Source organism: Polyodon spathula, chromosome 13 (genome assembly GCF_017654505.1).
Source record: "Polyodon spathula isolate WHYD16114869_AA chromosome 13, ASM1765450v1, whole genome shotgun sequence".
In the NCBI taxonomy this organism is placed as follows: domain Eukaryota; kingdom Metazoa; phylum Chordata; class Actinopteri; order Acipenseriformes; family Polyodontidae; genus Polyodon; species Polyodon spathula.
In genome coordinates this window covers 38,574,377-38,646,465 of record NC_054546.1, presented here as the reverse complement: position 1 = coordinate 38,646,465, position 72,089 = coordinate 38,574,377, and positions in this window count along the sequence as shown.

Here is a 72,089-nt window from a genome sequence, read left to right as displayed (position 1 = left end):
CATTTTTGTTAAGAGTAAAGTGAAAACTATTATTATTATTATTATTATTATTATTATTATTATTATTATTATTATTATTATTATTATTGAGGTATAAGGTACATTTATTTATTTTAAGACACAGACATGGGGGGGAAGGGGGGGCTCTGTTAGCAGCCTATGTTGTTTTGAATGTAACATGACTCATAGTTTATCATAAAGTTGTTATTGCCTTCATTTTTCATTTTTGTTTTTGAACAGTGTTACTGTTCAGTGTAGTATAACGTATATAAGCTGATACTATCAAACTCATTTATATACACTGAACAAAAATATAAACACAACATGCAACAATTTCAAAGATTTTATGGAGTTACAGTTCATATAAGGAAATCAGTCAATTGAAATAAATTCATTAGGCCCTAATCTATGGATTTCACATGACAGGGAATACAGATATGCATCTGTTGGTCACAGATACCTTAAAAAAAAGGTAGGGGTGTGGATCAGAAAACCAGTCAGTATCTGGTGTGATCACCATTTGCCTCATGCAGCGCGGCACATCTCCTTCAGCATTGGGTTGATCAGGCTGTTGATTGTGGCATGTGGAATGTTGTCCCACTCCTCCTCAATGGCTGTGCGAAGCTGCTGGATATTGGCAAGAACTGGAACACGCTGTCGTACACGTCGATCCAGAGCATCCCAAACATGCTCAGTGGGTGATATGTCTGGTGAGTTTGCAGACCATGGAAGAACTGGGACATTTTCAGCTTCCAGGAATTGTGTGCAGATCCTTGTGACACGGGGCCGTGCATTATCATGCTGAAACATGAGGTGATGGTAGCGGATGAATGGCATCACAATGGGCCTCAGGATCTCTTCATGGTATCTCTGTGCATTCAAATTGCAATCAATAAACTGCAATTGTGTTTGTTGTCCGTAGCTTATGCCTGCCTGCCCATACCATAACCCCACCACCACCATGTTGACTCTGTTGACATCAGCAAACCACTCACCCATACAACACCATACATGCTGTCTGCCATCTGCCCGGTACAGTTGAAACCGGGATTCATCCACGAAGAGCACACTTCTCCAGTGTCCCAGTGGCCATCGAAGGTGAGCATTTGCCCACTGAAGTCGATTACGATGCCAAACTGCAGTCAGGTCAAGACCCTGGTGAGGATGACGAGCACGCAGATGAGCTTCCCTGAGACGGATTCTGACAGTTTGTGCAGAAATTCTTCGGTTGTGCAAACCCACAGTTTCATCAGCTGTCCGGGTGGCTGGTCTCAGACGATCCCACAGGCGAAGAAGCCGGATGTGGAGGTCCTTGGCTGGCGTGTTTGCAAGTGGTCTGCGGTTGTGAGGCCGGTTGGACATACTGCCAAATTCTCTAAAACGACGGCTGATGGTAGAGAAATGAACATTCAATTCTCTGGCAACAGCTCTGGTGGACATTCCTGCAGTCAGCATGCCAATTGCATGCTTCCTCAAAACTTGAGACATCAGTGACATTGTGTTGTGTGACAAAACTTCACATTTTAGAGTGGCCTTTTATTGTCCCCAGCACAAGGTGCACCTGTGTAATGTTCATGCTGTTTAATCAGCTTCTTGATATGCCACACCTGTCAGGTGGATGGATTATCTTGGCAAAGGAGAAATGCTCACTAACAGGGATGTAAACAAATTTGTGCACAAAATTTGAGAGAAATAAGCTTTTTGTGCATATGGAAAATTTCTGGGATCTTTTATTTCAACTCATGAAACATGGGACCAACACTTTACATGTTGCCTTTATATTTTTGTTCAGTATATTTAAACCAGGTCCCAGTGAGGAAAGATTAGTCCATTAAACCACAGTTCCCACTAGCCCGCTCTTGATCAAAAAAGATCTTCATTGATCTGCTTTTTGCATCTATGTAATCTTTTACTTTTTGTTTTATCCAACCAGTTTCTGTCAACTACAAGACTTTGCCTCAAGAATTTCAAATATAAATGTACATTTCAAAACAGTAAGTTTTTCAAACAGCTCATACCTGGAATTAAAAATATTCCTGCCTTTTGATCCTTGTGTTACCTTTGAGAAACTATTATTATGTGTTCAACACACTCAAAATACATCACAAAATGAAATATGCTGCCTACCTTTTCAGTGCATGTATGCAGCATTTGAAAGAACATCAATAACCACATTCATCTTCTTATCTCCTTTCCCAGTTGTACAAGTGGATATTTTTATTCTACAGTGTAGCACAATCTGGAGAGTCAGAAATACTCAGCCATGCATATCTATCTCAGCTACTGGGGAACAATAAAGAGAGACACTCATCCTGAACAAAGCTGTTAATTATTCATCACTGCAGTAATGTAGGTGATGCCTCTCATATTACTATTAGAGGATTATGCAAGTTAAACTGATGAGAACCTTTCTCCCGTGAGCTAAAGTAGGCAATGTTCAATTGGAGGCTTACAAATACAACACACATTCTGTATCGCACAAATACAGTGGTGCTGAGAAATGAGGAGTTTTAATTATAAGTCTCCAACTCCAGGCTCTCACAAATATGTGAATCTTAAATAGAAAATACTCTCTTAAAATACAGAGAGAATTACAATATTACACACACACACACACACACACAAACACACACACAGTCAACCTTGGTTAACTCAGCTGGTGGATAACTCGACACCTTTGCTTAATTCAACAGTCTTTGTGTCTTGGATTTTCTCAAGATGAAATATATGCATCCTGCCTCTTTTAATTTTTTAATTCGACACCACGCTTTACATGTAATTCAACACTTATTACCAATACCAGAGGGACTGGACTCTACTAGTCCTCTTTCTATTGGCTTTAAAGCTTTGGTTATTTGGGATAACAAGCTTGTCAGAAGAACTTTAGACAATACTTTAATACTTTGTGTTTATTATTGCTTTTGTTCATCCAGTCAATTCTGTATAATGTACATTATACTATGTGCTATTTACTAAAAATATAGTCAACAGTTTGTGGTTGGATTGTGGTTGGTACTGGGTTTCTACAGTACTGTATACTGTAATTGATTCATTCAACAAAAAATAAACTTGTAAATAATGTAATACTGTAAACATGAGTTCTGTTACTTATATGCGTGTTAATGCCATGGCTTATTTGCACTTGTGGTTAACTCGTCACCTTCGAGAAGTTATCATTAAATAGCGTCTATTTTTGTTCATTGGTTGAGATGCATAGAGTGCAGGCTTTTGTGGATAAAGGATTACAGCAGACATACGTCTACTGTAAATTTCCATGGGCAAATTTCAGGAATATTGTCCCTTCCATGGTAATTGTATTTCATTGGCAATATTGCCTGAATAATTATCAGCCATGAGATTGGGGAAAGGACATTTGTCTTGAAGACTGTGAAGAACAGTTTAAAACAAACACAAAAACAACCCAAATAGATTCATTCATCTACCATAAATTCACTGAATTCAGGTAAAAATGTGTATTATGTCATTGTAGAAAACACGGAACCCCACAGGAAACCTAATGGGCAAAAATTCTACCAAAAGCACTGGTGTTGCCCCAGATGCCCAGTCACTCTACAGTACATAGGAGCATTAGTGTCAATCTGGAGTATTCCCCTCCGGCAATGTGCTAACTACAGCTGGTGTCTTCCAGTCGAGTATACTTCCAGATTTGCATTATACCCAGATCTCTCTTAATGGTCTAGTTTGGACAACATTGATTATGACAGTATCTCCCCTGTGTTTGGACAACTTCAGAAAATGTAATGAATTAGTAGAATCAAAGATCCTTTCTTTCTTTCACCTTGAGGCAAATACTGTATGCAACACAGTACTTTTCTTTTTTTTTAGCTATGTGGAATGACTATCTTGTTCATATAGATCTAGCCCCCCCCCCCCCCCCCCCCCCCCCCCCCCCCCCCCCCCCATTACTGGAGAAACCTTTCACATTTTTCTGGTATTCATGTTGAACCAGAATGTATCTCATCTTCTTGTTACCCACCGTATACTTGAATTCCATGTGAGACGCACAGCGCAGCTCAGACCAGATTTCACTGTGCTGATGCTCCTGCTATGTTTGAAACTGATTCTTCTGATTTGACTCTGTTAGGTCTGGAGTTTTTCCCAGGTTTTCTGGATCTCAGCCAAAGTCTCTTCTTCCTTTATCTGCAGGTCCACTTCGCAAGCAGCACACATCTCTACCTGACCTTCTGGTAGTCTCTAACTGGAAGCTTGGCTCTCATACACAAGCTACAGTAGTCAAATAATGTGGCCTTTGTTCAGGGCTTGCACTCTTTTTCCTCTGATTGATGCAAAGCACTTAAAGTTCTGACACCAGATGTATCGACCAGCAATACACAAAGCCTGACAAAAACATTTTAAAATTGTACCCCCCTTCTTCCATTTGTTTTTTTGTGTTCAATTTCTCTTTCTTGGTTGCATTTATTATTATTATTATTATTATTATTATTATTATTATTATTATTATTATTATTATTATTATTATTAATTCATTTATTTCTTAGCAGACACACTTATCCACGACAACTTACAGCTGTTACAAAATATCAAAGTACAAAATATCACATTACAGATAAGAGCAGTTTTAAAATACAATAAATTCAGTAGTATGATGCAAGTAATTATACATTTGGGTGCCATATAGTCCAATATAGTCGAGAGTTGTGAGGTTTACAGATGCTGTCTGAACAGATGTTTGATGGATAAGATGGTTTTATTATACTTAGAAAATAGAGCCTACATATGCTTTTTCTACTAATTCAGTGTGCTTAAACCCACTTCAATATGATTTGTACAATGCTTTACCGTATCCATATGTGTCTCTTAGCTTTTCCTTTCATATATCTCAATAATCTTTTAGAGGGGATTACACCAGAATTGTGTTTGCTTACATGCATCCCTTTCTGTGAGGTTTGCTGAAAAAGCAATGTCGACAGTTTCTAGTTGAGTGTGAACCACTTTTTTTAATGTCAGGCTGAAATGAATAAGTTTAAAATTTCTGCTGTGGGGCCATGCCCTATTGGAAATCTACACACTGTAATTGCAATTTTTAATGCGATTTTCATGTAATATAGAATTACTTCAACAATACAATTGAAACAAAATGGCAACACATTTGTTATACAATATTATTAGCATGCTAATGCATGTTTAATATGTTAAACCATGTAAATATACCTTTACGGCAATTAAAATGCCAATTCATCACAATAGGAATACATTTCTATAGGCATTATAATACAATGTTAATAAGAGATAAACATATTAGCAACACATTGATATTGGTATTATATCAGCCTGTAAATGTATGCCAGTGTAATCACAATAATAATATATTCCTACTTATATTTAAAAAAAAAAATATCACTACAATATAAACATATTGGCATGAGATTCATATTACAATATTATCAACCTATCAAAGTATTTTGATTTAAACAAACTATCAATATGAATACAGTTCTAAGTGTATTTAAAAACAAATGCCAATACAATTTAAATAGAATGTAATCACATTTTTGTATTGCATTGATAATAAATTATAAACATGCAATAAACGTACAATAATTGTATTTATAATATATTAAAGTAATTGCAGAGAAATCACATATATTGTATTTAAGAAAGTGTGTCACTAATAACCACAATACATTTAATTGAATTTATCTTTAAATCATCCATCATTATTATATACAGGCACACACATATTATGTCAAATCACATTTTAATTAGTTGTTACCTGGTTTCAAACCTACAACTCCAGCAATTATGAGCAAACCTCTTACCTGCGTAACAATCCAAGAGATCCAAAAAGTTTGTTTGGATATTGATTAGAAATTGACCAATCGCTTTAATTAAGGACAACGTCACAGGCCTTGTATTGCAAATAACTTGCATAACCCACTGTCCAGGTGGGAAAGCAGAAGGGATTGTAGCATTCTGTGGCCTGTGGTCCAGACTGTGATGTCACAGTGTCCAGTCCACTCTGACCACTCCGTCTCAGTGGACCACTCCGTCTCAGTGGACCACTCCGTCTCCAGCTGTCACTGTTATGTTGGATTTGAATTTCCATGTATTACCTCTAACAATTCCACTGGTGAAGTCCACTGAGGGTGGATATATTCATTATTTGCATTTGATTCTAATGTAAGTCGTGGGTGGCCTGCACAGGATTCTATTATATTAGTATACACCTATCATTCCAGACACCACAGCAACACACTGTTGTAGAAATGAATTAGGTACTGTTGTTCAAAAAAAACAAAACGAAATGGACACCTTTGTTAGGCTGTATAAGGTATGTTAGGTGGATGACAGCTTCCTAATTCTAAACTCAATCCCATTGTTTTCAACCCGATATATTTGCTGAGTGCAATATCTGTTGTTAGACATATACATTTTAATTTATTAGTAATTACTGTAAGTTACATATCAGTCAATCCAACAATAAGTAACCATAAAGAAAAACAAAAATATGAAATAGTAATATAGAGTAACTATGGCAGCCACTGTGTAGTAGGCTACACAGGATAGTGAGTTAATAATATAATAATATATGATCTTAACCCTCTAGCTACGGCTTATTTCACTATTTTTACTTTTTAGAATTCTTTTACTATAGTTTCTCTATTTTAAATATTTTAAACCAGTACTTTTATAGCTAATTATTAATGGTTACCCTATGGGCATGTTTGTATATATCTATATATATATATATATATATATAGTATATATATATATAATATATATATATATATATATATAATTGTTAACAATTAAATATTATTTCCCTTTTTTTTTAAAAATACATATCATTGACTTTCTGTTTTATTTTTATGGCGTGACTTCCAACCCAGGGCCGGATTAACCCATCACGAGTGCCCTAGGCAAACATACTGTTCTAGGCCCCTATCTTCTTATATGTATAACAACAAATAGACCATTATATACATATATATATATATATATATATATTATATATATATTAGCTTAACTCAAGCTCCACCAATTTGCAAAATGTATCATTTTCGTTTTTACTTTATTTTACACAGGTTTTGATCAGTAAAAGGTAAATTATGCTGAATTCTAGTTATTAATTATGACGAAAGTTGCACACACTGCTCAGAACTGAACAACTGACAGAATGTGACAGAAACAATTCAGTTGAAGGCGGTCTGCTAAATACCTTTAAAAAAAAACATTCGGAAAAACATGAAACTTATGTTAAATCCCATAGCAGAGCTTGACAATTTCTCGATTTACTGAATACAAATACAACAGTTCAGATATGGACAAGAGTACCATGTTGATTGTTATCCATCAAAAATATGGTACTTCTATGTAGGAGGGTGCTCAAACCTTTGTCCACTAACCGTGGGTCTCCCATTGTCCACAAAATATAAAAAATATATTTAAAAAAAACAAACAAAAAAACCCTGTACATTATTGTGTAGTCAAACCAGGGGAGTGCCAACCTTGTCATTATGTTTTTTCTGACATACACATTTACAGTGGGCTTTTTCTTCTGAAACAGTAAATAAAATACATTATAAAATTGGCTAGTTTTGTGTACTTACTTTTCTTTAGGTCGTATTTACTTCTTATGGTCATACATGGAGCTGAAGCTGGTGCTGTTTTTAACAGCATTCTTGATAGTCAAAATTCCATTCAGAATGTCTAGACAATAGACAAGAGCGCATTTCTGTGCCAGCTTTTATCAGCTGCCAGATCCCATTAAAGATCCTTTAAGTCGGTCACTTGTTGCTGCATAAATTCCATCTAGGTGATCCCACATATTTCCACTAACAATAAAGCATGTCAAGCCGGACGATGTCTCCCGAGCTCACTGTGCTTTGGTTACTTGGTTGACGAACGTGTATACTCATTTCATCACAGTAGTGTTAATTGATATTCTTCTCTTGATATTTTTCACTACCATCACATAAGGTGTATGTATATGTCTTTCGAGCTGATTGGGAAAGCCGTAAGCTATTTTTTAATTTTTTTTGTAATTTACGTTTAGCCTTAAAATTTGACTTTTTTTTATGGACTGGCCTTAATGGACAGTTGGTGACTTCCAGTCAAACGTAGTTTAACCTGGCTTCTTTCTCAATTGTCAATACAGCAATGGCAGTGAGCTTTCCTTGCAATACAAACCAGTACATGCCATCAGTGTTCGCTAGGTTCCTGAAGTAAAGGAATTCTGACTGGAATGTCACAACCTTTCTCTGCCATCTCATTCCTTTTCTTTAGTAGGCACATTTTAGTGTCTGTATGACCGATGGGGAGGAGGAAATTAAACAGCAAAAGTCAAAACAACAACAAAAAAAGAAAAAATCCAGTCCCTAGACAATAAATCATTTTAAAATAATGACAATACCAATACTATACTTGATATGTACAAGAGTTTCGCTTATGGTAACTTCTTTTGTGCTCCATAAAATGATAACATTCTCCTCAATAAAACCAGACAAGCTGTCGATTTCAACATTACCATCTGCAATGCATTCTCCATTTTTGGCTACAGTAACTTCAAGTTAATTGGGTTTTTCTGTACAGAACCCACACTAATTTTTTATTTTGGCTTGTTTGTCCTTTGTTACATGGCTTACTCATTCGAGAATTCGAAGAAAGACTGGACTTCTTTACATGCTGTGATATAGTAATGAATGCAGTGTGTTCTTAAGGTAATTAAATCAAATTGAAATGCAATTGCACAGTTGTGATCTATGTTTTTTTTTTAGGAGTGATTTTAGTTCCATTGTTTGAGGGTTATGGGTTTGCAGATTTCTTTGACGATTTTGTAATATATACGATAAGATGGCAGAACAATTCACAAGTTCATCAATATCTATTTATTACACAGATGCACAGACATAAAGTAATTTTAATGTAGTTACAGATACAAAATACCTTACTCATTTGTCTGTTCATTAACTTGCGTGGTTGTTACAGAATAACGTAGGTGTACTTTTATTAATTTATTTTTATGGTGTGCTTTGCGTGGTCTTAAAACGGTCTTTTGACTATTTTCATACCTAATAGCACTTTAAGACTTTTCATCGTGTTTTAATAGGGCAAATCCCATTTTGAATAGGCTGCTATCTTCATCAGCTTCTCTAAGTGTTTTTCATATGACATGTATAATCGTTTTAAGGTAATGATATTGTGTAAGCTACTAAGTTAAGTTCTCTACTTTATTTCTGTTATGTATTTCATTTCTTGTGTAAGGTTTTATTAATTGTGGACTTTCATTGGAAGATGTATACTGAGAGTTAGAAATGCAGAGATGTAGATGTCATCAATGTCTACAGCATGTGGGAACTGTCAATTGAAATTAGCCATAATTATATATATATATAATATATATATATATATATATATATATATATATATATTATATATATATTAGTATGAATAAATACTTTTTTGTGTTTGTTTGGATGTTTCAATGTATTCAGTATTTGTGTAGCCTACTGCAATGTAATATGTTTATGATTTAACTTAAAGTTAGTTTAATACATCTCTTCATCATGTTTTAAAAATGTTTTCAATGGAACTGTTCATGAGTATGTATTTTAAGCACAGGTTAAAAGGTTTATTTCAAATACATAAATGCATTAAAATGCATTAAAACACATTTAAATATATTATTATAGCAATTATAAACTATATCACAATTAAATTAATGTGTTTTATAATAGCTGACACTCCCCCAGTTCAGGGTTGTGCATGACGTAAGGGATGGTCTGAGATTAGTGCTGAGGAGACATATCACACAGCAAACAAAAGCAAGGCCAACACCTCTAGCAAGCAATCTTCAGACAGCTGAATGGGATGCCTTTGTACAATCTATTTGGAAGATAAAAAAAGAAACAAAAGTGAAGATCTGATCCAGATACAGCTTTGTAAAGATAACAATTTAAAATGGTGCTGGTGTACAAATACACACTAGACAGCCAATTGCATTTTAAAATGTTTCAGCACAGTAATAAAATAACCTGTATTATCCTCTATGTAAAGGTAAACTCTAGATACAAACTACCATTGTTACAAAATCCAAAGCCTTCTTTTACACCTAATAGTAAAATAGCACTTGTACAAGTGCATTATCTAGATCATAGGCTAACTAGGTTGTGCCATGCAGAGAATCATTTCAATTCAAGCTACTAAATGTCTCCCAGAAAATACAACTACCTTAAAAAAAATGTTTAGAATAAGTCGATTTTCTAGGTATTTTTGTGGGGCCCTTAAAAGGGGGGAGCGAATAATATACTGATGCGATGTATGCCCCGGTGTGTCTAATATTAAACTACTGTACCAGAGCCACAATGGGATTACTAAAGCCAGGGTTATGGCTCACACAATCTTAACTGTCAACAACCCGATTTATTTGTGCAGGATCTATGGATTTCAGGTTATTGTGATGTGCCATGTATAACTTGATTTTACACTCTGGTAATTATTACTTTTTATAGTTTGTTGCAGTTTAACTAAAAACAAAAAACCACACTGTAAAATTTTGCAAACAAGGTTTATTTCGAAACTAAACCTGTGTATCTTTTTGTATTTATTGGTATAAATTGTAAAAAAAAGTATTTTAAACAAGGGGTGGTGACTTTTCTACCAGTGTGACCTATAAACTGATCACTTAATTTAGAAAGATGCTGATAAACTATATACTTTCTTGCCAAATAGTCAAGAAAGATATGCAACAATGTATCACATTAGTCAACCTAATTAGGCAATAAGAAATTAATCTCTCACTGCAGCATTTATAAACTGTAGCCTTTATAAACCCAGCTTTTATAAAACCCAGTGGAGAAATCAACATCATGGTTGCTCGTCAGCCTACAACTATGAGAAGAATTATAAAAAGCAGGAGGCATTAAAGGTCAATAATTCTAATTACTGTTTCAAGCTGAGTGGAACAGAGACGGTCTTAAAAGATTATATTGGTTTACATTCATCATAGAGTATTAGACCAGTAACAACCAGTATTAGAATGTGAACATCCTAATGTTAATTGGAAAACTGCAAAGTTGTGAGGACACTAATACCTGGTGTTTTAAATAGCACAGGTCAACGGTATGAAAAAAAAATATAACTCTGTTTTTTAAGGAATCTATTCAGAGTCATGTTTTCTTGTTGACTAGAATTAAATTGTGTGTAGTTGAGAAAGTTACAAAGAGATAATATTATTCTAATATATGCTGCAGGTGATTACAGCTTTGCTACCGTTGCTTACTAAAAATATCTCATATAACTCCCTACTTGGAAGCTAGGCTAAGTATGTTGTTTTTCTGGAATTTTAAGTAGCCTTTTTTTTATTTATTTTTGTAATCAAGTGAAAAGCATAATTGTTCATGAGTTGAAAAAAAGAAGAATATATTATACAGATTATTTAAACATGGACATGCTTTCTTGGTCTCCCACTATGCTGTTTTTTTTTTCTAACACCTTGATCTGCTGAAATATTTACCACGGAATCATGGAAAATTAGCATCACGTTTGCTCATGCTGTGGGATCGGAATAAACAGAGAGAACAAACTACTCACAATGTAATCTGTCACATCAAAGCAGTCTCTACAGTTACTCAAATATTACTGTGGTACAATCACAGGTGTGTGTCAGTAGCGGTATGTGTGACTATAGTGTTTGATAATGTCCAATAAACGAGCAGTCTAATAATCATAATGTTCTCTATCTGGGATCAGCAAAACAACATACTGGTGAAGCACAATATTTACCAATATCTGGCAATTAACTGGATATTATTTAACTGCTAGGAAACAGAGAAAAAAGCACATTAGAAACTATAACACCTGACACTGTATTACTTACTATGCTGTAATTTCACTTTAATAACATGGTACTTGTCCATTTGGCTTGCAATAACTTACGTAATTACACCATTAAACATATTTGCAGTTGTTACTTCCTTTGTAATTACACTATATTACCACATCTGAGATCTCAGTATGACATGCTGTTGGTAAAGGTCAATATTCAATATGATAACATATCATTAGTTTTGGTTGTTATTGACATGTTGCTAAAATGTATGTATGAATCATATTTATTTTTCAGGATTTTCAATATGGAATAAAAACAAAGAAGAAATACTAATTATGTCCACAATACATTAAATAGCATCCCAGTAGCTTCTTGAAACCTGGAGCTTACCTCATTTCAAAACATAACCTGTATATCTCTGTAGGTTATACAAATATATACACCATCCATTATTTTTTAAAGAGATTTTTATGTTATTTAAAAGCTAGAAGAAGTTCTGCCTTTTTTTTGGTGTTTCTGGCTTACAAAAGTTCAGCTGACCCTGATTGCAAAACAAGCAGCAACAAGCATTGTGTTCTGTCCATTAGCAAACATTCATAAATATAAAAGTGATTTCTCAGGTAATAAAGTGTGTGAGATGGCTCACAATAATGTGTGTCTGCTATTTGAAATAGCTGATTAAATCTTTATGGATAAATCTCAGAAAAAATGGTCCATGATTATCATGCTATGTTAAATGCAATAAATATTAGAAGTGTAATTCTACTGTTTTCCTAGGGTCTCTATTAACAAGACATCATCCTCAGTAATGCAGTACAGTTCATTTTTTTTTTTTAAATAAAAGAACATAAAGCAAGGCATGCTTATTAGTGTAAGTTCTTGAAGGTCAAAACAGGGGACTGGGCACTCAGTTTCCTGACTGCAGACCTGTGCTTGAATAACCTGCTGTTAATCCCATCAGGCATTTTTACACTGAATCTGGAGTGTTTGCAATGATTTGGAACAAAAATGGTAGCATTTCCAATGTATCATTTTGTATAGGGCAGGGAAAAATGTGCTCAAAATACCATCAATCAAATTAACACGTAATGAAAATATGATTTAACAAATAATGTTCTAAATATATTGTTGTTGTGCATCTGTAATTTTATTTTACTTGTTAATGGTATTATTTTTATTTTAATGGCTATTGTTTCTTAATGTTGAACTGAAAGAATAATGGAAGCAATCAGTGCAGTTTGCGTTATAAAACTACCAGACTTGTACATTCAGCTGAGGCCAAGTAAAAGGGAAAAATAGTTGTTCAGAATTTCAGCTTTAAACGTTTATGCAATATGTTTAATGATTGTAGCTTAACTGGAAGTCAACATTATCTCAACATTTCAACAGGACTTCTGTCCAGGAATTGACAATGAATGCATTCGATTTACAATGCAATTAAATACCCACCACTTACTGTAAAGCATTATGATGCTCATCCTCACACACAGAGTCAAGTTAGAAATCCCTCTCTAACACCACATTTCACATTTCAATTGCAGAAATTAACACGTACAGCTGTGGCCAAAATTACCAGAAACCATAATAGTGGTATGGTATTCATGTTAGATTTAGAGATTTTCAATTTTCGTCAGTTTTTCTTAAATATATGGAAAACTACAAAGCGATATATAATTCAGTAGTTAATGTATCATTATTCAGCAGGTTTCATTTGACTTTATGAAGCAAAATTTGTGAATTCTACTGCATAGGGTGATACAAAACTTTTGGCCATATATATTCAGATATAATAATAACACAACCACTATGACTACTACAGTTTTAGAAGAGCCTGATATTTATTTTAAACCCAGACATACATGCTACACAGCTACCAAACAAGGGGTCACTTAGCCCCTATCTAAATTATTCTAGATCCAAATAACTTCTGCTGATGTCTTATGCACCTGGGTCCTTATAGGTTGAAAACATTAAAAACTATTTCCATAAGGAAAAAGCATGGAATTACCACTAGAGGGCTAAAACATTAAAATACAATGCATAGTTTTATTCCAGCCAATTATAGTAAAGTTATCCAAATGATATGCTATAATAATAATAATAATAATAATAATAATAATAATAATAATAATAATAATAATTGTATTTGCTTTCAAATTAGTAATTGGTGTACCTTGGCTGTTTCAGTACCATACAATAAGTTCAACAGATTATTTGTACAAAATTCTAGCAGATCAATTGGAAATCCAGATTTTCATTTTTTGAATTGTGTCAAGCGTCTTTTATGAAAATTAATGAGATACTTAGATAGTAGCATATAATACTGTGCTAATTAGTTGTAGAAGCCTTTTTTTGCAGTAATTTAAATTGAATTTATTTATCAGCTACATAACATACTGTATTGTATCATAACATGATATAATTAAAAATAATGTGTTTAAAATATATTTATATGGCATATACTCCAGAGATCAATGCCCTCAATGAATTTAACGACAGTAACCGATAATCTGGACAAGGATGCACTCTGGTAATAAGATTCAATAAGAAAATGTGTATGTGTACCAAGACATAATTTGGGAGTAGGTCAATTAAAAATGACAGTCATGATACAATGTTTTGGTTGGAGTAATAATGAAAATACTTGCCTTTTTATTTCCATTACTCTGATATTACTGTGTTTTGTTTATCTTGATTCTTGACAGTCATGTTAAATGCATTAACCTTTCACCACCACACCCTGTCCTCTCTCATTCAATATGTCACTGATTGAACCTTGCAATATTCCTTGTTTTTTAAGCAACAGGCTCTTTTTGTGATACAGAGGGGAAGGGTCAATTAAAATAAGAGTGGAAATCAACATTGCTAAACCATAACTTGACCCGTCATTGGATAGTATGTTGCCTATTTAATTCATTAAGACTCAGGGCCCAGTTCATATATATTTTAAGCAGGAGGAAGATAGTTATGGGAAATTCAGAAATAATAATTTAAAAAAGTCTATAGCAATTTTAAAGACATCCATAATTCTATATGAGCCAAGAATGTGGGTAAAGTGTTACTAAAAAGAAACAACAAAGTGATATGTTTCTTGTTAAATGAAATATGTATGAAATGCTGGTAAACAAGGAGTCAGTGGTTATATTTTGTAAGCAAAGTGAAGAAACACAAGGGCCTGAATATAAAAGTGGCATGATTTGAATTAATAACTAGAAGATATAATTTGTAAATGGTTTACATATTCAAAAGCAGAAATCAGATTAAGATTTTCCTTACAAGAGAAACCCTTTTATGCCTCTTTTGAAGTAGTCATTGTTCTTTGAGTTTGTTGATGTCATATCACCAGCAAAACAGAACAGTGTTCTAAACTGAGCCTCATGTCAGCTTGCCACCAGGCTGTCGACAGCATGTTCAGCAACTTGAGACATATAAGGCAACATGCAGGAAACAAAAATCCTCCTCTTGTTGCTGTCAACAAAAGTTGCTTGTGTGACCAGGCCATAATAGTACAAAAATAAATGTCAGGTATATATTTACATGTATTCAACTAATATGGCTAGAAAGTTTGTTAAACTGCTTTCAAACATAATGTCAAAGATTTGTAATGCATTACAAGATATTCAGAAGGAATGCTTTGGGGGTTTCTTTTTTAGAATTATTCTGGGGGTTGTGCCAAAAATACTGTACATCAGAAAGCTGTTTAAAGCAGCAACAGATCAACAGAGTGTGTTTTCTTGCCTCAAGAGTATAATTATATTTTGCGTCAATGGCAGAATCATTTGTTTTCCTTGAGACGGAAGGAAAAAGGGACATATTCTTGTCCTAAAGCATCTGCAGAAATAATGTATGAGGTAGGGGTTTTGTCCCATGTTAAATGGATGATCACGTCAGGTATTCAGTGTTCAAGATACTCTATTCATGTTGGGTCATCTGCTTTTAATTGCAATAATGCTTGAGTGTGGCAAGTGCAACATTTATCTGTGTGTTGACAAGAAGTATGTTTGCTTCAACATTTTTCTGGTTTTTTGTCATCTACCTTACAATGTCCATGTTTTTTGCCTATTGAAGTTAGTAATTTCAGAAATTGTGTTATAGGTGTGTCAGCTGATTCCTATAGTTGCTGAGAAATGTAGTATATATTGCATTTAATAAAGCCAGTTTTATTCAGATTTCTATATCAACTTACAACTGTTCTATACAGTCTTATAAAATGTACAAGGGATATTGTAAGGCAGCAATCAAGGGATATTGTGATATAGCAATCAATTTTAGAAGAGCCTGATAATATTTATTTTAAACCCAGACATACATGCTACACAGCTACCAAAGAAGGGGTCACTTAGACCCTATCTAAATTATTCTAGATGCAAATAACTTCTGCTGATGTCTTATGCACCTGAGTCCTTATAGGTTGCAAACATTAAAAACTATTTCCATAAGGAAAAAGCATGGAATTACCACTAGAGGGCTAAAACATTAAAATACAATGCATAGTTTTATTCCAGCCAGCCAATTCCAGTAAAGTTATCCAAATGATATGCTATAGATAATAATAATAATAATAATAATAATAATAATAATAATAATAATAATAATAATAATAATAATAATAATAATGGTCATTTTGAAATATAAACAGTTTTGCTATTCTGTCAGTCGTAATGTCAGAAGTAACAGTCATGCAGTGGCATTTGGACTGCAGTTCGATGGTTTGACGGTTTACCAGAGGACCTCCCATTTGTTTGCCTAAATCAAGACAAAAGCTTATGAGTTAGTCTGGGCCAGTGGTTAAAGTCCAGGGTTTGTAACCAGAAGGTCACTGGTTTAAATCTCACCTCTGCCACTGACTAACTCACTGTGTGACCCTTAGCAAATCATTTAGTCTCCTTGTGCTCTATCCTGCAGATGAGATGTTATATCAGTGTCCTATTTTAAGTGACAGTATATAATACACAGTTCACAGCTTACCTTTGTAAAGTGCTTGTGACAGTGAGCCACTCTGAAAGGTGCTATATAAAAATAAAAATTTTATTATTGTATGTGTACTGTACTGCAGAAATGTTATAACAAAACTTGAATTAATTAAAATGGTGTGAATCTTTTCTTTTTTTTTGTAATAACAAATCACAGCCGAGTCACTTTTGAAAGGCTGAAAAAAGATGGAAGGTCTCAAGGGATAAGTTGTCATGAAAGGTAAGTTTAAACAAGCAGTAATAAACAATGGGCTTGTGTAGCAGGCCTGTGTAGCCAAGCAGTCATAACAATAGCTGACGGTCTTTGTGGGCCTGGCTGACAGACTCCATTTGTTGAAAGATAAACCTTGCCCTGATATCGTATGTCATCTCTTCCCATCAGCCCCTTGGTGGGCCACAGGCACTGTTCCACGGGCACTGTTTCACACTTTGTCAGGGGAGTGTTCAGGGATTTTTTGGAAGAAAATGGATGTCAACAGCCCAGGTAGCAAGGCATGTCTCTTTATTATGCCAAAGACCTGTCATTTTGTGAGTAAGTTGCATTTTTCACAGTGTAGATGGATTCCCAACATTGTCTAATTTGAAACACAGAGAGCAAAACACTTCCCAGGTGCTATTGTCAGAGTAAATGAATATATCAATCATTTTATTCTGTGATATAATTTATTGCATGTACGGGTCTTGGATTCAATCTCAATCAGGTTCTGTCTGTCATGTCTGATATTTAAATCTGTCATCAGTCTTCATCTAAGAAATCATTCCACCTCTGTCATTACTATTATTATTGCCACAATTTATTGCTTGAATAAGTAATTATGGCAGGATACATGCTACCACTGCAGTGATTAAATATGATACATTATTGTGTATAATACATTGATACAGATTGGGAGTTAAGAAACAATCTCACACCAATTTAAACTACTTGATGATTGAAATTAATTCTTATTTATTAGCATACTTTCAAAATATCTTTGAGAAATGGATTTCTTCGATGACAATAAATTGAGATTGTATGCTGTATAGTAATTCATTCATTTGCAGACCTACTTGTAATGTGTCAAGTTATCTTGCTGTAACAGTGCATAATCATAAATATATATATATATATATATATATATATATATATATATATATATATATATATATATATATATATATATATATATCTTATGATGATTACACATCAGAAAGCAGGTTTAATATGTACTGTGTAGTGTACATATTTATTGTTTTTATAGTTCTGATTATTTGACAACATTGGGTCAAACAGTATACAGGTTAATAACACTACTTGGAGTATTCCAACTGTTTTTGATTTCTTTTTAATATCTTTGATATACAGTGCTACATATGAGTACTATATTTAAGAGGCAGGATGTCCAAAAATTCTGTTGTAAACATCTTCTCTTCATTTTCCAATAGATTTTAAATATCACATTTAATGATATTAAATTTCCAATCTGACTGTGTAGTAGAAGCTATTCACATCTGTTTAATATAAATTATTATTGATCACTGAAACACACAGTGTTAACAGTTGGATATGAATGTCAATGTTATAAATACATTTGTAAATGTTAGGTGGCAAATCTTTTTAAAGTAATTTTGTCCTCCTTAATAGGACAGGTTAGTGACGTAGCAAAACTATATAGATAAAATTCATATAGTGTCTGTCACTAAAAAAGTGAGATTAAGGTCCTCCCCCTTCATTATATGAATTAGTCTTTGAAATGGTTTGTCTTGATATTTTGTTGATTTTAGTTTAGATAAATATTAAAGTGGATAAATTATTAATTTTGTTATAATCTGATTCAGAGGTATGCTGCTTGTAAAAGCACAGACAGGTGTTTTCTAAGTTACAGTGACAAAGATATTCTTGCTGTATATCCATGTTAATTATTTAAACAAACCATTATTGCTGCATTTTGTTGCTTCTTTGAAATAACAGTGCACTCAGGAAGCCTCTCTGAGCTGGGTTTCTCTGTGCTTAAGAGCACTTTCCGGGTTGTAAACTATGTGACTGATTGACAGCCACAAGATATTTAATAGGGTTTGTAATAGATTTCTGATGCTTCCCATGAACCCCCAGAGGAAACTCAAGCAGTTTTTTTCCAGCTTTCTGTTGTCAATCCTGGCACTTCACTTTAGATTGTCTTATCTTCTTCACAGACCTTCATTAAAAGCTTTTTTAAGGGGGGATTATTCTAAATTACTTGTAAAATACTTTTTCCCTTCTTAAATATTTAATTTGCAAGTTGTCATATTATTAAAATGCACTATATTATTTGAAAGGTTGGAGATGTAAGACATGTTTAATCTGTTGGGAAATATGATACCTGAGGATGTTGGGGACCCAACAATACAAAGAAAGTGATTCAAGTGGAGTGGAGTGGAGATTAATGAAGTTGACAGGACTCAGAAATTTTCAGTCGTACAAGCAATCCAATCTAAACTTGTTTGAAAGTCACAAGATCATGACAAACTCTTAAATAAATTCAGTAATGTTAGTATGGCCATGACATAATACAGAGAGAGAGAGAGACAGAGAGAGAGAGAGAGAGAGAGAGAGAGAGAGAGAGAGAGAGAGAGAGAGAGAGAGAGAGAGAGAGAGAGAGAGAGAGAGAGATTGTTTTTCACAATTACATATCTATATAATACATTTCAGGAGAATTATGTTTTCAAAATATAACTGCAGTCAGAACACTGATCTTTATTGATCTCCACCATATTGAAAGAAACTGTTTCCCTATGTGACAGTGTAGACTTGCCTGAGCAGTCAGCAGGCATGAATTAAACTAAACATGAGAGAGAGAGTCAAGGCAACACAAATAAACAAAGAGATTTTTATATTTCAAGGGGAGATGCAGCTTGCATTGCTACTAATACAGATGCAGACAAGTGCTCTAGCAGCAGAGCTTGTATGTTATTTTAACACACTGTAAACTTGAATCCTTTAAGTAGGCCTACTTTTGAAAAAATCTTTGTTCTAACCAGCCCCTACAAAATAAAATATAATTGCATACAAGATAATGACATCTGACCGTTTAAAGTCTGAGAGCTAAAAGTCTCTTTTTGTGCTCTAAATGCATTTCCACTTTAGAGGATAATCGACTGCTGTCTGTGAATACTACATATGGTCATCAGAAACAGTCACAGCAGGTACTGTATATTTTTCACCGTTTGATTTTTGTTAAAGAAAAAAGGGAACACTAAGCAAAATGTTATGCACTGTAATATATTACGAGAAATTCATGGCTATTACTGTATATTAAGTACATTTTTGCAAAGGGACCAGTAAAGCTGTGGCAAATAGCAACTGTGCTTCAAGGTTCTTCCATTTGGAGAGCCACCTTGTCTAACAAAATCATGGTTAATAGCTAGCTGTGCGAGTCCTGTAATTTCATATCCTGTGGTAATCAAAAAATGACTTATCATTATGGTCTACTAGCAGTAACTATAGTGCCAGTTTATGATCATTTCACACTATGCCTGTTTATAAAAGTCACAATATTTTTTTATTATTCTGGTATGAAAGAATGCTCATGTAAAATGGATTTGTAAAATCATTTGTCCTTGAACATTACTAATGCTGAGCCCCTTACTGTAGTAATATTTTTCAGAGTATAAAGACATCCCTGTGAAACCCATTATACCATATCTTGTTCTCCTTCCCTAACACTACACATTAGTCCTTGTAAAATAAATGCATAAAAGAAACATGATCTGCGGGTGTTATTAAATGCCAACATTTGGTGACAGTTTTCCTTGAAAATAAGACTTGCTTATGAAATGCCACTCTTGCTGGTGTGATATTGATTGTTCGACTATGTTAGCACTAGATTTTAGCTAAATGGCTTATAGCTATTAAAGGAAACAATGTTAATCAATATCAGTCAAAGCAGATGTTATTGGTGTTAACATCTCCATTAGGTTTTACCCATCTGTCCTCAAATATTTTCTTATTTCAGATATATCACTTTTAGATAGTGTTACTAAGTGCTATTACATAGTGATAGTGTTATTAAACTTTGCAACACCATACCCACCATAATGCCAGGCAAAGTGGAGGACTTTGTCCCCTCTCAGCCATTGTAGTTGAAGCATTCACTTCCTGCCCTATAAAAGACAGCCCGTTGAGTAGAGGGATCTGAATATGTGATGCTTGACATTTTTTGACTGACAATCAGAACCAATCGCAAAGTATTTAACCTCACAATATCTGCTTTGCTGCATTCTGCATCCCCTCTTTCTCCTTTCTCTTCGTACTGCATGATACACATGACAAACAAAAATATACAAAACAATTAAAAACAAAGAATTAATATCATACTATTACCACACACACTTGTTGTATAATAATACACAGGGAATTAAATATATCCTTGCTGAAGTTATTTTTATTTTAGCCGACGAGTTGTTCAGTTGGAGCAGGCAGCAATGCAGTTAAAGACACAGGGTAGTGACATCACCTCCCTAGCAACAAACTGCCTATTTAACTTGGGAATGGGTTATTTCAATTGAGAGGAAGACTCATGAAATTAGTTGGAGACTTAAGTTGATGAGAAGAAATTACCCTCCTGTGATAGAGTTAGAATGATTCTTGGTTATAAATCTCTCTCCCAACCTGTGAGGGCGCTGTGTAAAGGGAACAGAGTGCCCTGGACTTGATGGCTAGACAATTCATTCCCAGTGTTAGAAAGGGAGCGGACCTACGGTACACAAAATCATCAACCCGGAAGGGAAATGATGTGGCAGCCTCAGATTGGAGGATATTGGTTAGCACGTACTAACTGGCATATAATTAGGGGATATCACTAGTGACGATACTATATATATATATATATATATATATATATATATTATATATATATATATATATATTATATATATATATATATATATATATAGTGTTCAAAAACATTAATTTAACATTGCCTACAAGTATGTATCAATTGAAATATCCCATTTAGAATGTGTTTTTGCTGTTTTTTATAAAGAGAAGAGTTTTATATGTTTTAATGGACCTTGATAACCCCAGCAATCATAACCCTAATTGTACTAATTTTATCTTGATGAGGACCTTGTCAGTCACTAACACCACAGCACCCTAAACAGGCAACTGACACGTGACCCACTTGTGGTCCATGAGTAAAGCCCAGAGGGTTCCAATTGCATCTGTCTTTGCACACAACATTTGAACAAACAAGCTATGTACATTCTAACAACATGGCATTTAGCTGGCATGTATCCATTTAGAATTGTATCCTCAACTGTAAAACAATCATTGCTGGTACATTTAGAAATACTAAAATAGACTTTGGGAAAAATAATAATCAAAAACCTTATGTTTGTATTTTTTTAAGTATTTTACTCTAAAAACCATATTTAAAATATAGATGTACCACGCAGGAATTGGAATGGAATTGTTGTCCCATCCTGTTAGTTATTTGTGGGTGGTACCTCAACACGATTGTTCAAACATGCTTTATTTGAGGCACTTATTAAAGTACTTATGTGCCACAGGAGAATGCACTAATGGGGCTGTGATTTCCACCCAACTAACATTTTCATATGAATCCCTTGGGTAATTTGAAAGGACAATATGGTTAACTTTCTTTTTTTTCTTATATGAACAGGATAATTGACATATTTGTAAAAAAATCAGGTCACAACAAGAAGGGGATGTCTTTAGGGGATTGTCATCTGATTAGTTGACTGAATGGGTTGAGGGATGTTAATGTGAGCTCTCATCCCTTTAACTGGTTAAATTGGCAAGGTATGCAAAGGGATAAACAAACAGTGATGCAATACATTAAAATTCTGTTAAATTATGACAAGAACCAGGCAAGATGTTTTGCAGTATAACAACAGGGACAAAACAAGGAACATCAAATCCAACTGCTCCTGCTTAGTGCCAGGGCCTGGTAGATTGCTCTATAATTGTTTGTGTATATAAGAGCTTGAATGCTGATCTAGTAAGTCTGAAAAGTTTTCCTTAACTGAGTACCATTCCTCACAGGCTGTCACTAGAAGCCAATACTGTGTCTCGTCACAATGATAGATGGAAGTATTATCACTCTGTGACACCCCGTCCACGGTGCTGCTTGTAAAACACCAGAGTCAGCGATATTGATCTTATGATGGCTATGGCTGGATACTTCTGTGATCTGACAAAGTTTGTGATAGTTTTCCTTTGTAAGGTCAGGGAGATCAAATTTAAGACGTCTTTATCACAAAGCATCAAGCTGCTTTGGTATGGGATGAACATTTTAACATTTAGGATGAACATCATAGATCTGTGTATGGCAAATGTAAGGTGACTCAGATGTAAAGGGTGATTAACATAGAATCTCTTTTAAATATTAAAATCCTTGCTTAAAACACCCACAGTATTGTACCTATTAGGATAACACACTGGTTTCAGACACAGTTTAAATATATACTCAAGCACACATTGTCAAATTTGATAAGATTTCTCTTTGACAATATAAAGTTAGGCAAGCTTAACTGCATTACACATTTATGAAGGTGTCTGCAACATTTATATTTTCAAAATAAGTTCCATCTGAAGCAAGTCAAACATCATAACTTTGAAGTACAGGCTAACTTCACTATAACGAACCCCCCTGGCAGCTGGAGAAATGTTCGTTATATCAAGGTGTTCACTATAATAGGTTTTGCCATTTTTCTGTATCAGAACAACGACAAAACGGCAGATTTGAGTTGAACATCAATATATAGTACTTTCATGAAGATTCCTTCCCATTGATCAACATCTAAATGATATTGTAACAAGATACTCATGTCACATGTGTGGGTAACCACATTGCAAGACAGAGAAATGCCATCACAGGTGCACAGGAATTATTAAACACAAAACAAAAAGTAAACAACCGGGTCATGTGACGGTACCAATGATGGTAACGCACAGAGGACACACACAAGACAGGCAGACAATTGAGCGCCCATCTGTGAACAGTCATTTGATCAAACATAACAACTCTAAAAAGCATACAAAACAAACCCATTTCCACATACAAATTACGCCAACACTAATTCCCCCTGTGGTATGTTTTAAAGTAAACAGTAAATAAATGAAAAAGGAAAGGATGTACACTTACATGCTGAACACAATAATTACATGTCCTTTCTCTTGAAAAACTATCCAGCATCGATTTCTCCTCACGTCCTGTTGCCTGGTTGCAGTTTGTGTGAAGATGACTGACAGGCAACGATTGCATTTGTCATGCTTGATTCGTACTACAATCGGTCATCTTTGAATTAGCATTATCTTTGAATTGGTGAACCATGGTCTTTGTTTTCAGTGAAAGAATAACACACTTGACACTGGAGAAAGTTCAGTGTCAGTCAGTACTGAGATCGTTGTATCCTGGTTGATCCTGTAAGTGATCATCCCAATAGGGCTAATTTGCATTGAAAAAAATCAGTTCTTGCTGTTGGGAATGTTCAAAATGGGTGTTCGTTATAAGCAGGGTTCGTTATAGTGAAGTTAGCCTTTATGTATGTGTGCATAGATTTAGGTGGGTTGTACATTTATGGTCACACATTTTTAAATAATGTATTATTTAAATAAAAATATAACAGAAAGTAGATTTTGTTTTTCAATAGCATCTTGACCATAATCAATGGCTAATGCAAGGATTTCAGTGTAAGATCAGTCCAGCATGAATGGGCTCTTACTGTTAATTAGTTGTAAATGTTTAATATACAATGGCCTTTGTGACGCAGCATGTATAAATAATACATACAGCAGACAAAGTAACAGTAATAAACCAATTAAATTGTAATGCACTCTATTATTTTGCAGGAAGGTAGATCACAGAAAATTTGAAGAAAAAGTTGTTGTTTGAATCTTTCAAATGACATCAATTATTTCTAAATATTTTTGTTTGTTAATATACATTAGCATGGAATAATTAAATTGTAACAGTATTATCTGAAGCAGATATATCATGTGGATTGGATACCACTGTTTTAAACAACACTAGATAGTGATAGTTCTCTTTTTCCTGAAAACTGTCTTTTCATAATTTTTGAAAGCTACCTGAAGTCCAGCTTGCATGTAACCACAGTAATGGTTGTGATGTGGCCATCTAGTTGATAGTGTCAGATCTACGGGTGGTCAGGAAAGATGGTGACACAACCTCATCTAAGATCTTACCATGTTTTGTATGGCTGAAGTTTCTCTTATTCTTCAGTGTTTTACATATTAGATGTTTGTGTTCCAAGAAAATAAAACTGATAAAAAAAAAAAATGGTTATGTAATTTCAGTGTTAATTCAACAGTTCACTGTTTGCTCTTAAACTCAAACGAGCTATTGAAATGTACACTACATATTCTGTACAAGTTTAAAGAACATTTTAAGTATATATTCAAACAGGTGTGAATTGAACTGATAATATTTACACAAAACAGCAGTTCCAATTTGAAGTTACATGGACGCACTTTCTGTGCACTAAATAAAACAAGTTATATTTATGAGTATTTTAAAACTTGAGTCTTAAAAATTGTCTCTGTTATTAAAACCAAAATCAAATTTGACCTTGTGTAAATGAAAGATACCTGCACAGATTGTTTGCAATGAATTGGCTGTGAAAATGTTGGTCAATATGTTACTTACAGTCTCTGAAAATGTCTTTGTCCTTCATCTCTTCAATAACTGCACCACATTAATGAGATATATAAACAACAACAAGATGAAATTTAAACCGCAATACATTACTGCAGGGCTGAACATTATAGATTGTTAAAACCAGCTGAACTTAATTCAAGTTAACGAAAGTTCTCTGTCAATACAAAGCAGATAGTAAGTGGAATCCAGATTACTTGTCATAGAATGTTTTGTATCGAAAAAGGGACATGTTGCATTGGCACAATAATTGATGGACTGTGGATATATAAGTTATACATAAATCATTATACATTTCAATGTCCTTTTAAAGGATGTATAATGATGCTTTATCATCTTATGCACATGGTAATATGTTACATTAACATTCAAGGAAAACAAAATGAAATGGTTGTTTTTTCATGTTATATTAAATTATGTATCCAGAATAAACACTTTTAAATTAAGTATTCTAAACAACATAAGAAATGGAAGTCATCAGTTCATAAAAGGAAGAAAAAAGTTTTATGATGCAACATTACACACATTGCTGTGTTGGTCTGTATTTTTAATAACAGCATATAACAGAAGTTGAACATTAGATGCTATGAGTATAATGCACACATTTTTTTATTGCTTTTTAGAGACACAATGTGCTGGCAAAGAAACATATACATGTTGTCTAATTCAGGATTAAGCAATAAATACAGATAATTGACTTCCTTCCAAGACACTGTCTGTTGGGCCTAGTCATTTGACAGTATCCATCTTTTGACTTGATATGCTCTTCCCTAGCAATAAACAAACATCTTGAAGCATGTGTTTAATTTCTTGATAAAATCAGATATGTTTACCGAGGATACAGTCTTTAAAAGCCGCCCATTTGTTTTACAGTCACAAGAAAGGTATTCTTTTAGGAGTGAATGTTAAGTGCCATTGATTCGCTGTGCAAGCTCAAGCCAGGCATACAGCTCTGATCTCTAATCCCGTCGTACTATAGTTAAGAACTCACAGCACCTATTGATTGCATGAGAAACCCAAAGCAAGAGCTAGATGATGTTGCTAGTAAACTTTGACATAAAGCCTCTGTTTACCACCTTGCCTTGGTTTAACACAAGATATATTCACGCTCTCTAAAGATGAGCCCTAAGCAATGCCGGATCAGTGGTACAATATGTGTTTACTTGTAAATTACATGTTAGTTAATGGATGGATTAGAACTGTATAGATTTTGTGGCACACATTGTTGTCAGTGTTCTGGGTAGTGTTATTATATTTAGTGTTGAAGTAAAACAGGACATTTTGAAAGGGAAAATCCAGGGTAAATTAAGAACACCACATATTGCCTTTACACTGTTACAGCAATTTTCTCTACATAGTATTGTTTATTGCATTGTTAGCTACTTGTTTATCTTAAAAATCTGTATGGTTACAATCTATTTGATTCACCAATTCTTCCCAAATTTAAAATTGGTACATACAGTAACCCTTAGAAAGGAATCTGAGAAGAAAAAACAAGGGTTGTTATCTGGAGACAAAAATAATGTCTGGATACAATAAAACTGGATCCTTACACCTCTGTAAAAATAAAAAAAAATAAGAAATCTGTTATTTGCCATATTGAATAGATCATTTTAAAATCCCCTAATACACAAACCAGGTATTCACAGGCTATATCTCAATAGTATATGGCTATTTTAAAGAGTCTTAGAAGGGTCCTGGAATAAATATAACAAACGGAATTGCTTTATAATAAGGTAAATATGTTCTTCTTGTTTTTATTTTTTTTAATCTCACTGTATTTCTGAGTTCCATCTATGGGTGGACTTTCATTTGTTTCTGTCCTGTTTTAAAACCTCTTTTAAACATTGCTAAGTGTTAAATACAAAACGTGCATTCAGCTTAACTTAGACCAGAAATGTGAAAAACAACACATGTTGAAAAAAAAAAAAAAAAAGAAAATCAATACTGTTTAACTCAGATGAAAGGGGAAAGTGTCAATGTTTAAGAGATAGCATGTCTGGGATACAACAGACAGCATATGTTTTTTTGTCTTGTTTTTAGTACAACTGCTGCCGTTCCTTGATTCCACATTGATAATGAAGCATTCATTGGAATAAAGGGATTTCTCTTTTTATTAACTTGCCACTATGTGTTAGGGTTAGGGTTAGGGTATTAACAATGCAAAAAATAATTTTAAAAATAAATAAATAAAACTATATATATATATATATATATATATATATATATATATATATATATATATATATATATATATATATATATATATATATATATATAAAGGAAACAACAACCAATACATCAGTAGGATAAAAGGTTGTCCAAAAGTGTCTTTAAACAGAATGATCCAGATTATTTGTTTAAACAAGCAAATAACCATCATACAATGTTGCATACCTGTGCTCCTGCTGCTGATCAAAGGCCAACTGCCTTCCCTCTGTAGATTCATCCATTTTATATCCCTAAGCACCATCTCCCAAATGGTTAAGGCCAAAGCTCTTCTGGGTGTGAGATGCCTCAACCAAGATGACTGGCCAAGACAGACGGCTTAGGGAAATGAGGCTGGAGTGCCTTTTCCAAAATGGCGGCTTCAAAGAATGAACCCGTTTTCTGCCAAATACAGGGAAGGAGCAGGCATGGCTGTCAATTCTATTGCCTTCAGTGTGGGGAAGCTGGACTTTACTGTGGTAATGTTTCTTCACTCCACTACACTGCCATTTGCATAGTTTTATCAACATTATAATTACCACAGAATATGTTTTAGAATATCAGATACTTTCAATGCATTCAAGCTGTTTGAATATGATATGACAAGACAGTAGACAGACTACAGCATAACTAAGAAAAACTGCTTATGATTATAATGTATCTCATCATATTCAGCCTGTCATGCTGTACAATTAGGGTGATTTTGTCTGAAAAAAGTATTTTCTCTAAATTTTGGAAACACACAAGTGTCTCCAGAGGACAGAAATAGAGAGTCAAAAATGTGTTTTATTTCCTCCTTTTCTCTACACTGTAATAGTTCAGTAATTACACATAACTGTAGTTACAATGTAACAAAATGCTTAATTACAAAATTAAGCATTAAGAATAGTGTCTTTTGTAATTACATAGTATATACACATGTTTTTTTCTTTTTTTTTTTTTTAATGTATTTTCAAAGCAATTACTATGTCACCACAGAGATCATTACAGCGTAATTACAGTATATTTTATTTTTTTTTTAGGTTTTGTGCTTAATTACACAATATTATAGACTGGTTGTCTGTAATTATATATTTTTTTAATGGGTCATTACTAGTGGGCTGTAAAAAAAACATGACAATTTGTTGAGCTGCTCTAATAGATTAGTGTTTTTATCTTTATGGCATTGACTACAGGGCACATTATTGTGGCACTTTTAAGGCCACGATGCACTATGCAATTTTGGAACAATCCGATCGCATGAAATCCGAATGTGTGCTTGCATGCAATTTTGGCTGATCGCAGAGGATGCCATCTAATGCAATGCAATCGCATCCATGTCATGATTGGTGTTTGGAAGCAGGGCTGGGGGAGTGAAGGGTGTTTTGAGTAGAAAAGCAAAAGACATAGAGAAGACAGAGAGTGTAGACTACATGCGCCTCTAGAAGCTTCCGTATCTCATGATTAATTTTAAAAGTACAGTATTAAATAGATGGATTTAACCTGAAATCTAAACTGGAGAGCTTGTATTTTCCACTTGTGCATTGTGCTGGCGGACTCTGGAACACGCATCATTATACAATCTTGTATTAGGCTACATGTTCTATTGCATGCATACTTTTGTGTTAGTAAAGTATCACTTAAATACATGTCTGAATGTGTTTATTTTACAGAGTTAAATATTTCTTAAATACTTTGTTTTTGCATGTCATCGATTAGGATTGCGTTTAGGTAATTATCATAAGAAGAAACATTAGGTTACTGTTCACTTACACCTTAAACGGGAGAAATAGTGCCATTGTTATTTTGCATCGTTATTTAAAACATTAACTTATGAAAGGTGAAATATTTGTGGGATTTGATAAAGTAGCCTATATTGCCTAACGTGCTGACTTTTTAAAACCCTTCTAATTTTATTTTAAGATTATATATATATATATATATATATATATATATATATATATATATATAATATATATATCGGATGCAACATCAAAAAATTAAGTAGGTATTAGCCTACTTTGTAGTTTTATTTCCCCTTCCGTTATTTTTATTTCATTTTTTTTTTTAAATGTACCAGGTTTTTGTAAATGTGTATGCTGACAAAATAAATGTAGCCTATATAGCTGCATGTGTTAATACATGCCTAGAGATGTGGTGCAACAAATAATAAATGCTCACTTAAAACACCAAGCACCTTTAAATGATGCCAAAACAAGTGCCAGCTAACCTGAGAGAACCAGCTGCTAGGTGTGCTGATTAATATTTCATCCCACTACCCAGGTTACCCTGTGTTCTTGGTTTACACTGGCTTCAACCTGCTCAGCAATAGTTCATCATCTGACAGGGTATACTGTGTAATCCAGAATGCCCGGTGTAAAACGACATGTCACCTTCTTAAATTACATCTCTTATGATGCTGTTGTGTTTATGATGGTTTCTAAATGTACTCTGTATATACAGGATATGTCGTTTAATAAGATTTGAAGTTGTGTGTCCATTTCTGTGAAGCATTGTAAAATGTGCATTTTGAAACCACTTTTCATGGGTTTCACATCTTAATTAAAGGGTTTTACATCTTAACTAAAGAACAGTACCTACATGTAGGTTTGGGGACTTCTTAGTAACATAAATTATTTAGATTTTTCAGATTAAATTCAGATCAGGCATGTCGGTGATCTTTTAGGTGTGTAACTTCTATAACAGAATGCATTATTTTGTATTTAATATTATTTAACTCTGAAAGGTCCATGATTTTGTCTTCCCCCTCCCAGGATGCTCATGTTAAAATTCTGTTGTCTCTCTGATTAAATATATCCATAATGAATAAAATACAAATCATCAAAAAATCTGAAGGAAAGCCGACAAACTCTGTAAGTATAAATATCTCCCCATCAATCGTTAAATGCAAATCTACTCACCCTGTGTGTGGGCATGTTATCTGGTTTCCTTCTACCCTCCATGTTATTCCCAAAGAAGATACAGTTCACATTATTTAGATATGAATCTTTTCAAGACTGAGTTTCCTATTTTAATTCAATACTTCAATACAACTATTTGCTCTTTGATAAGACCAGCTCTGAGGAGGATACATTGAAACCCAAAGGCAGACCTGTGCTTCATCTTCAAAAGGCCCTTATAAAAATGACAGTACAGTACATACAGGCTGAACTGTGAAAATTGTTTGAATCCGCTACAAATAGAGCACTGCATTATCTACCTCTATCATGTATGCATAGCGATCATTTCTGGAGAAATGTCATCGCCCAAGCCCTTAATGTTTTGTATTTTTTTCTTTACTCTGTACATTAAATAAATAACTGTAGTTTTACAATGACAGGTAACATCACTAAAGCAGATTATATAGAATACTGCCCAGCAACCAGACACTGACAAACATTCTTCTAATGAAGAGTAATACAGTGGTTGATTCTTAGAATTGTATGCAAAACCTTCCTAAATAAATACACATTCAGCCATATAAGTCCTCTGTAGAAATAAATGCATCTCAAACAAATACAATTAGCATTGTATAAAAACTAAATGAGAAAATTCTTCCTGTGATGACAGAATTACTAATGCTTTCTTTGTATCTGAGAAACAGTGTAACAAGAAAAGAAGTCAAAGGTTTCTGCAGTAATTATAATGGAAATTACTGTGCTTTGAATACATTATTAATGCCGGTGTAATAAACTGTCCTTTCACTTACAGGAGCAATTTGTCACTTTACATTAAAATCCTGCTCCACACTTGTTCAAGGCCAGAATTTTCTATTGCCTGATTAGAACCTCTACAAGTTTGTCCAATTCCCACCTCACTGGCTCAGCCAGGCTCTGATTTCCCTGGAGTCAATTTCGTTTCATCTGTCTAGTAACCAGAATAGTTATTCTGCCAGGTGTTTCTGCAGCTTGAGCCCACCATGGTCAGAGCAGAGCAGATGAAGCAATCGAACCACTAAATATGAAGGAATTTAAAAATGGAAATGAGGGCTGCCTATTTAAATAAAGTGCAGCATTAGTAGAGTATGAATTGGAAAAGGCAAATTGATTGAAAAGGGGGTTAGAGGAGTATCTCACGACACAGTGATTTTGAAGTATGTCTTTCTGATAAATTCATGAATATCAGTCCAAAGTAAACACCAGCTGTTATACATTTAAATGAGAAGAACCAGTTTCATGTTTGCGTTACCTAATGTTCTGCAAAAAATTACTAGGCTACCTTTTGCTTTGTATTTCATAAGTAACAGAAGACCAGCTACTCAAAATTGTATGGAGTCAGATTGGTTTTCTGTCATTTTTAAAATGTAAGAATGTTAAATTAACTAAAGCACAGTTTAGTCTGTCAGGATAATTTAGTTGTGTCATTACCATATACCATTGAGAATTTTTTGATCTGACCATACACTTTTCTTTATGCAATTCTATCAACGTGTTTTTTTTTTTTTTTTTTTTTACAGTGTTATGCCTACTTGCACTTAGCCTTCAATGCAGTAATACATCAAGTATCGGCCTGTCGCATATCCACCCTGACCATGTATCACTTTCCCCTTGATTATTGAACAGAGTAGATTAGTTCAGAGATTGTAGATCATACCACAGTTTTGGTACACTGTTTTGTATGTGCTCTGTGTGCAACCATTGCTGGTAGTGTCACGTGAGCTGTTCAGTGTGTTTATATGTAAATAAATCTTGTTTGTCTGCCGAGTGTATTAAATTCAACCTCCGTCTCGATCTCCTGCCTGTCAATCAGCAGCACACACCCACACAGCAGATGGCAGTCACAAGTATCAATACCCTGTATCTTTCTAAACAAGCGATTTAGGAGAGCTCCCTAATTAAAGCTGAATCTCAAAACAAGAATTCTGTGAATATAATAATTGTTACAGCTGTGTATAATGATATTTAAAATGGGGTTCATTTATCCGCCTTTACTATTCCATGTCACTAAATACAATTCCTCCAGCCTTCTTCATACAGATGCACCACCTACTGTACCCCTAGACCCCTTGGTGTTACCATTTATATATTACAATTGAAATACATATATAACTTGCTAATATAAATCCTGTAGGCCATCTCCATGCTATCCAGCCCGCATTCACAGCAGGCAGTTGTGCAGATATTTTCTCCACAGAAAACACCTCTGGATCTCATCCACTGTTACTAAGTTAGATGCATTTGATAAGCACGGTTCCATCTTCTGCTGTAGGTGGGAGTCACACTCATCAAGGGTCCTCCTTGACTGCTGGAAGGCAGAAGTACCAAAGCGTGGAGAGCTGCCTCCTGCAGAGGAATAGAGACACCCAAGTGGCAGAAATCGTTACAGAGTCTGCCAGCGGCACAGCGCCTGCTCCTCTACAGGTTTTAACTTTCCTGCTGTTGCAAGTAAGTGAATAGGAGAAGCATTGTCAGCTTGACCGCTCCACAATTTCTGCTGCTTTTGTGTCTCCCTTGACACACGATCATTAAACAGATGAAGAATCTGTTATATATTGTTATATGTGTTCTCTCTTAAGGTTTAGATACTAAGAATCCATAGACTAAACCTATGAAAGTTCTAGTCTGTGTCAGAAGAGGCAGGGAAGGCTGTAGCTAAGTTTAACATCCTTAATGCTTCTTCAGCACATATAAAGTCTATTATGGTTTTAGACATGAAGTCCAAGAAGGCTGGGAAAGGCTGCCGGCGAGAATCAACAGCCTGCATCCGGAACATGGACGGCTGTGGTTCAGCTGCTGCCGTCCAGGGGACCTGTTGCAGAGCGTCCCATCAGTGCCGACACCAAGCTTGATAGCAGTGGCATATTAGCTTCTGAGGCAACCTTATTCCTCTTAAAGATATTTGTGTTTACTTCAAAATGGGGCACATAAACTCAACAAGTTAAATATAATACTTAGAGAAGAGGACAGGGGTTACACCTCGCTCGGAGCACCACACTCACAGAGGCAAGACCGAACCGATCGGCCTAGAGTGGGCAGAGAATGGGAAAACGGGTGGGTGTCCCTTCTGGCTTGCAGAGAACCTTCCTGGCGAAGGACGAGTCCAGCGTGGCCCAACTCCGGCACCTGAATCACAAACATTTGTTTTAAGTTTTGCAAAAGATAACTTTCCAGTAATCTTTGACTTTGTTTTGAAATACTATTACTGTAGCCTTCTTCCAAAAACATTCCTTCTATTGTAATTCTTGAATTGACATACTGTACATTTCAGTGCAGTGCCATCTCTAATAGATTGTAACAACAATTTTCCATATTGAAAGCTTATTTATGTCCAACTAACTACTGCTTTGTAAATGTTTGCTTAAATACAATTCAACAAATGATTACAACTATTTTCTGATTTGGGATCGCCATTATATGGAAATGTACAATTGTTACAGGTTTGTTTGCATTACTTTACAGGCAAGTATATTTTTTAGAATAACCTTCTCTTCGATACCCCCAGGTTGTTTGGATCTCTGACTGACCACCGGACCCCACCTGGAGTGCACAGGAACCATACAGACAGGTATGTAAAATGGTTGTTCTTTATTATGGCAATCCAAATAAGTCAACAGAACAGTTTTTCAGCACAAAGAAATGTAACAAGCACACTTGTACCCCCTAAAATAATGGTTTTCCCAGGGATGCTATAATTTAATATCCACACAGTAAGTATTCAGGTGAGTAAACAGTATAGTTTGGTCCCACTGGAGGATTTCAAAATGTCCCACACTGTTTAGAACGTAGATTAATTATGTCCAAAATACCATTATATGACCTCCAATGGCCACAGAGAGTCTCGTTCGTCAAAAGACAAAAAGCAAGCTTTTAAGTGGTCTTCACCATAATTTGTCCATGAAAGTCCAACTGATACTGAACCCTTTAATCAAACATGTACCTTTTTATGCATATGTGGATGTATAATAATTATCATATATGTATGTGTGTATGCCTATTTAATTACTTTCTAATCTGTATTTCTCTTTTTTTTAAAAAGTATTTATTTTCACTTAGGATACATTTTTTGTTTGTAAAAAATGGGAATCATAATGCCTTTTTTAAAAATGTATTTTTTTTATATGTTGACTTCTGGAATGCCCAAGCTGATTTTGTTGTTGTAAAATAAAATAAAAAATTAAAGTCCAACTGGCTCTTTGGCAATACTTTGCACCCAGATCCCACACTCGCCTGCAGAGGTTGCTTCCTCCCTCCGTGACAATAGGCTAGTTTACATGTGTGATTATTTCACATGAATCGACAAAACACGTGAAACTTGGCAGGGAAAGTTCTTGAATGTGTCCCAAAAAAACTGTCTCAGTATTTTACTGTGAAAGCTTTCATTTCATGTGAGATTCCAGGAAAAGCCTGTGAAATCAAAACCCATTTATACATGTAAATTTTTTCGTGAAAATGTTAATTCTCATTCAAGTCCTTTCCTAAAGCTGCTATAAAAGTCTCATGGGAATACATAAGTTACCATGTTCCATAGCAGGACCCTCTTCATATCGTTGTTCTACAATTCTTCCTGGAGGCTGAGGTAGCTGTTCCTCTGCTTGCCTGAGCACCTCCTTATGGTCCTGGCACAGACTGTGCAGGATACAGCAGGCTGTAATAATTTGGGGAACAATCTTGTGGTTCACTTCAGTAGTATCAAACACCTGTTCAACAACCACTCGGATTTGCCCCAGTTTATTATGTAAATAATGTGAAAAGCAGTGTGGGCGGCAACACTAAAACATAGTATTAAAAAAGCAGGCACTATCCATCGGCAAATAACCACTTACGTCAAACGCGATGACACATGGATTCTTACTCGTGAAACTTCTCTGCTCACATAACCAGTGGTTTGGGGACTTTCACGGTTAACAGCACGAGAATCTAAGAGGGCCATCAGCACGGCGAATTGAATTCTGACCCCCCTACTACCCCTCTCCTTCATTTGCATAGCGATTAGGGAAAAGTAGGCATTCCAAAGGGAAATGAGGCTTTACATGTAAACACAAAAAGGCACAACGTTGTCCACATTTATTTCGAGAAACAGATCTCAAGAAAAGCAAACACTCATGTAATGTTGTCTAATGAAAACAATCCATCCTTAATACCCGCAATCCCTGTCTCACTCCGAGCGGGGCTAATTCACACTTCCCGCATTCAGCTCCTCCCTACAAGGGCATTAGTCTTCTAACAAAGCCACTGATACTTAACTCTAGTAGGTGAGAGCCTCGCTTACTGGGGAGTCTGCAGGTAATACAGAAGTCCGTCTTCTCTGACATCCTTCTTCTGGAACAGCAGGCAAGAGAAGATAAGCCCTTGAGACAGACAAAATTGCAACACGTCAGCACTCGTAATACAATATCTTATCTTCCAGTTCAACAGTATACTTATTCCATTCACAGTCCCTATGTACAGGAGTCGTGTAACAGTGAACAATAACTAGAACATTAGCATCCATCAAATGGAACACTTACATAAATAACCCAAGCTATACTCGTAGTCCTTTGTGAAATAGTATTCTCATAGTCTCAACAATGCAAAGAGTACTTAACTTTCTTTTCTGTGTCGTAGAGCCTCATGCTGATTTATTTCCTTTTGCTTCTCTTCAATGCATTTGTTGTTTAGGCTCCAGTGCTGCGTCTCTTCCTTCAGTGTTCAAAATGGCCATGTTGCCATTTCAATGCATTCCCCCCATGCTCTCTCTTCCTGTTCTTTTGGTTCCAGTTATATAGGGGAAATAATCAAGGGGTGCTTATCACTTGCACCTGTCTACAATTAAGGTCCCAATCACTTGTGACCGTGCCCGTGATAAAGTAATTAAAAGAGTAACAGCACATACATAAAACTCCTTATCAGGGTCTCCCTTTGGGCATAAAAATAAATAAAACATTTCTGACACAATTTTCCAAAGTGCCCTGTGAAAAGTAAAACTAAACGCAGGACAAACCAAGAAGCACTTTACAGATCATGCTTAAAGAGAGGGAGAAAAAAAAAAATAGTATGTGCCTTTGGCTAACCAAGGCATCTTTGTGTACCAGTATTTTTAACAGAGCATACAATACATGCTCTGCTTTTCAGTAATACAAAAATAAATAAATAAATAAATAAATAATAAGTTTTACATTTAGTCAAATTTCTTTAAAAGTGAATTTCTTAATATTCATTGAATACAGCAACACTGCAAATAAAATTATTTTTCATTTATTGAAGTTGAGTCTAAGAAGCATGCCTATTGCCTATCTATTGACTGTGTAATGAAATGTAACTGACATTCAGGCAAAGGGTAAATTATGGGTAAATCAGTTTATGCCAGGTAGAATAAAGTATTACCAGTTTCTAATGATTCAGTACTATTTCTATCAGTACTAAAAAATCCTAAGACTATGTTCCAAGAAAAAAAGTTCTGAACTGTAAACTTAAATTCTCTTTGGATTTTCAGTCACCTTTTTGCATAGGTTACCAAGAGGATGGCAAAACTATTTTGGGATATTGAAGGCTGCAGATTTCAGGCAATAACCTGAAAAGACATATGGCTCATCAGATGTTAGAGCCAGTTTTGCTGAAAATCATCGCTCCTTGGGGGTGTGTGGAAGCTCCATTTGAAGAGCTAAATTGCCAGGTTTGCTTTGTACCTCGCAGCGATGGATATCATTGCCCGCACTGGATATAAAAATGTGCCAAGGCATTATATCACCAAGCTTTCCTTTAAATCTGTTTCAGTTTATATACTTTATATTAGTTCTTTTGAAATTGCCCTCAGGCAAAAGAGGATTCTCACAATTAGCAGCTTAAGAATCTAAGTTATTTCTCTGTAAAACTTTTGAATTATATAGCCCTGTTATGAGGTTAAACAAAAAGGCCCGGGGTGTTTTATCACACATTTGTTTTTTGATTGTTCCTTATCACCTACATTTATCTCTTTCCATTATTTTTCAGCAGGCTGGTTTCTGTTCCGTGGATCATTTACATAAATATAACACAATGCTCCTCTATATGGACAAAGCAGCTACATTTGTTTTTAGGTAACAAGCCTAAGGATGGTCTAACCTGGCCCAAAATCAACAGGAGTCTTGTGTGCTGACTGGTTATCTAGCCCTTAAATGCTAAGGGGTACTAGCTGTAAGTGATAATGACCACAGGGGCACAATGTTTCCTTCTCATTTTGGCAGCTAGTGTTATAGTTTTTGTCCTGGCAGATAGCAGGGATCATGTCCTCTTGTCAGTTTTTCTAATTTTGTTAATAGGACCATTCTTTGGTAGTTTCGCTGGTGTATTTTAAGCTCCTGGGGTGTTTTAATTTGAGATCAGCGTTTATCATCTTTCATAAAAGAATCAATGCTCTTCATCTATTCAGCGATTACCCAGGATGGGGTTGTAGTTAAGTAGCTAGCAAAAATAACCCCTTTAAATCCCAATAACTAACCAGATCATACCGGTGAGATTTATATTTTGACAGCCTCACTCCCTGTAGGCACATTGCATAGAGCATATAAAATATTTAATGTAATCTCCAGGGCAATTTTCTTTCACTGGCTTACCAAAACCCTCTTCAAGATCCACAGACTACTTTTAATGCTGTATAGCCCCTTTTTAATAAAGCCCTCTCAGGAATCAACAGTTCCAAAGAGTAACAACTAGCTGCATTGGTGTACATAAACTATGTGCATGTCAATTTGAAAAGATTTATCAAAAAAGAGGTTTCTAGATTTGTTTTTTGTTTCTTTTCCTCTGTTATTGGTAAAGAATGCAATTAAGATTGAGTTGTATGGTCTTTGTCAATTGTATTTACTATGTATTCTTATATTCTCTGCTTGCAGTTATGATTTTTTTTTTTTAAAACATTTCAGATAGAGAAGAAAAAAATTATGTCCAAAACTTTTTACAAACAAAACAGTAACATGATTCATGCTAAGTAGACTTCCAATCTGTAAACCTGCAACTTTAAAAAAAAAAAAAGAACATAGATTTTCCATTATTTAAGCATGAATCATTGCAAAAAAAAAAAAAAAAAAAAAAAATGCTTCTGGTAATGAACAGTGTCAGCCGGGAAATGGGAAACTTGAATTCACTTTAAATGAAAAGGCTTTGTTGTTTTGTTTAGTTAAAACAAATTAAGATAATACCAGAAAAATATGTTTTATTACAGAAGCATTACAGAAAACTAAGCAATTCCCTTAGGAAAATAGAACAAATAAACATAAACATGTAAACAGAAAAGAAGCATATGCTTTTGGAAAGCATTTTAATTTCCGTTCCCATCAATGAAACACTATTATACAGAAGTCAGCAAAGTGACTCCCCTCCAGTAGTCCCTTGAAGAGTTGATAGAAATTAATGCCGGAACTATTTACAGTAAGTGTATGTCATTAAAAGGCCAGTTCCAGGTAGATTAGTGTAAAACGTATACGTTCTTGTGGCAGCAGCTAACTAGTCCACATATTAAAATGTGTTTTGTAGACAGATTAATGTGGTAATCAGCTGTTACAATGCAAATCAATGTGTAGAAGTAAATAGCATCATAGAAATGACTAAGCCATTTGAAGTGCTGAGTAGACATCATACATTACAAAGAAAATGAGAACCATGGCTGATTCTCTTTGTAGGCAGATACTTTGGAAGTATGTAATTTCAATTGTGTTATGAACTCTCTCTCTCTCTCTCTCTCTCTCTCTCTCTCTCTCTCTCTCTCTCTCTCTCTCTCTCTCTCTCTCTCTCTCTCTCTCTCTATATATATATATATATATATATATATATATATATATATATATATATATATATATATATATATATATATATAAAATGTGCATATTTCAATATGTGATTGCCACTGGTCTACAACCAAATATTTAAACATCTACCATAGGATGGAGATCAGTTGTCAAAACTTGATTGACTGAGAAAATATGTGTGGTTCAGAGGGATGTGATCACATCACAATACTTTAATAGTTACGTAAATATAGACCCAGAGGATCAAGACTCACTCCACCAATAGTTTTATTGGAAAAGGTATTTCCAATAATTGGATACAATGCTGCTGTAATACATTTACAGGCTATAAATGTATTTTGTGTATATAGAAACAATCTGATTTGGCATGATCAAAGTTAAACATTTCTACTTGTGTTTCATAAGTTGGAAGGTAAATGAAGGCTGTTTTTTATCCCAGAAGACCTGCTGCTTCAAGTTTAAACTTCACTCTATCATTAAGAGACACAGCCTGGCTGGATTTACTTTTTTAATGACACTACATTACTTATTAAAGAGCCTCTTTTATATATGACTTGAAAGAAAGATCTGTGAATGAGCTCTCTTCCACTTCTGTTCGCATTAAAATGAAATGGTTTTACATACCTATATTTTATACAAGAACACAGCAGGGTAGTATTTGTTTCCTGCTCATGAAATGTGAATGTAATTGTGGCAGAGCAAAGCTCTGCCCTTTTTAAATTGGCAAGGATGGGGTTAATTTCCCTTACCTGCCTGGGTTTATTATGTTCAGGTGGCTGGGGTTGATTAGGTTAATTAATGATCAATCAGCGCCCAGCCACCTGACATAAAAGGAGGCCTCTGCTTCTCATTTGGAGGGAGTGAGTTGAGGAAGCAGGTTGGTGGTTTGTTGTGGTATTTTTTTGAAAGTTTTGTTTTTGCTTTATTTGTGTCTAAAGATCTTTGTTTTGCCCTTGTGCACTTTATTTTTGTGGCTTTTTTTTATAATAAAATTAGGATTTTTTGAACTGCAGTCTGTCTCTGGGCCTCTTTCCACTCGCCAGCCTGCCACAGTAATTGTAATGTATCCCTTCTGTATTTGAATGTGAAGATTATTTTTCATAAATAACTTTCATTATAAAGTCCAAACAGTGTTTAAGTTTTAAAGTCATTTCTTAAAGTTACAGCCATTATGTACTGTTTAAACACTATCTATTAGTTTAATGTTGTTTGGTTATCCTTTAAAGTGTGTTGACACATTAAATTTAAGATAATACAAGTTGCTGAAGTTGGTCATTATTTGTATGTTAACATTTTCTGCAAGTAACTGGTAAACTACCAAAGGGCAGGATAACTGTGGTATTAAAACAAATTTACTATAGAATTCAAACAAGAAACCTTAAAAAAAAAAAAAAAAAGCTACATAACCCATTTATCTTTAACTATATATCAGAGTAAAGTAAATTTAAAACAGGATGAGGGCTGGCAAACATTTTTCTCAGATAATCAATATTTGACAGTAAATAACAGAATTCAGGTATTTTTAAAGATTTTTTTTTTTTTGTATATATAATTGTCTTCAGTCCAGTCTCATCACCAGGAGTTGCTATTGGGATGGGGGGCACACTAAAAAAGAATTAAAATTGCCATTATAATGTTAAACATTCAAATTAAGGTAATGGGAACCGTCAAGGCTATTAAACGATACTCATGTTTTTGTGTAGGCTAAAATGAAACTTTGGGAATACAATACATTATGTCAAAGTTAATTTGGAAAGAAACAGTTGTATGAAGGTCTTTTTTTTTAATTTATTTATCACTAGGACAATCTAACACGCATGAGAAGTAAATAATAAAAAAAAAGGTTAATTAATGTAGTATTATATAACTGTACCTGTAATTACCAAGCTCTTTAAAACATCAAATTAGTGAATTTAAATGTCTGTTGGATAAGGTAATTAGCATTAGCCTGTTTGCCACAGCCACATAAATCATGCTTTGTAATAATGTGCCATTATAACTCATAATTGCAAGCTGTGTATTGACAAGACACCTTAAAAAGTGTGTCACTCAATGACCTTCAGCAGTAAAGCTAATGTTGCTATGGTAAACATTTTAGATGCCGATTCCTCATTAAGAGAGTTCAAGCAATTGACGCGTACAATCTGAAGTAGGCATTAACAATTGAAGATTGATTGTTTTATTGGTGCTTTTGTTGACCCTGCTACATTAAACATTTTAACACACATTTGTTCTGAAGTTATTACATTGTTAGTGATCCAGTCCAGTTCAAATTTGCCCATATACGCTGTTGATGATCTAGAATTATTTGAACTGGAGACTGGACCACACACTAATTTAAACTGTTGCGATGAAAGGCACAGGGGCTTAGCCAAGGATGGGCCTAGGTGGGTCATTCATTGCAGTAGTTGAAAGAATGGAATACGTTACTCATTTAATGCAGCATTTTTTAGACTAAGGCAGCGCTAATACCCCTTTTCCACTGGCACACCTGAACCATGGGTGCCCCAGGCCCTCACTGTATGGATAGTTTTCAACAGGCTATTTATCAAGCCGACTGAGAACCAAACCGGGAAACCCTGGCCTCACAACTCATCTGAATCTATATCTATATGGCAAATTTAATTGACCCAAGGTAAGACTATTGTTACTGACAGGGGGCTATAATGCCCAGGACCACACCCCGGAGGTAAGAATAGTCTTCCTGAGGGGTATTTCATTGTCCACCATTAGCTGAGTCTGCAGTACATATTTAATATATGAGTCAGTCCAAATAATAAGAGTGGCAAGGTTGGATAGAAAATATGACTATATACCATAAAGCCTAGCTGGTGATGTCAGGCCAATAAGTACACAGACAGGACTGGTGAGTGAGTGCACTGTTGTGCCAGTTTATTATAAATAAAAGGTTTAAACAAACAAAACACTTTACAAAACAAAAGGCATGTTGGCCATATATATATATATATATATATATATATATATATATATATTTGAGGTCTCACAGTGTCACTGTGTCACTGTCACCGGGGCAAACAGGTGGCCTTGTTTGTTCCACTGTGTCGTCATGCAAGGCTGAATTTCAGGGTTCCCATTCTTTCCAGTACTACGGTATACCATGAGTTTTAAAAAGGTCACCAACATTTGTGGAGAAAAATTGGTTTTATGAGTATGATTTGCCAAATATTCTGGTCATTAATATTTATGGCTTCATACTGTTTTGTTTAACCCTCCTATTATATTCAGAAATTAGGTACATCTGTTATGTTTTGGGTCATATTGACCCGATGCAATTTCAAACTAATTTAAACAGCCTTAAATTGATTAAATGTTTTTATTTGCAAAGGTGTTACTCTTTTATGTTCTTTTAGTTCAGGAGCTGTGATAAAACTTGTTTGACTGCCAACCTAGGGGCTCCTCATTTTCAAATGTCTTTACCAGTGAGATGCTGTTGCATACTGACAGAGAAAATGAGGCTCTGCCTTGTAGATATATATATATATATATATATATATATATATATATATATATATATATATATATATATTGTTTTTTTTTTTTTTTTTTATTTTTTTTTTATAAATATCTCCAGGACAGGTGCAGCCATTTCCAGAGATAATAATACAAATATAAAAATAATAAAATAACAAATTAAAAAAGTTTGTTTTATTCCTGCACAAAAATCTACATAGATAAATGCCACGGATCACAGTGACCCAAAACATCTTATTTGTATCTATGACCTGTTCTAAAAAAAAAATAAACATTTGAAAGGTTCTGTTTTCTGTGTATAAGTTCATGACCCCAACTTAGGAAAAGTCATACAATATTATACAGAAAATGAAAAGAAAAATAGCATTTAAGCTAATTGGAAACTAGAACTGGGTCAAATAGACCCAAAACCTAATAGGAGGGTTAAATATAGCCGATACAGCATAAGTAAATAGTTAAATAACATAAATACACGTTCATACCACAAGTTTTTTTTGTTTCTTTTGTAATTGTAAATATTCTTAACTTCAGTCCCATAAACAAAATACATATGATACATACATACAGTGCTCCAGATATGGTTTTGGCTCTGGGTAGGGAGTAAAATATATAGTATTTATCAAGTAATCTCGATATATACTATACAATCTTTAATGGTTATGGGGTAGGCATTAAAAAAGAGCCTTCTATTTTAACTGCAATGTTACTTTGAGCGACTGTACAACCACGCGTGTGTTCTACAAAGTTCTTTATCAGCTCAGCTCATTTTGTTCGAGGTATCAGACTGACTGCACAGTGGCCACGTTTGTTCCACGATGTCCCCTTGCAAAGCTAAATTCCAGGGCCCCTACTCCCTGTTCTTACCAGTACTATGATATACCATGACTTTTAAACAGGGCAACAACTATTTCCATTGCATTTTCTTACAGCAATCGCAAAAAGAATACATATTCACAAACACAGTCAGAAATTAACCTTTCGCAGTGGCAAAGTCTGCAATTACAGCTGAATAATCCAGTTTTCTGCAAATCTGGTGCACGATCAATATCTGCCTGAGTCCAGTCAAACGTTCCTGTGACATTGTGGAAAGTAATAGTTTTTGATTTATTTCATGCTCAGGTATGAAAAGCTTCATGCTCAGGTATGAAAAGCTTAGGATACAGGTCCAACAAATTTCCCTTAGATGTAGTCGAGCATAGCAAGAGGCGAGGACAACACATTGGCTGGAAATGTATTCATTTGAACTTGTTTCCAGGTTCATTCAAGCACACAGCCCTGCGCAAGTGAGACACCTATACACGTGTTCCCCTCATGTTTGCAGCACTGACAGAATGAGCAAGCAAACTTTGTTTGTAATGTTTCGAAATTAGTTCATTTGTAAATGTTTTTATCTTTAATGTAGGGTTACATGATTATGCGAAACATACTGACATAAACCTGCTCACGGCTTTAAACCCCTACCCCTATTTACGGCTTGTGGTGTATAGATAAAAAGAATGGTAAAGAAAAGGAACATTCTGGTGCAGACATAAGGTGAATATAAGTAGTTTTTTTTGTTTGTTTGTTTGTTTTTCATAGTAGCTGAGCCACGACAACAGGGGGCCATGGGCTGCATGTGCCTAAAACAGCTACTGTCTGCAAATGTTACTTATATTTTAACATTAAATCTTAAACTCAGTGAAAATGTTAAAACTGCAATAATAAACCATATAGATAAATGCAATAAAGAAATGCATTCAGAAGTTATAACACAGAAGTTCATTACATATTATAGGCATCTTTTTTTTAGTGGTTGCCTCTGACGATGGTTCCAGTTGAATTTTAGACCTGGACAGGTGTGTTTATGCTTCAACTGTGATTGGCTGCAAAGACAACAGGGCTTGCCAGAGATTGGATAATTTTAGTTTGGATGGTTAATGTTGCGTAGTTTCCTAGTAACTGAAGACATTGTATTCTAGGAGATGTAGTTGTTAGTGGAAGTTTTAGGCGAAGCAGACAAACTGTGCAGCAAAATTGCTATGCACATTTTTTACATATTACGTTTTAATTTAGTTGCATAAATTCATAAAAATAATAGATCATTTAAACAACTGTATGGATGAATCATGTTCTGTGAAAATGCTGCATCTTTAAAATGTCAATTTACTCGGATGCCAACAAAATCCACTGCTTGCCTCTTACACGTCTGTATACAAGATCGCAACTTTAACATAAGAATGGTGTTGTGTGCCATGTAAGATAAGATAGGACATAATGAACAAATAAATGTCACCCAATCAATGTTTCACTCTGCCATATGTAATACAAATACAGAAGCCTCATCCTTTTATAGTTGAACCTGTTTAACATTACACAAGCAATAAAAGATAAAAGACATAACAAACCCCAGAGGATCCGATGCAAATTATACAGAACGATAAGTTCACCTCTTTAGAAGCACCTTGCACAGTCTGTTTAGTAAGAAGTGCTCTACATTATTGTTTGCTGTCTGGTTTGCCCTCAGCACAAGGAAAAACAGAAGTAGATAGAATTTCTGGGTTGCAGATAAGAGGGTGTGAACCTAGTTGTTTGAACGGTTTATTTATTTATTTATGTATTAAAATTATGTGCATATGTTATTAGTAATTAGAGACTGCAAAAGTGTGTTTTTTGTGTTACTTTTAAGTTGTTCTGCCAGTTAAAGCTAAAGGTGTGTCAAAATTGAGTTATGTTATTACATTGGTGTTAAAAGAATTACATTTGCAAACAGAATTGAATTCCTAATTCAATTAATACAGAGGTAAAATCACATTTATGAGAAAACATCTGGTGACTCAGAGCATAGGCTATACCTGTGCTTTTAAATTTGTAAATGTAGTGCTCATGAAGGGTTATAGACAATGAGCACACTTATTTTTTGAGGAGGTATAATGCACAGTTGCAGGATGGGCCAGGTAGGTCATCCATTGCTCTTGATGAATGGCTTTCATAAATGCCTTGATACAGCATGTTTTTAGAATCTGGCAGCTGATAAGAGTTGTATGCAATGATACCTCGGTGTCCCTTACCACAACCAGAGCTATTCGGGGCCATCCAAAATAATCACGGTCACACCAGAGGAAAAGCATAAGAAGCCAGTGAATTATCCTGATGTGGCACCTAATAGAGATATCAGATTACATTATGAGAAGGCTCCTCAACTGGAAGTGCATGATAATAAATAGAAAACCATTAAATTGGTTGAATGGCTTCCTTTGGTTTACAACAGTTCTTAAGTTCCAGAGGTTACCGTGTATATTAAAAAAAAGCTAAACTTTTCAGATGCATTAACACCAGTCCATGACTATAAACAGATTAAAATGCCTTAATATATTTTAGATCATTTTCGATGGAGGTACTTTTAAACCAGTTGGTCAAAATATATGTATAAAAAAAAAAAATCCCTGCAGGCATTATATTGCTGATCAGAGCATCAACTCAAAATCCTGAAGCAATTTTAGCTCAAGTATGTCAAACAGATATAAAATGAGGATTCAGGAATGAAGATTACATTGTTAAGATCTCATCTGCTGCAAATAATGAAATCTCTGAATGAGAAGTGCATTGCCCTCTCCAACCATATCTGCACTAATATTAAACTTCCTCTGTATATACAGTGCCTATAGGAAGTATTCAGCCCCTTGGACGTTTTCACAGTTTGTTTTGCTACAACCTGAAATCTTGATGCATTTAAATGGGATTTTTTTATCCTCTGATTTACACAACCTACTCAACACTTTCAATGTGTGAAAAAATCGGGGGAGGGGTGAAAAAACAAATCAACTAAAATAAAAACCTGAAAAGTTTTCATTCGATAAGTATTCACCCCCTTTGCTGTGACACTCCTAAATAAGCTCAGGTGCAACCAATTGCCTTCAGGATTCACACAATAAATTAAATGGAGTCCATCTGTGTGCAATAAAAGTGGTTCACATAATTTCAGATTAAATATACATGTCTCTGTAAGGTCCCACAGTTGGGTAGTGCATTCAAAGCAAAGCTACTACCATGAAGACAAAGGAGCTTTCAAAACAACTCCGGGAGCACCACCCAGAATCTGCTTCGAGCTGGCCATTCTCCCAAACTGAGCAGCCGGGTTAGAAGGGCATTGGTCAGAGAAGGCATCAAGAGACCAATGACAACTCTGAAAGACCTACAAAGTTCCATGGCTGAGATGGGAGAAACTGCCCATGTGTCTACAATAGCTGAAGTACTCCACACATCTGACCTGTGTGGAAGAGTGGCAAGAAGGAAGCCATTTCTGAAAAAAGCCTATGTAAAATCCCACTTGGAATTTACAAAAAGGCATGTGGGAGACTCTGAAAAGATGTAGCAAAAGATTCTGTGGTCCGATGAAACAAAAATTGAACTATTTGGCCTAAATGCAAAGCATTATGTCTGGTGCAAACCCAACAAAGCACATCACCCAGGTAACACCATCCCTACTGTGAAGCATGGTGGTGACAGCATCATGCTATGGGGATGCTTTTGATCGGCAAGGACTGGGAAGCTTGTCAGGGTAGAGGGCAAAATGGATGGAGTTAAATACAGGCAAATCCTTGAGGAAAACCTGCTTCAGTCTGCAAAAGACCTAAGACTGGGACGGAGATTCACCTTTCAGCAGGACAATGATCCCAAGCACACAGCCAAAGCGACACTGGAGTGGCTTAAAAACAAGAAAGTGAATGTTCTAGAGTGGCCCAGTCAAAGCCCGGGCTGGAATCTGATTGAGAATCTTTGGCAAGACTTAAAGATTGCTGTCCAACAACAATCCCCCTCCATCTTGACAGAGCTTGAACAATTTTGCTTTCACAAACATTTTTTCTATACCATTAAAGCTGAACATCAGAGCAGAAGTCTCAAGAATGCTATTATATATCATCCAATATTATGCTTTGATAGTATCAGTGTTGGAGAAACATGCTCTTTTAAGATTATTTTTGTAGCTTGAAACACAAGAGTCACATAACTACCATGCATGATAAATACTTACACATCTTGTAATGACCATAGCAGGATAGTTTAGACTTGGGTATATACGGAGTTCATACCCAGCGAAGAAGACAGCAGGAGGCTCAGGGTACCTCGTGGGCAATCCAGTCATGGTATGACCACCCCATCTTTATTTCTAAAAGTGGCGCATGTTGGAAAACATGGAAAGAAGTTTGAATGCAATATAAGATACACATGTTTGCAGGTTTGTACACTCTGTTAGTTTTAAAAGGAGATTATCAGAGGAGGTATAATAACTGGTAAATGCGAGATTGCAAGATTGCATTTCATTGCCATTTCATTTCATGACCATCTGACTGCTGGAATAAACACAGTCACACATTGCCGGATGAACTGATGCATTCAACAGATAAGAAAGGTTAAGCATAAATGAACAAAGGGCCACACCAAGATAACACCATCTTAGGCACGACACGTACATGAGACTCTCCACAGGGGGTTGCCCAGGGTGATTGAACTCACAAAGAGAAGCAAGGAGGGTGGGACTGAGGTCAGTGGTTACTTAATCAAGGTACACTCAGCTCTGCTCACTTCTCTCTTTCATTATGACAAGTATTGGATACTTGTCGATCGAGAAAGTCCTGGACGATCAAACCTAAAGTATTGCATTGTATTATTTTGTTCAGTTATGTTTTGTTTTGAACTTAAGTTTTATACTGTGCAGTTTGCATATGAAAGTGTGCTCTGTACTGTTTTGCTTTGAATGTTCTTTTTGTTTCCAGAATTAAACCTGTATATATTGAATAAACCAAACTTATAGCTGAAGAAAAGGACTGTGCATTTCTTTCATCAAGAAACAATTAGTCACTACTTTAAAAAAAAAATCATCAATCAGTATTTCATTGATACCAGTATCTGTCATATATAGTTAATTACATTGCTTGACAACTATATACAATTCTATTACAATAGTGCTCATTACTCTTGGCTTCAGAAAATGTAAGTATTTGAGCAGAGTGAGCTAGCAAAATACAGCACAGACACTCGGCAATAACATACTCTACTCTGAGAGCGAACGGTCTGCCAGTTTCAAACAATGCATACAATAGATTCACTGCACTAAAGTGGCTGAAGATAATACCAAGTGTCTGCATTGACACGTGCTAAGTGTAAAATTTGATTTATTAGATATTATTTTAATGGCAATGCATTTGGAATGACAGATGGAAGATTATCCCAGCCCTCCAGAAGTGACACTTTCGTAACAGAGTCAAATTAGCTTTTTCATGCACCTGTTGGTAACACCCACACAATGCTAAAATCAGCTTGCAGTATTGTTGGTAGCTGTTAATTCAAATTTTCCAGCATAACTAGAACAAGCACATAGTTATCCAAATATTATTGCTATGCTATTTCAAGTCACATGGACAGTTCTGTGTTGCCTGGATTGCAATTTTTTTAAAAAAAATTTCCTCCCTTCCTGTTGTCTTTCCTTTTTCCTGTTTTTGTTTTTTTTTTTTTTTTTTTTTTTTTTCTTTTGCGTGCCTCTGACATCTCTGCTTGGAACATGGATTACTAAAAACAATTCAAAAGTGAGGATGAGGTTATACTATTAAGCCTACAACACCATCATTTAATATTGATCTGAATGGTTTTCAGGTTGTATTACTAAAATAAAACAGTACAAATCTGTTTAAGGTGCTATGAAATTATTTGTTGAATATATAGTCGTAAAATTATGCACTGTATAATACAGTAGGACTCCCTTGGAAGTGAGGTATTGAATTCGTAAACCATTCTAATAATATATATATATATATATATATATATATATATATATATATATATATATATATATATATATATATATATATATATAATATCGAAGCTTACTCTTTAAATAAACTTATTGGAAACTACAAGAGAAATAATGTAATTGATGGTGATCATTTTTAATGACTAAACTGAATACCATTGCAAACCGAATACCAGCAAACCGTGTCGGAGGCAACTTTCCTCTGAATATATATATATATATATATATATATATATATATATATATATATATATATATATATATATATATAATGCAGATTTAGAAATGATTACCTGGTTCCATTGTATTCTGCACAACTAATCGTTCTACTTGTATTCAGCTATTAGCCATTGCTTTGAAAGCTTCTTTGCCCAGCATGTCACTAAAGGATACAGTATTTATAGACATTTCACAATCTGACAAGAATATAATTTATTAACACAATAGCGTTAAAAAAATATAAAAATGTATTTATCCGAAAGTGTAATTTGTCACGTTACTCTTAATAAGGAGACTTTGGGACAGTTTGAACATAAATGGTCAGCTGTGACCTCCTATTTGAATAAGTTAATGTGATTGGTGTTTGAGGAAAAGTACTGAAACCTATCTTTTATAAACAGAAGCCCTTGGAGGATTTTATTATTTTATTCTATCAGCTAGAAGACGCCATTCTCTGACTTACTAAACATAACATTTTGAATACGACATAATGTAATCTCTTTCTCCAAACAGGATGTTCTTTGGAATGTCGATTAATGCAAAGCAGAACCCTTTCATTTCCATTTTTAAATCCATGCACATACTTTGCAGGGCGCTACTACTCTTGTTTGATCTGGATCTTTTCTAATCATTTTCCACTTTTGCCTCAGAATAAATTAACACTGCATTTCCAAATTATAATAAATTATTTAGATGGTAAAACAAGAAGCTTAAATACAACATTTGATGATTGGAATTGTGGCCTATTTCTGGGGGCAATACAGAGAATGAAGCACAGGAAATAGGATTAAGTGCCGGGCCATGGAGTGATGCGTCCTCAATTAGAGAAGGTGGAGGCGAAACAAGCTTCTAAAAAAACTGTGAAAAACAGATGCCTTCGTTCTTATTTATTGGGATGATGCAGACATGTCATCTTCAACTTCTCATCCAGACTGGCAATTGTAACTGAATTGACAAGAAAAACAAACCTGAACAAAATAGCGTGGAGTAGGCTTTCAGTTATTGTATTTATCTGTTGGAGTCTCCAGCTACTCCAGTTAACTTCTTTTGTTAAATATTTTATATTTTTTCATTGACTTGGTATTTTGTTTTTGGTTCATTGTGTCTTTACTCTCCAACATCTGTAAATAGCTACTCCACTGTTTCTGCCTCTTGCTGCTCATCTTTAAAAATAAACACCAGCCATTTTTGATTTGCAATACATCTGTGTCATTGTCTTCTTCTTGCAACGCAACATCCAGCACAGGGTCATTTAAAAGTAGGTTGTGTGGTTATTAAGGAGAATGGTGGTCTTCTTTTGTCAGCAAAATTGTAATTGGAAAATTAAATCAAGTGACGCCTATATCAATTTCACAACACTTACTGTTGAGCAGTGAAAAGTAGATATTATCAAAGAAACATGCAGGCATATTACCTATCATAATAAGTATATATATATATATATATAGTATATATATTATATATAATATTATATATAATATTATATATGTTGTGCACATTCATTTGGTGATTAAGCTGTAACTGCGCAACTGTCTGTATTTATTTACTGGCATCCTGATAAGCAGAAATATAAACCTTCACAGGGTGACACACTGAGGTACTATATGTTATGTTGTATTATTAATGAATGACTAATGACCAGAATTTTATTGATCCTAACTATTTATGTAAGCAATAGAGTCTGATTTTGATTCACATAACTGATACAAAACATACTTTCTAAGATCATATTTGCTTGCAGCGACAGAACTCTTTCAAAACAACCCTGACCCACATTCACAGTAAAACAAGTTCCCTTCTTCCAGTTTGCTCATATCCTTAGAGGGATAACATCCTTTGAATCCAGTTTAATCTCACTGGCTTCAGTTATGGTTTTCATAAAGAGATATTCTTTAAACTTTGTTAACACATTTCTCAAAAATCATAACAGAGCAGTTCATGTTTTTGTTATGTGGTTTATGAATTACTCCAGTAGTGTATATAAATTGATATGAATTGTTTTAAAACACAAATCAGCAAGAAAGGGTTCTAAAAAACATTCTGTGCATATCATCCTGTTGAACAGTTAAGGTAATTTGTATAATCTAGAGGTCATACATGTTTACATGGTCTGAGTACAACACACATTGTTGTAGGTGACGAGTCACCGGCCCTCAGAGGAAAAATTACAAATGAAGAGGTGGTGGTGGAGATGTTTTAAAAAAAATAAAGCTTACCGATTTTGTAGAGGAGTCATTGCTTTTCCATCAAATCAAGCTTCAGTTGTATTGAGTAATAATGACAATGTTAGCTTTTACAATTTCAAGAGATAACATTCCCATAAAAATATAAATAATGTAGTTTGTTCACTACCTGTACTTTTGTTTATAGTATAGGTAATTGAGCGAGAGAAGAATAAATGGAGCTTGGTTGGTGGTATGATGTATGTGATTCCAGCCATATGATTTTTGCCTAATAGCATGAAACAATGCTATTGAAGCTATATGGCATTGTTTTACAATGCTGTTGCTGTAGATTTATTTGATTGTGCAGACTTCAGAGACAAAAGTCTTCAAATGTGTCACAGTTGAAATCATTTACTTGTTTCCTGTCTTACTCTCCTGCCATTCTACTCAATCGAGGTAACAGACACACTGTTCATTGAAATATACACCAGCATTTATACAATATATGCAAGAGATACATGTTTTCTTTTTTTTTTTTTTTTTTAAGTAGTTTTAGCTTTCAAAACAATTCCGTAAATCTTTCCTGTGATGTACTCATCTTCACTATATATTTCACCTAATACTAATCTACATCTAATCTACAAAGAGACCTAATCAATTAGATAATGTTTTACAGATAACCTGCTATGACAAACCAGTGTCTTCTTGAAATTTTGATGAAAATGATCCTGGAATCCTTTGTGAATAAATAACTAAATTACTACAAGAAAAATCACAGATACAGTTTCATGAAATGAACATTGGGAGCAACATTATGAATGAATTATTAAACCACAACTTAAAATGCTATGGTTACAGCAGTATCTCCAAATTGGAAAACTGTACCAAAAATAATTAAATACAGCAATGAATCAATTCTAATTGTTTGTGTTGCAAACTTTATAAAATATCCTCCTAACATCTAGAATGTATTTATTTATTTATTTATTTATTTATTTATTTATTTATTTATGCAAGTGAATCAACCACCATTTAATTAACAACTCATTACCGCTTTGAAACGTTGCATTCTTTTTTAATTCCAACCATTTGGTATCTCACTAGGCTTGAGTGAGAAGCAGTTGTAGCCAGATATCTGTGTTTGTGGTTTTGAAGAGGGTATGAATGTAAACAAAGGATGTCTTTTCATGTGAGATGTAAAATGGTTTGATATATATGTCAGGCACACTAATAAATCATTGCATGTCAAGTTTTGTAATTGTTTGTAATGATTTATTCTGGCCAAACATACTTTAAGATGATTGACACTCCATTTAGGTGTAAGGGATTTCTTATGCTATATAACATAACACATGCAGTGTGTTGTTATGTTACATAGACCTCAGCACAGTCAATGCCTTCATCTTATTATTATTATTATTATTATTATTATTATTATATATTATGAATTATGTATACCCAACTGTACAAAATACGGATGTAATTTTATCAAGGGTTTTAGGTGGGATATAGATCATGAGAGCGCTAGCTAAAATGTGGCCCAATCAAGTGTATGAAAATACTTATTTACACAAAGAAAATTAATTACTTTATATTGAATAGTCCACGAGTATTACCTGGAAGACTGTGAATTCATTATTTTCACAGATCATTCTTGCTTATACAGTATGTACAGTAGAGTGTACAGTACTTATCATTACTTATAATGCAACTTCATGAATTCCTGATGTTTTGCATTACATTTGTATATTGCACAATGTGTTTTCATTGTTTCTGGATTTTCCTGAATTTGAATACATTTTCGCTTTCTCATTATAAATTAAAATACAGTACACAATATATTTCATAGGACCCTAATTTTTTTTCTTATAAAGTTAGCTATGTTTTTTGTAAATTCATTGATAACCATACAGTATATGTTATTTAACAGTATATGTAATGTATTGTCATGCAAACTGCTTTCTGAAGATAAATAACAGGTAAAGTTTACAGTATGTGCAAAAAGGTTTTAGAAAGGGAAGGTTGTGCAAGCATGAGAGGTACTGTTCTCGTGGTCTTCCAGCCAAAAAAATGATCACTCACATTCTCAAAATGTATCTACAAAACATATACAGTTACAAAACAGTTCAGGGTGAAGTTTCCCAACCTGAAAATTTCTAGAAACTTTGATATGCAGGTCCTGCTTAAAATAACTGGAGGAAGACTTGGGAAGGCAGATAGCACAGGACAGCCGAGCCGCAGGCGCCTTGAGCCACAGCTGAGAGACAGACTTGAATGGAGGAGATAATACTGAAGCTATCCTGAGACTGCTATAGGGACATACATTTGACTGCTAACATGTATAAATAGAAGAGCCCATCAAAAAGCCATCATTGCAATGATACTATCAGCTGCCTCTGAGAATTTGAAAGTCAAAAATATGGACTTGAATACAAAAAATTTGGAAAGCAGATCAAAAGATAGAGTCCCTATGCTCAAGAAAGTCTGGGAATCAACAAAAAAAAAGAGAGAGAGAGAGAGAGAGAGAGGAGAGAGAGAGAGGGGGGGGAGAGAGAGAGAGAGAGAGAGAGAGAGAGAGAGAGAGAGAGAGAGAGAGAGAGAGAGAGAGAGAGAGAGAGAAAAATATTAGTATGGAAAAAGCAGAAAAAATATATATTTTTGATAAGTCAGGCTCACAAAATGTGCAGCATTCTGTTGTAATGCTTCAGGATGTGTAGCACAAAGCTGGAAGTGGTAAAGAAACCTGCAGGCACATCGGGTCTAGGGAGACATTGTTTGAAGTACTCAATGCAATTAAAATGGATTGTCTGTTTATGTGGATAGCAGTAACAGCATGGAAAATAGTAATATTTTGATCAAATTAGTCAAGTTTATTCATAACCTAAACCTTAAATATGTGTTGTATTTAGCACAATTAAGAAATGTGTTGATTTTTAAGTCACATCAAAACTTCCAATACCTCCAGGCTCGCATGATCAAACATATCACAAGCTGGCTCCTCTGATAACTCCACCCATCCATACACATGCTTACTTAATGTGTCACTCACTCCACATAGTTTCTTCTTCCACACATCAAATTTTCATTCAGCAGTTTAGGGAGGACAGTGTGTGACAATATAGTTTGCCAAAGAAATCAGGCTCAGGGGTTGCAATACAATATTGATTGCATTATGTATGCTCTTCTTATATTTATATTTCTTATAAACATGATTTACTAAAAGTAAAGGGAAACACAATTCACATGTGCAATGAGAACTAAGTAAGAACAAAAAGGGGACAGTCATGATTTAATAGTTTACTTTAAACAAGACTCCCTCCACTTCCCCACAGAGTTTTATAAATTGACTTTTAAATATGAAATGATTTGACATACAAAAACAAGCACTAGCTACATTGAAGGGTCAATGCCGGAGGGGTGTTACAGTATAGAAAGGGAGTCACATTGATTTCACTTTCTTACTCCATGAGAGATCTTTAGTTCATGCTGTTAGATGGCTTAGGTTCTTTGACAGCTGATCTTCACAGGAAAGTGTAAAGGATATTACAGGTTCTTTTTTTTTTTTTTTTCTTGCACCCAAAGCACTTAGTTCACTTCTTGTATTGCCCTGGTTCCTTATATTGGCAGCCAGTTCCTGTTCCTGAGATGTCTTACGTTAGCACTCACCTATCCTTATCTGCACAGACACACAGTGGATCATGATTAGTCTGAACCTGTGATCCTCAGTAAGGTGCCCTCCCTGTGAAATATTCTTTTTAAATCTGATTACCCTCATGGCCCAGGCATCACAGCCACTGACGACGGATACCACAGCAAGGTGCCTTAGGCGATCCTTATGAAGGTCACTCAACAGTACCCTTTGCATCACCTCATTTACGTTTATTGTTGCCTTTCTGTGGAAACCCAATTACTTCTGTCTAGTATGACAGCAAGTTCTGTGATATTGTACAGCAGAGGTCAGTGCATATAAATCTCTAGTCAAGGCAACAGTGGAACCCCATGACCTGGCTGGGATGACTTTTACACTATTAGATTGTGATCGTTGTTTGAAGTAATGCATTATTTACTTATCAACTTAAAAAAAAGTATCTGAAGTGAGGGTTTATTTTGGTGAACTGTAATTCTCGGAAAGTACAGTACTATATCTCAGCTTGTCACTTCAACAGCAAGGAGTCTGTACAGTGTATTCTATAATGATTGTACTCTGCTCTAAAATGTAATGTTTTTAAAAAAAATGTAAAATACAAAAGACTACAGAATGCTTTATATGGGTTGGGTAGGTAAAAAGCCATTGTCCCTTATTATTCTGTGATGACAATCTCCTTCATTTAAGTTAAAAAAAAAGGTTTAAAAAAAGAAATTAATGGTCACTAATATATGAAACAGGTGCAGAATTACAGTGTTAAAATAGAATTATGTTTTGTCTCATTGTAGGTCAATGGAAAACCATAGAATATTGTACTGTACATTTATACATTCATGCATCCATTTTGAGATCAGCAGTACTATCTTCATGTCAGAATAACCAAACAGCAATGTTTTCAAGACCTCGTACAGCTCATTACTTTAAATTGTTCAAGTCAATATGAGACCAACATTTGTTTTCGTGTAAAATCCAACATGACTGTTATTGCTGAGAAAGCCACCAATTCCAAGTGAACCTTATCTGTTAGTTAGGGTTAGATACAGATTTAACCACATTTCAGAGCTCTCTAATTAATCTAAAAAGTTAACCATACCTGATAGTTTGTCTATTTGCTCCTGTTAGTTCAGCTAAATCCTCAAGATTTTAAAAGTCAATTGGGAATGCATTTATTGCCATCCTTCTGTGCCATCTAGAGGCAACTTGTGGAATTAACAGAGAGAGAATGTCGGCTTTCTATATTCACAGCTCAGTTGACATTGTTTAGTGATGACAGCATTTACTAGACTGGCAAACAAAGCAGGTGCAGCCTGGAGTTGCATGCCCCAAAGGCTGCTATTATGAATCTGAACAGTATTTAAAAATAATGACAGAGGGACCTTGAGCTTTTGGGTGTGCTTTCAATTTGTGTCTTCATAAGATTGATATTCACTAACTTACAGCCTGGCTATATTCTTGTTACAATGTCATATTGAAGATGCATTGCATCCAAATGACATGTAGAATACAAAACCTAAACAACCTTATCTACCCTCATCATCTGAGAGTTGTATGATTGAGCACACAACCTTGCACACTAAAGCAAAATAGAGGTTTGGCATAAAGATCTATTGAATGCCTAGCATGGCTAGCAGTTTAATGCATTACAATCACTTGGTAAAAAAAAAACTAAAAAAAAAAACTAAAAAAAACACAGTGCATCTTGATGGATCCATACATTTGTTTAAACACCTAGTGTCATTTGTTTTTGTTATCAGCTGAAGGAATCCTGTCGTATTCTGGCATGGATGATAAATAAATACAGTACATCCCAACAGAATTATTTTGTATTCACATTTTTCAAGTAGAAACAAAACACATATCATTGGCACATGTATTTAAGAGATGCTTCATAATCATCCATACCCTCAAAATCTAAAATCCGAGGTAAATTTTATTAAGCGGTTTTAGAGCATTTTACAGCACCATACAATATGTTGTTATGCTTGGAGATTGGTGAATTCCTCATAGCTTACAATGATGTAACATGTGAGTCAGAGGCCGGAGGTTTAAAATGATTGTTCCAATAGTGTTTATTTATAAGCTTGCAGTGTATGATTAAAATAAAAAATGCAGACAGCTGACAAATTAAAAAAGATCAATTAATTTCAACAGAAGATCGCATTCAGACCTACGAAAAGGGGACTTTGCATGCAGATGGAGGGATTCTGTTTTGCTCAATGTGTAATGTGTCTTTGGTTCATCTAAGAAAAGGTATTATTGACAAACATCTTGACAGAGCAGTACACAAAAATAAGAAAATCAAACTTGAAGTTCAGGCTAAACAGTTACCAAACAAGCAGGTCACAATCACAGAATTGTTTAAAAAGACACAGAAAGTTGAGAAACACATAATGTCAACACCTTTGTATTAGTGGAAGCGTTAGTGCAACAAACATACCGATACAACAGCTGGTCAGTATAATAATACACATTTTTTTAAGGAGAAAAATCCACAATTGTGGAGCCATGCCTAACAGTCACATACTCAGATTAGAGTATCTCCCTAAAGTGTATGCAGCACACAAAGAATATTTAAATGGCAAAATGAATGATTTAGTCAGTTTGCGTTGTATGTGACGAGGCCACTGATGATCAAGGCAGCTGTGTTTTGTACATTACTTTCATCCCACAGAGCTTTACAACTGCTAATCCTGAAGGGTTTACTGCTTACTTAGGAGATACACTGCATCATTAAATCTGTAGCAGGGCAGCAAGAGAGAAACCCTGCACATGAAAAGGGGGCGGGGCAAAGCCCTGCCATAAATGTATTTGTTTAGTTTTGCTTTGGTATTTAAACAAATGTATTGTTTATTTATTTCTATTTGTGTTTTATGATTTATGTATTACTATATAGGACGATAAAGGTGCCATTCTTCAGCGTTTAGTAATTGTTTATTTATGTATTTATAAATATGACGACAAAGCCATATGTTTTGTTATTGTTTTACAGCAAGGATGGGAAGTCCCATCCTCATTAGAAACCTTGTGGAGAAGCTGAGTTAATTAATTGTTTAGTTATTGCTAATCGGGAGATGGTCACCTGCATATAAGCGGACTCGGGGTGGGTGTTCAGAGGAGCGAACGAGAGCGAGTAAGGGGGAAACCGAAAGTCAAACTAAAACTAAAAGAATAGCGACAGCAGTCTTCCCAGCTCGACTTATTCATTTTGTGTGTTTTTTTTTTTTTTTTTTTTTTTTAACTTTTATTTTTTATGTGTCTTATGTGTGTTTTTGTATCGACCTTTTATTTTATTATTGTTTGAAAATAAACAGCGCGCAGCGTCTTTACACCACAGTATTTTGCCTTTGTTTTTGTTCCAGTTTCTGGCCTGATGTCACCACTCTGACATTACTTTCACAAAGACGCTGTGGAGAATGGCGCTGATTTCAAGTGTGTGTCTGCCTTTGTAATAATAGACAGTGTAACAGAAAGAGAAACACTAGCTGTTTACGTCTATGCTTAGTCGTATACAATGTTTGGTTGTTTTTTTTTGTGTTTTTTTTTGTATTATTATTGGTACATATGATGTTATACAATTTAATAGTATTTTGACGGTATCTGTGGTTTTAAAACTTCATAAAAATAATTTCTGTTTTTATAAAGAAAAATACAAAAGCTTTCGTTTTGTCATTTCAGGTTTTCAGTTAACATTTCTCCCTTGTTTAATATTTTGGGATTAAAGGCAGCAAAACAGGCTATGGGAATTACACGGTCATTGTAATTAATGTGTCAGTATAAGTTTTAAAGGTTTACAAAACTCAAAAATGTTGCTGAATATGCCATTCAAGGTTATTTTTAAAAAATCTATTGTGCCTCCTTGTTACTTTTTTTTTTTTAACAACCAACACAGACCATTTTAAACGACCTGTTTCCAGCAAGCGTGGTTATTTTTTAAAGAGTTCATATTTTTCAGTAGTGATTTGAGCTCCAATGTTACAGTGTACTTGTACTTCCTCAGACAGTCTGGGATATATAAAGATTACAAGGCAGGTGTATATGCAACACTTTTGGCTATGTTAATATATTTATATAGTGACCATGCACCTGTAATATTAATTAGGCTATGCTTAAAATGGCTTTAAAATATACAAAAGCAACTGTAAATATCCAATAAAAGAATGTACATAGAGTGCGAGAGAGGTGCAGTCATAAATACAAGCGAGCAAACAACATCTAATGTTAAAAAACTGATGTTTCACCAAACACCTTTTGAAATGTAAACAGTGAACTGTTAAATTGACTGAGAGTGCTTTGCTGTCTTTTGATTAATATTACAAAATGAATCAGAGGGAGATTAAGTTGAACAAACAAACATTTATTTGATATGCAGAGTTAAACATAAATGTTCCATTAACAATCACTTTCTGTGCTTTGACTGTCTCGCGGGGTGCTCTGATTTAGGAACCCCCCACAATCTAGATATTGAGGCCCAATATCTAGTTTAGACATGATAACATTTATGCATATAATACATTCTTGGATAACACATTTAGCACATAATACATCTTTGGCCTTTGGCCTCGCCTCGATGAAACCCCTTCCCATAATTTGGTCTGCTGATAAGTGGAGAGGCTGACTGTAGGAAAGCCATGGGCAGGGAGCAGATACCTGGTGAAGGCTGGGAAGGAGGAGGCAAACTCTAACTCGCAGTAGGGAGGTAATGGATCAAGTAAGATTTGAATCCTTTCCCTGACGATCATTGGACAAGTAATTATGTTGTTAGCGATAAGGTACTGCTATCTTGATTGACAATTGTCTGGTTATCAATGCTTAATAAGTTTGGTTTGATTGACTGATTAAAAGTGGGTTCCCTGCCTGAACCACTGCTTTGCCTCATTTCTGGTTAATCCCGATGGGGATTAAAATCAACCTGTAAAATAAGGGGTCCCATACTTTTTGTTTTTTTTACCTGAGGCCCACCTGTTCAGCTGCATTAGGAACTGTTGTCCACTATTACCACTTTTTAGGATTTTTTTTTACATTTTTAAACTTTGTTTATTCATTTAAATGTTTTTTTGTTCACAGTCCAGAAAATCACTTTTTTGTTGGTTTTATCCGTTTTATTTAGTACAAAACTAGTACTCCTCATTATTTAAAGCATTGGCAGCACATTAAAGCCTGTTTCCTCAGAATAAGCTAAGTTACACCTGCTTGGCAACAAAAAAAACATAGATGTATCTTTCAATGTTTAACACAACACCATCTGGCATATGAACAAGCATTGAAAAGCAATGGAAAGGTTTTAATGGAAGAGAGTGGATTTTAATTAAAAGCTCATGGTGCCAAAATTGCTTTGATTAAGTACGTGGACCCAATTGGCATTGACGCAATGAATTCATGCGACAGGTGGATTCTTAATATATGATACCAAAAGAACTAGTCTACATCCAAACATTGATTAGAGGTTGTTTGTAAGATAAAGTATCGCCCATGTGTGAGATGTTTTTACAGAAACCTATAAATCCTTAAAACCATGTAAACATGTCTCAAATAAAACAAAAACGAGTTCCTCTGCAACAACCTGGCTGTATTTCTGGACAGCAGTTATTTGGAATGGAGCTATACATACTAGTAAATCTTTCTACACTAACCAGCATTCCGCCATCTTGTCATATTCTTTACCAAGCAGGAAATCACACACACACGCACGCACGCACGCACGCACGCATACACACACACACACACACACACACACACACACACACACACACACAGCTACCAGAATGTACAGTAGTGATTCAAATGAGCCAGTATGGTGGCCCACATAGACTCTGCTATACTGTATATTTAACCAGGCAGAGGTTGTACTTAACCAGGCAGAAATTGTACACAACATGAATTACTTTGTGTATTAAATTTCTGTATTCTGTGCTGCAATATAACACTGTCATTGACATTTTTTTTTTTTTTTTTTTAATACTGGAACTTAAGCAAAATTTGAAAGTGTATTTATTTATTTCTTTTTACATTCAGTTAAATGTGCATTCTACTCACTCCATTTTCCAGTCTGAGATATGATTTACAACTAGAATTTCTAATTCTCATTTATCTTAGGCAAAATTAATTAAAATGTCTCAGGAGTATTTTTAGGACTGGGTCTAACCCTATCACCCCCAGGGAAATACAGTGATCTTTATCCTTTGAAACTCAATGAATTGCTATAATAATAATACAAAATGTACGTAAGTTACAAAAACCTAATTTAACTTTTATGATTTAAATACATATTATTTTAGTTCAAAATTAGTTGATTCAGATACATTTTTGTTACTTGCAATTATCTTACAAATTAATCTGCAATGACAATTTCTAACATCTATATGATGCATTTTAAAAAGTCCTATACTGGTTGATTCCTTTTATGTATATGTCCTGTACATGATTTAAAAGAGAAATATTCCCTACTACATGTGTGTTACATCTACTTGGAAAGATGAAAGGTTTAAAGTTTTCAGCACATCATCCAGCAGACCTTGGCCTTTTTTTTATGTCTTGGTGTTATCTTTGACGTACTGAACTGCTATAAAGCAAGTTTTCGTCCTTGACCAAGGATCTAACAAAGAGACCAGTAAAGAAGCTGAGCCAAGGCTGGTCAGGGAAAGTCATTTATTCTGTGTGACCCATCTGGCCAAATGGATTGAAGCTGAGCAGCTTTTGCTCACTCCACAGCTGAGTGCTGACATCATTTCTGTAATTACTGCCCGCCACAGGCTGATGGAGTTGCGATCTGATCGGATATAGGTGCAGGACCTTTAGTTCACACTGGCACCATTAAGCCATTATTGTGAGAGCTACCCATCGCTCACTCGGGGTGCTTTAACAGCTGTTAAAGTGACTCTTCATCAGTTCTGCTCGCTGAACCAGCTGGCCATGCTCTGCAGCCTTGAACTCTGAAGGTAGGGGCTTCGTGTTTCCACACCTACCGCAGAAGTTGAGAGGCACATGACTGCGTACAGGTGTGGGTCTTTCTTATGCAGAGCGAAGCCTGAGTGCTATTAAAAACCATTCACATGTTGAAAGGCAGCATCTGTTACAGTCAGCAAAGATACTTTACTGCACAAATCTGGAAAGATGACGAGTGAAGTACTGTATCCTTATAGACTAATTGAAAAAGCCAAGTGAGTGACTTTAATGCAGGCACAGGAACTAGAGGTCTAAAAGCTGCATGTAAAAATCTATGAAGCTAAAGTATAATGATTCTATTTGTATGCATTATGACATTCAGGACAGAGAATCCATAATGTGGATGATTTAAATTGCAATTGAACAGACAAATTAATGACGGATGATAAATTTGGCCGGAGACCTTGTCCATGGGTGCTGACAGCTATCCGCAATGCTGGCCGACTAGCGAATACACGATGACATCACGTAGTCTAGTGCCACAGATAGGAAGTGGCTCATAGGGACACCTCCCCCCAAAAGACAAAGCCATCAAACCATGACTGGATATAATGAAGATGATGAATGGGTAACGCAACAACTGCAGTGGTACAATGTCACCTACCCCCAAAAAATAGGAAAAGGATGAATGAAAAGTAAACAGCTGAGACCTAGGGCTTGTTAATTAGTGGCTTGATTCTCCTTCTAGAAATGCGGACAAGTTTTCCAAGCATATGTTCTAAGAATGTGTATAGGCTGCAGCACAAAGATCAGAGCAATTGTATTAAAATACTGCTATTTCAAGTACCAATGTCAAAACTACTCTGAAACAAAGTTATTATTTTTTTAGATCATTCCTTCGGCCTTACTGATTGTGAAAATCTGCCTTAGCCTGATAATAACCTCCATGGCAGATGTTATTGTTCAAGTAAATAAGCATCCATTTTTGCTCTTTTGGTACATATTAATTTACAATAAGATCTGAGTTGAGTTTGTAAGCAGGCGCAAATTTGTAAATAAATGTATTGAGCTTCATGTTTTCCGTGAACCACTGTTATCATGAGAGTTAAATGTCGATATATAGGGCCCAGTTTTCCATTGTGGGCAAATTGTCCATCTAATGCAGTTTGACTAGAGTGGCTTCATTACAAAACTGTACAGCTGTCCATTGTGTGGTACATGTACCTAATTGGAACCAGAGAAAATGTCCCTTTCTGAGGCCATAAAATGACTTTTCTCTTTGTTGCAGCTTTGTGTGCTAAGCATTTTGATAACATTTGTATTTAATTTTTGCAGCTGTGTCCCTAGGCACTATGAATAATGCCAGTGAACTCAGATGACTTCTATCATTCATTAAATTTGTTTACACAAATGTGAAAGGTTTCCTCTTCCCTGCGCATCATTTACTGTAATAAGAAAAACGCATAATGCAGTTGTTGCGAGATAAACTCTTGCAGAATTGTGCATCATTAAATTTAATGTGACTTTTCAGTTTAAACATACTTAAAAGAATGATATGCCATCTGCTTGGCATACTATTTTTTCAACAGCACACCAATAGGAGATGATTATTGTTTTTAGGTGCAGTTCAGAAATATCACTATTTTTTTTCTAACATCACACATTAGCAATAATGTGTGCAAACAACTGAAGCTACCCTTATAAAACTGTACAATGGAAAATTACAGTTTTTCAATGGTTGTACAATGCATTTTACCATTGCATCAAATTACTTCTCATTAGTCACAAATTATTATTATTAGTGTTGCAACATGATTCCTGTGTATTTGTGTTAACTGCTCCTTGAGCTCTATCTGAGCTTTATTAGTGACATGGATTTGTTGTCCACAACTGGGAACACATTATTTCTGTCCACCAGGATTGTGGAGGTTGTTGCACTGCCTCTGCACTAGCGGTATGTTTGCTACTGCCTCTGGAATTGTATTTATGTAACCAAGTGCATTCTGAACCCCCTCCCCAACAACTCTACATTTATTCTTTTCATCGTATCACGAAATGAAGTACATTACAGCACACATTACACAAATGCAGTTGGTACCAAATTAAGGTTGATTAAAGGCTCAATTTCTTAGCACCCAGACCTAAGCTTTAATGATTAGCCATACTCTTCTTTCTATTCCCAGACTGTTACAGTTCCAAGGATAGCAGCCAGGAAGCCAGTGTTGCTATAATTTGTGCAACAGCAATCACTGTGAAAAATAGCTTTGGTTTGATAGAGAAATGCTGTCCTTTGGGGAGCTGAAGAGCTTTGTAACATACTCATATGCAGTAACACAGAGAAAGCAAGCTGTTTTGCAAAATTGAGTGGCTTTGATTTTTTTTTTTTTAATGCCTGTTATTATTAAAAACACAATATGTATATGCAAAGCATGCTTGACTGATAAAATAACAACTGCATTAAGATACAGGGATGATGGTGATGTAAACTGATATAAGCAAAAACAGATAAAGTGCAGGTTTAGTGACTGTAAAGTACAGGGTGATTAGAAAGTAAGTTTACCACATCAACACACCATGTCATTGATGTGGTAAACTTATAATAAATTAGTTCAATGGGCCTGCCAGTTTGGAGGTCTGTGAAGGATGAGAAGAGAACAATATAAATCCCAACTGTCCTGTGTAATTGTATTGCTGGGGCACATGTCTGTATATTATTAGGAACAGAGTATAGTTGCTTTGAAGTAAAATACCTGCCACGAAATGACAATAAGAAGGTTTCAGTTCCAGCTTAGTTGCAGACTGCATTTTGAAAGGAATGCTAAATTATATTTCCAAATTTTGAGGACTCTTCCCAGAGTGACAACTGGAATACAAAGTTGTAGACAGCAACAGGTAGTAGTGAGAATGTAACAAAATAAGGTGATTTACAAATGCTCCACTTGCAAAATCATTAACAAAAAAGCACTGCATACCCTACGGGAGAATTATTGACAGTTCAGTTATTTATTTATTTAAAAAAAAAAATAATAATCACTTGAATAGTTCCCATTCAGCTGGGAAGCCTTTTTCTGGAGGTGTCCTGTTGGCAAGGTTAAAGCAGCAACTTATTCTGTGCAAAGTCACACTGCAGTTGAGTTAAAAACAACCAAGGCACATCAAACAAATGCAATACAATCATCGCAGTGCATCCATAACTAAAACAATGCTTTCAGCTATAATGTAGACCTTTAAATGCTGATTAGCTGTATATCTGGCTTACATATTGATACACACTATTTCACAGGGTAGACCCTACAGAAGTATGTGGCTGATTTTAGATTTGACCCCCATAGTTCATACACAAGTTTCCGGCCTGGTCTGTAGTGGAATCCCTGGCCAGCTGGAAGCGGTTCTTGCAAAATGAATCCTTGTGTTCGTACTGCTTGTTAGTGGGTTTTTGTACAAAACACAATTGGGGACTGGACTGAGTTATCAGGGTCCGGAGACAAGTGGAGTTAAAAAGTAAAGCCAGATTATGAAGGGAAACAACTGATAACGCAGTAAAATGTTTTAGCTCAGTCATCTAACCTGCTCAGAAGATTGTGAAGAGATCTTGGCTTGAGTTCCGGTGCCAGCAAAGTTTTTCTCTGCTGGTTAATAAAAGCTGCTGGTGCCTGTGCCCCACAGTGGGTATTTTTGTACAACAAGCTTTGGCTGCCTCCTCAATTTCCTGACTTTTTTTTTTTTTCTTCCTTTCAGCATAATTTTCCAAATGAATAGGTCTTATCTAGCAGGCTATGGGATCAATCCAGACACACAAAGCCACCCAAAATATATTACTTTAATAAATGCCTTTGTACCTTATCTGTGATGCTGTAATGCTGTCATTATTCTTTGATGCAGGTAACTGAATAAAATACTTCTTTGGATGACCTTCACATATCTAAATGTGATCAGTCACGGCTGAAGATTCTTTTTTCTTTAAACTGGAGGACTCAATTTTTGAAAAACAGGCTGCTAATCTCGAAGGTTAAATGCCTCTTTCTGAGACATGGATACAAATCATTTGTTTTATTGATACCTGACCTATTTTTTTTTTCTTTGCTTGTCTCCAACATGATGATACAGTTAATTCAACAATGAAAGTCTGACTTTGTGTTTGCTGTCATTTTGAAACACAGTTTGTATTATAATGATTTTTCTGTTCTTTTTTCTCATATAAAGCACATATATTAAGGTTAAGGAAACAATAGGATAGACCCAAGATCTCATCGACCCCTGAAAGGAAAATACTGCTGCAAATAAGGCATAGGGGAGGTGGCAGAAATAAATTTCACAACAGAAGAATGGAGGTAAATCCCAGATTTTAAATGATTGGGGTAACCCAGTGAGGGAAGAAGAGGGGCTGTTGTCCGCCCTCCAAAATTGCTGTAAATCTTTAAGACTTTATGTTTTGGATATGTATATCTCTCAATATACCTATACAGCACCTATTGAGATTTAAGGTATCTCTTTGTAGTGTGATTTGTAAATACAGTCCACATCTGTGTCATACAATGTAATAGACATATTTTAAAATATTTATTTCCAAAAGATGAGCAGGTAAGCGAGCATGACAACCTGCACAGTACAAAACTATAATTTATTCTGATAATACTCCTGAACTAATGGAACCCTGAATAAAATATAATTGCATTATTTGTATTAAAAGAAGCCCTCTCTGATTAATTCATAAACACCTACACATTCTTAAGAAATATCACACACACACACACACACACACACACACACACACACACACACACACACACACACACATACAGTTACCACCATAAGGAACTCCACTGACAAATGATTTATTTGCAACAAAAAATGTTGCTGTTTTATTATAACATTTGCTAATCACAGATTTGCACCGAAAGGGATATGATTCTTAATTTAATTGGTAACTGGGTTACTGTTGGGATGAAAAGATGCAATCATAAATCCAGCAATTACATCTCGCCAGTTTTGCATGTTAATCTGTAGACAGACAAACCAATCCTTTCCCCTTTATGTCTCAATGTTTAATTTTTGATGCATTAGGTTATAGAAATGCAATATTATTGTCTCGCTTGACCTTTTATCAGTACAATAATACAAATTATCATCTGTACATGGTCACCTCAAACAAAAAAGCATGTTTATTGGTTCCACTAATAATTCTAATCAGAATTTATGATTATAAAAATATGCCAGCGTGAAGCAATGCACCATTTTCATCCCAACATCACAGCATGGCTGTAACTGATTAAAGCAATGATGAAGACAGGTGTTTAAAGAGCTTACAATCAAAGCATAATTTACTTTGGGTAAAAAGGATATACCAAATAACACTGTGTTTATTGTGCTAAAGCAGCAGGCCTTTCTTTCAGAAAAGGAAGCAAGATTAGAACGTTTTTGACATCTTTTTAAGGATAAAAATAAGTGTTCAGTAACAAGGATTAAGATGATGTCACTAATTTAGATATATTGAACAGCTTATTCACTTCAAACTACTTGATTCCATGAATGGTGTTGCTAGGATTCTGGTTTATGAATGCAGACTGATATTTCACAGTTCTTTCCTATTGTTTTTCCTGGGAAATGTTACACAAAGTTACATGAGTTTTTATTCATACATAAAGATTGTGCATTATTATTATTATTATTATTATTATTATTATTATTATTATTATTATTATTATTATAGATCAAGGTTTCTACTATAGTAGGATCCACACCACATTTTATTTCCCATTTCCTTGAAATTTTGCAAGATACCGAAAAAGCCTGCTCTTTATTTATCCCAGCAAAATCAAGATTTTAAGTTTTTGATTGAAGTCCATCTTATCTGAATGTCATGGCACAGTCCTGGATTAAGCATGATTCTAAGTAGAAATGGAATGGACAGGAAAAGAAAATGCAACCTTCAACAAAGGTTCATCTTTCCTGGCCCAGAGATACATTTCATTCAGAACATTTCTCTTGCGTCACTATTGCACCTGCAGAGAGAACAGAACTCAAGGGAAGCCTAAAGAACTTCTAACAGTTGTATTTTTACCATCCAAAGTGTGATCATAGATTGGTATGATACAGTAACTGTACATTTTATTACAGAAAAGGCATGTTTTGTAGAAGGCGGCCCAACAATGTCTATAGGGCCCTACATTGTTTTTAAGCAAAAAGTTCAAGTTTGCCAATCCTTTCAAATACACAACAAATTGCACTTATTTCAAATTCTGACCCATGTTGTTTGTTTGTTTTTTAACAAATACAAAGAATAGGTACATTATGTGTGTACTGAATATAACATAAAAGCTATCATGTTTTAAAAGTACCGTATGCATAATTGGTTCACCTCATGCATTGTCATCTCTAGACATGCACTTACTTTTTTTAGTCAAGAAATGAAATTGAATATAAAATGGTATTTGGAAAGATATTTCTAGCAGGGTCTCTTGCTATCTAACAAAAGTCATTGCTTTTTTGTTCTGGCATGAGGAAATTGTCCAGTGATTGGATTGAAACACTGGAATATGATACTTTATAAATCCACTCACAATTGGTCTACAGGGCAGAGGAAAATAAATCACTTTTAAAAGCATTCAATTTATCTCCTGCTGGCATTTTTACCATTGGCAAAACTGACTGATTTATGCTGATTAGGTTGGCAGGTCTCATAGTAAAAACTGCGTACACCACAAAAAATATCTGTACACCATAATATTACATGTGAATAGCAATGAATTGTAATGATTATTGAATGTATTGGAGTTGTCTGGTAGACTGGCATGTATGATATGTCATGATTTGTTTTTTGTTTGTTTGTTTTGCTTATTACCAGCATTATTATAATAACAATCTCTATAAAAAAACAACACAACACAGGGTGTTCAAATATGGTCCAATATCCGCTCGCCTATGTTTCTCATTAAACAATGCTTTATATAGCAGAAAACACATTATTTGTAAGAAGCACATGGTTTGTAACACTTATTGTGAAAGGACAATAATAGTAGGATCAATCTGATTGCCTAATAAGTGATCCAACCTGTGCACCTTACCAGTACAGCTTGGAATGTTAAGAACTAATGTGACTGATTCAATTGGTAACCAGTTGACTTTCGTAGGGCATGCTGATATTGAACCATATGTGAACAACCTGTTATGTGTTATCGCTTTCTTATTTAGCAATGTGTGTGAATGACGCTTTCTCACCCTTCAAGAATATAAATGAGATTGCATTATAATCGCACATTTCCAAAGCTCACTTATTTGGATATTCTGACCATGGTATATCTGATAGTTGCAAAGGCTTTCAAACACATGTGGGTAAATAATCACAAGTCAGCTATATTCATATAGTTTGACTATGCAATGCCACTATAATATTATTGATTGTTTCAAGATGGAAGTTAACTATTCTTTAACCTGAAAGACATTTGAATTAACTTTTATCTCCAATTTCTTACAGAACTTTGTGTGTTTACTTTAAATAATTACTCCATTACTGTATGACATGACAGTGGCAAATGTATAATTATAAATCAGATGTTAAAATATTAGCTCTGTGTTCACCTTCAATAAAAAATGACCTTTAACCTATATAGTCTCACTGGAATTATCTAGGTGTCCAAAGGTTTAGCAAATGTATTTGCAAATAGCAAATCCATTTAGACTCTAGAGATGTAGATCTAGTATATATATATATATATATATATATATATATATATATATATATATATATATATATGTGTGTGTGTGTGTGTGTGTGTGTGTGTGTGTCTGCGTTATTTAATTTACTTAAATCCCTAAACCTATTCATTTTTCTTTTTCGCATAAGTTCAAATTCCATACATGTTTTAAAAAGCATTCATAGTTTAATGTATGTGTGGTACTGTAACATGGACAGCATTTTGTTAGTGTCTTTCCCGGGTGCATGCATATGTTTGCAGGAGAGAGCCAGACGCTCCTCCTGTGACATGCTGTCAGCTTGTTTCCAGGGAGTCATAGCCGAGGATTGGTCGGCTGTAGTTCCTTGACTGGCTGGTGGTCATGTCCCGATTGCTCATCTTGGTATAAAAAGGAGCCCCTGAGAGCCAGGATCAAACAGGTCTGTACGACTGTGAGCTTTGTTGGAGCTTTGCTGTAAGGTAATACTACAACTAAAGAACATAGAATCTGTTTAACCACGATCTCCACATGTGGAACCAGGATTGTGCTTTGTTGTTTGATTCACTGAAAGAATCAGGAATTAGTTTCAGGATTTGTAAAATCTCATTTGAAAAAGCATAGCTAGCTGGGCAGGATGTCAGCTTGACCTCCTTTGTAGTAAGGAGCAGCATGCCACCATTTTTACAGTATTTTCTTTTTTTCCTTTTTGTCATTTTGCATTTTGCACCACTGTAAACGTATTATTGACCAGCTCTTACCATTGTTTGTACCAGCCATGGTTTTTCCTGTGTGCTGCAACAGAAATAAATCCTGCCCATCTGAGCGGTGTGACAAAGTTAGTTCTGTCTGTTTGGATAACCTAGACATCTTCCCTATCACAGTTACATCCAGGTTATATAGAAGCTGTACAGTATACACATATTATAGTATAAGGCTGAAAATGTTACAACATTCACCACCCTGTATCTTGATTATATATTGCTTTGTTGTTAATATGCTACACTGTGCAAATGGAAAGACAGTCATCAAGTGTTTGAATGAAGACATTGGTGGACACACCAACTCATTAAAAACCTTGCATTTAGATGCATTGAGCCTTAGATTTAATCCATATCAAATCTGTAGAAGTCTGATTGACGACCATTTTAGAAATACAATCTAACACTGGAAGAATATCAACAACAGAATAAGAACATACTTACAAATTCCTGGGCAGGGTGTAGGCTTCAGCTAGTAACTTCCCCAGTGCTAACAGGGAATTATAAACTGGTACACATACACTTTAATGATTTCTTCATAGTGATAGATGTTATGATGTACAATATCTGGAAAGAAAAGAGCAATCTTGTAAAACTAGTAGGCTGTTTTCATAATTTATCATGACACTTGTGTATGTACAGTATACATAAAAGAAATATATCTTAGTCGAAACTCATGTAGTCAGCAGAAAATGCACCCCACTACAATAATTCATAAACTATAAGAAACAGCTGTTACACAGTCATGAACACAACTAGTACATTTTTAACAATCCATATTAAACTGACAGTTTAGCCAGTTGTGAATAAACATCAACTGCATGGAATCCCTTGCAAAAGAACTGAAGTCTGGAGTTTGGTGTCGTGCTTCTCTCATCATGAATGCTGTGCCTGTCTCAATTTCATGTGAACATTGTACCTCATCCAACAGACAACATTTTTCAATGTCCCACACACAATGGCAAACATAACCCCCATTTTGTCAAATTCCTCCAAGTGTCCCCTCTCGCAATATCAAGTCTATTGGGCTTGAGCTGTAACCACAAGATAGTTAGCATTCTATTAACGACAGCACTGTGGGGATTGGAGGCTGCAGAAGCCTGACTCCAGTTTCCCAAATGGGATTTAATGACAAAAGC